This window comes from Cannabis sativa, chromosome 1 (genome assembly GCF_029168945.1).
Source record: "Cannabis sativa cultivar Pink pepper isolate KNU-18-1 chromosome 1, ASM2916894v1, whole genome shotgun sequence".
Taxonomy (NCBI): domain Eukaryota; kingdom Viridiplantae; phylum Streptophyta; class Magnoliopsida; order Rosales; family Cannabaceae; genus Cannabis; species Cannabis sativa.
The window spans coordinates 40,241,142-40,301,932 of record NC_083601.1 but is presented as its reverse complement, the minus strand read 5'-3'; the positions used below and the strand labels follow the sequence as shown (position 1 = coordinate 40,301,932).

The 60,791-nt window shown below is 38.3% G+C and overlaps 5 protein-coding genes and 2 non-coding genes across 15 annotated transcripts; 2 read left to right on the top strand and 5 right to left on the bottom strand.

Annotated features, from left to right (window-relative positions):
* Positions 1 to 977: 977 nt before the first annotated feature.
* On the bottom strand, positions 978 to 2,885 carry LOC115707496 (aquaporin TIP2-1). 2 transcript variants are annotated; one of them, XM_030635486.2, is made up of 3 exons: positions 2,156 to 2,885; positions 1,669 to 1,919; positions 978 to 1,512 (listed from the first exon to the last, which is right to left on the bottom strand). In XM_030635486.2, the coding sequence occupies exons 1-3, from the start codon at positions 2,280 to 2,282 to the stop codon at positions 1,144 to 1,146; spliced, it is 747 nt and encodes a 248-aa protein (XP_030491346.1). In that variant the 5' UTR covers positions 2,283 to 2,885; the 3' UTR covers positions 978 to 1,143. The 2 variants fall into 2 exon arrangements, with proteins under 2 accessions (XP_030491346.1, XP_060971315.1); XM_061115332.1 differs by having other exon boundaries at positions 2,152 to 2,756.
* Positions 2,886 to 8,269: 5,384 nt separating this feature from the next.
* Positions 8,270 to 8,342, bottom strand: TRNAR-UCU (transfer RNA arginine (anticodon UCU)). The gene has a single exon. It is a non-coding gene; the product is annotated as a tRNA-Arg (tRNA).
* A 10,845-nt stretch (positions 8,343 to 19,187) lies between these two features.
* Positions 19,188 to 21,340, top strand: LOC115707494 (protein JINGUBANG-like). Its single transcript, XM_061115315.1, has one exon. It carries the CDS (start codon positions 19,481 to 19,483, stop codon positions 20,894 to 20,896), a length of 1,416 nt encoding a protein of 471 aa, XP_060971298.1. The 5' UTR covers positions 19,188 to 19,480; the 3' UTR covers positions 20,897 to 21,340.
* Positions 21,341 to 21,731: 391 nt separating this feature from the next.
* On the bottom strand, positions 21,732 to 23,771 carry LOC115707495 (uncharacterized). 4 transcript variants are annotated; one of them, XM_030635485.2, is made up of 7 exons: positions 23,587 to 23,771; positions 23,162 to 23,410; positions 23,022 to 23,087; positions 22,829 to 22,925; positions 22,661 to 22,731; positions 22,303 to 22,340; positions 21,732 to 22,149 (listed from the first exon to the last, which is right to left on the bottom strand). In XM_030635485.2, exons 1-7 carry the CDS (start codon positions 23,620 to 23,622, stop codon positions 21,984 to 21,986), a joined length of 723 nt encoding a protein of 240 aa, XP_030491345.2. In that variant the 5' UTR covers positions 23,623 to 23,771; the 3' UTR covers positions 21,732 to 21,983. The 4 variants fall into 4 exon arrangements, with proteins under 4 accessions (XP_030491345.2, XP_030491344.2, XP_060971300.1 ...); XM_030635484.2 differs by having other exon boundaries at positions 21,732 to 22,152; positions 23,587 to 23,764; XM_061115317.1 differs by having other exon boundaries at positions 21,732 to 22,168; positions 22,304 to 22,340; positions 23,587 to 23,764.
* An 841-nt stretch (positions 23,772 to 24,612) lies between these two features.
* On the bottom strand, positions 24,613 to 29,233 carry LOC115707492 (uncharacterized). 5 transcript variants are annotated; one of them, XM_030635478.2, is made up of 14 exons: positions 29,081 to 29,233; positions 28,712 to 28,775; positions 28,245 to 28,389; positions 27,618 to 27,835; positions 27,348 to 27,385; positions 27,185 to 27,264; positions 26,987 to 27,054; positions 26,425 to 26,719; positions 25,972 to 26,084; positions 25,829 to 25,894; positions 25,608 to 25,698; positions 25,368 to 25,435; positions 25,120 to 25,157; positions 24,613 to 25,019 (listed from the first exon to the last, which is right to left on the bottom strand). In XM_030635478.2, the coding sequence occupies exons 1-14, from the start codon at positions 29,104 to 29,106 to the stop codon at positions 24,827 to 24,829; spliced, it is 1,503 nt and encodes a 500-aa protein (XP_030491338.2). In that variant the 5' UTR covers positions 29,107 to 29,233; the 3' UTR covers positions 24,613 to 24,826. The 5 variants fall into 5 exon arrangements, with proteins under 5 accessions (XP_030491338.2, XP_060971286.1, XP_060971290.1 ...); XM_061115303.1 differs by having other exon boundaries at positions 27,618 to 27,848; positions 28,246 to 28,389; positions 29,081 to 29,221; XM_061115307.1 differs by having other exon boundaries at positions 27,618 to 27,848; positions 28,246 to 28,485; positions 28,712 to 28,828; positions 29,081 to 29,190.
* Positions 29,234 to 34,990: 5,757 nt separating this feature from the next.
* On the bottom strand, positions 34,991 to 37,307 carry LOC115705114 (protein JINGUBANG-like). The gene is made up of 2 exons (XM_030632353.2): positions 36,591 to 37,307; positions 34,991 to 35,900 (listed from the first exon to the last, which is right to left on the bottom strand). Exons 1-2 carry the CDS (start codon positions 37,233 to 37,235, stop codon positions 35,175 to 35,177), a joined length of 1,371 nt encoding a protein of 456 aa, XP_030488213.2. The 5' UTR covers positions 37,236 to 37,307; the 3' UTR covers positions 34,991 to 35,174.
* Positions 37,308 to 54,597: 17,290 nt separating this feature from the next.
* Positions 54,598 to 54,704, top strand: LOC115708420 (small nucleolar RNA R71). Its single transcript, XR_004009921.2, has one exon. It is a non-coding gene; the product is annotated as a small nucleolar RNA R71 (small nucleolar RNA).
* The last annotated feature ends 6,087 nt before the right edge of the window (positions 54,705 to 60,791 follow it).

Sequence of the window (60,791 nt, the reverse complement as noted above, 5' to 3'; positions counted from 1 at the left end):
ATTTATGTATAGAATAATGAGAAGGAGAGAAAATGAACTAAACCATACACACATTAATCAGCACCAATAAATTTTCGATGTCAACACCTTATAATTATAAATAGTTAATGATTTTTTATAATAATTATAAAATTTAAAATACTAGTAAGATTTAATATTTAATTATACTAATAACATAATAATATGACATCTTCTAATTTGTTTAGACACTCTAAGAGAATTTTAATAAAGTTTTGTAAAAAGTTGTTTTTGTTATTTTTTAAGCATAACTTGATAGTGAAAATTAACATTTTATGGTTTGTATACAATTTGTATAAAAATATAATTTTTTTTTTTCAAAAATGTTATTTTACGAGGAAAATTAAAAATAAAATAACATGGAAAATAGTGTAAAGTAACTGGTTACCTACTTACTAGTTACCACTTTAGTTAAGTGGTTATCCTAATTCCTAAACCATTTTGTTTATATATTTTTTAATTTTTCCCACAAAATAAATTTTTCAATAAAATCAAACTTTGTTATAGCTTTGCCAAAAAAAAGAAGAAGAAGAAAACATGAAAATAAAAATATTCTAATTATAGTGTTAAATGCGTGTTAAATTTCTGTTACACTTAAAAGTAGTACTAAATATCGCACAAGTATATAATATGTGCCAAATTTGCACTACATTTTTTTTAAAACAAAATTTGCACTACAATCACATCTCTCTAACTTCATTTTTAATATTTTTGTTTAATAATTTACTATCAATAAAATTAAATCCTTTCATATAGAATTAACTTTTTTTTTTAACTTTAACTTTAGCATAAATTTTAAATTATTTAAGGGAATTATGCCTGCCACATATTCATCGGTATTTCTATTTATTTTTTTTTTGTTGCTGTTTTTTTTTTTTAAAGAAAAAAAGTAGTGTAGCGTGTAGCATTATTTTTCTCGAAAATTAAAACTTGATGTAAAAAAAGAGAGATGGATCAGGTAGCAGAAAGGCTGCAAATCAAATTCATGCATTAACTCAATAAAGCAAAAGAAAGTTGACAACAGCTACTCTTTACAAGAACAATAATAAAACAAAAGAAAATCCCATAAAGAAAATTTGCTTTTATTACAAAGACAAATCAATAAAAACCACACCAATTTCAATTTCAATAATCGCTGGCTAAAGGTTGGTGTTCACTGTTGATGTAGACATTGCCGTAGACAAGGCCAGCAATGGCACCCCCAACGAGAGGCCCAACCCAGTAGATCCAGTTGCCTGAGAAGTCACCACTGACAACAGCAGGCCCAAATGATCGAGCTGGGTTCATGGATCCACCCGAGAATGGGCCGGCAGCCAAGATGTTTGCGCCCACGATGAAACCAATGGCGATGGGAGCGATTGTTCCAATGGATCCCTTCTTGGGGTCGGCGGCGGTGGCGTAAACGGTGTACACCAAGGCGAAGGTGATGATGATCTCCATTACCACTCCTTGAATCGCACCCACTCCCTCAGCCACACCATGGGTTGGAACGGCCTATAAAAAATAATGTTTATAATTAAGGATGTGAAAACTCATAATTACCCTCTGTGTTTTTGTACTGAAGCTTATAAAGATATGAACATTATTGTCATTTCAAATAATTCTAATTACGATTACGTAGCATTAATGATAATAGAAAAGAAGACTTACCAATCCTCCGGTGACGAATTTGAGAAGGAAGCATGCAACAATGGAGCCAAGAAGCTGAGCGATCCAGTAAAAGATACCAGTGAGGATGGTGATTTGGCCACCAACAGCCAATCCGAAGGTAACGGCAGGGTTGACGTGGCCACCGGAGATGTTAGCTCCGACGGAGACGGCAACGAATAGAGCAAAGCCGTGGCATATTGCTATGGCTACTAAGCCAGCCGGGTCAAGAGCCGCGTTGCTTGTTAACTTGTCTGCACGTACACAAATAATATATACATTAATCAAAACAGCTTTAAGAAGTTTTTTATATGACTCCCTAACTATATAGTTGATTATTTTATTAAGTTGATGAGTTTTAACTTTTCCAAAATAAGTAGTATTTATATGATTGATCTAGCTATATAAAGAAAAAGAAAATATTTTCATATGGGTTTTGGTGTGATACAAGTAATTAATGAGAAGATATGTATATTGAAGAAGTACTAACTGAAAGCAATGGCTGAACCAACGCCAGCGAAAACAAAAAGCAAGGTGGAGATGAACTCAGCAATATAGGCCTTGATGGAGGCCAAGCTGAAAGAATCATCACAACGTCCGAAGGCAATTCTGGCCATATTAATTAATTCTTTATTATTAATGAACAATAATAAAGATGGAAATTGAGAAAGAATTAAAGCTTTTCAGATAGCACTGAAATGCTTATTTCTGTCTCACGTATTTATAGTAGTAGCGAGCAACTACAATATTATATAATGTATATTATTAAATCATATGGAGTGGGAGTGGGAGTGGGGTAGGTTTTAATTTTTATTATATATTCTTATTTGGATAAACAGGTATGTACTATAAAGTGGTGTTTGTAGGAATAAATCAGATTATATAATACAGCCCCTAATAACAAATTAGAGAAAAACTCTACATAAAAATAGGATATAACAAACAGCTTAGACATTATCTAATGCACGTTAAATTATCATGTATGACTAAGACTACAAAAATATTAAAATAATTATCTTGATGGATGAGTTAAATTAGTAGAAGAGTGTATTAATTAATAATATAATAAGGGGTATATACTATATAGCAGAGGAGTGGAGAAGTAATATACACAAGTTTATTATTTTAAAAGAGATATAAAAAGGGAATATCTGAATTAGGAAAGTTGGGATGTATCCACGGAGATGGAGTTAAGTTAATTTTGGCAGTATAGTCATTGATAGCTAGCTGTCAATTGCAATATTAGGATGCTTTAATATAATAGAAATGTCCAGAAGCTCATCAATTATATTCACTGATCCATTTCCACCATGTGACCAATCTACATAGTAACCAAAGAGACAGATTAGAGTGGTGTTGATGGTGTGTCTGGTGGGCCATTCTTAGCCAATAAAGAAAGAAAGAAAGTAAGAAAAGTGATTCCGCATGATTTCAACTTTTGGTTTTGGCCCCACAAAAGGTAACCGACCAAACATGGCGAAGTTGAAAATTCATAAATTAAAACCAAAATGAGTGGTTGAGGCTTATTTTAGCCATATACTATGTTTATGTAAGTATACACAAAAGAATAATAAGAGGGGTGGCTTGTGTTTGGTGATGTGTTCATCTTATTTAAGTGGTTTTAATTATCAAATCATGCAATATGGCCGGTTACTATTGATAACGATCGATGTACAAGAATCCTAAGAAATAAAAAACAGAGGGGCCATGTTTGATGTTTTAATTTAATTTGGAATTATTCAGTAATGAACCTAACACACACATGTTACTTTCTTTTACATTTTAAAAGTTTCCTCTTGTTATTATTTCCTCTTCCTTTTGTCGAGTAATTCAAAAGGGTGGATATTTATTTTTTCTTACAGAAGTAATAGTAAAATTATACATAGGCCGGTTTCCTTCATTGTGCAAATTTATTTACATTTAAGTTAATCTATATTCTTTCTTGTTAGGTACATTTGACGAATGATAAACGGTCTAGTTCAATAATAATATATCATTATTCACATTGTCTTTCTTGAGGTGGAGGATTAATTAAGATATCCTTAATTAAAAGAAGTGATTAATTAATTAAAATAATACAGGTCGGCAACTGATCGATCTCTGCACTAATTAGAATATATATAATTGTGTTTTGGTCGCAATTGATTATTTGTATTTTGTATTCATCCCACTACTTGTCATGATCTGTCTTGAATGTGTATTTAATTAAACAACTTAATAAATAAGGTTTTCCAAGCCTAATTATGTCTTTCGAGCTTAAAAAATTTGCTACGACGGGGTCGGAAATTTAACTGAGGTGCATTTATGTAACGTTCCCGCTTCAAGCCTCCATTGGGTCCTTGCACCCACGGAATGAATGGCTCTTATACACGAGTACGCCATTGCTTCTGGATTGATGGTGACCTACTGAGACCCCGACGAGTGTTTCCGGCGTGCTTTGTCCTCAACTCACACATCTGGAAAACTTCCCGGGAGGTCACCCATCCTTGAAATTGCTCAGGCCGAGCACGCTTAAGCGTGGAGTTCTTTCGAGATAGACTCTTAGAAAAACAAGATGCACCTTGTTGATATAGGTAGTACCAATCAATCCATTTAAGCCTTCTTCAACTATGTAGTCCCATACCTACACAGTCTCAGAATCATCCCACTTGACCTTCCCCAGGCGGTGTGGGATTGTACAGCTTACCCGGTGTTTCCCCTTACGGATCACGGGACTACGATCCTGATCACCCCGCTACGGGGTCCGACGTCCTCGTCGACCACACTTCCCGGGTCGAGGCTCGATACCATTTGTAACGTTCCGCTTCAAGCCCTCGGGGTCGCTTGCACCCACGGAATGAATGGCTCTTATACACGAGTACGCCAGCTCGATTTCTTCGGATTGATGGTGACCTACTGAGACCAACACGAGTGTTTCCGGCGTGCTTTGTCGGTAGTCCGTGATCCGTGGGGAAACACGGTAGGCTGTGCAATCCCACACCGCTGAGGAAGGTCGAGTGGGATGATTCGGGCTTGTGTAGGTATGGGACTACACGGTTAAAGAGAGCTTAAATGGATTGATTGGTACTACTATGTCGACGAGGTGCATCTTGTTTTTCGGTAGCCCATCTCGAAAGAACTCCACGGTTAAGCGTGCTTGGCACAGGTAATTTAAGGATGGGTGACCTCCGGGAAGATTTCCGGGAAGCGTGCGAGTGAGGACAAGCATGCCGGAAACACTCGTGTTGGTCCGTAGGGTCGATCATCGATCCGTGAAGCGACCATAAGTGACGTACTCGTGTATAAGAGCCATTCGGTCCGTGGGTGTAAGGACAATGGAAGCTTCGGGGACGTTACAAATGGTATCGAGCCTTGACCCGGCGGAAGTGTGGTCGACGAGGACGTCGAACCCCGTAAGGGGGTGATTGTGACGATCCGGTAGTCCGTGATCCGTAAGGGAAACACCGGGTAAGCTGTGCAATCCCACACCGCCTGGGGAAGGTCAAGTGGGATGATTCTGAGACTGTGTAGGTATGGGACTACACAGTTAAAGAGAGCTTAAATGGATTGATTGGTACTACCTATGTCAACAAGGTGCATCTTGTTTTTCGGTAGCCCATCTCGAAAGAACTCCACAGTTAAGCGTGCTTGGCCTGGAGTAATTTAAGGATGGGTGACCTCCTGGGAAGTTTTCCCAGGAAGCGTGCGAGTGAGGACAAAGCATGCTGGAAACACTCGTGTTGGTCTGTAGGGTCAGTCATCAGTCCATGAAGCAGCCATAGTGACGTACTCGTGTATAAGAGCCATTCAGTCCGTGGGTGTAAGGACCCAATGGAAGCTTGAAGCGGGGACGTTACAATTTATACATAAATCTTTATTTTTTATGGGGTAACATTACGTAAATCTTATAACATTCAAAAAAAAAATTGATGGTAATGACAAAAAAACCATGAAATGATCATAATAATCATAATTGAGCAAATTGTGACAGTTGTCTTGATATATTTTTTTTTTTGGAGGAATTATAATATTTTGGTCAGCTAGTAAACAACAAGTTGTAGCTTAATTGAGTACTGAAAGTGAGTTTCGTGTTCTAACTAATTCTGCTACAGAAATCAAATAGATCACTTCAGTTCTTTCTGAACTTCATGTCAAGCTACCTACTGCTCCAATAACTTGGGTAATCTAGCAGCTAATCCAGAGTTCCACGCATTGTCTAAGCAAATTGAAATCAATTTTCACTTTAAAGTTCGTGATCAAATTTTGGCTAAACAAATTGAAGTTAAATATGTTCCTTCTATTGACCAAGTAGCTGATGAGAGATTTACTTATCTCAAGTCTAAACTAAAGGTGTATTCTAGACCCTTTCACTTGAGGGCATGATCGATAATGAATAACTAATTTTGTTATTTTTCAGTTTCCATTTTTACTGTTGAGAGTTAGTTATAGTCAGTTTGTTGTAACAACTAACAACCCTCTCTATCTCTTTTCCTTTCTACTACTATCTCTGTAAAACATTTCTCTATAAATAAAGGCCTAGAGCTCAAAGGTATGGCCAAGTTTTGCAAGTTTTTTAGCTGATAGTCTTGTATTGATAAACTTCTTTACATGTATATATAGTATAATAATCTCGATAATTAATATTCTATAAATCAATAACTTTGATTAAATTATACTTTAATTTTGATTAGTCCGCACTTAGAAGAAACAGTAAAAAATAACACTAGATTAATAACATAAAAATGTATTCTTGTAGTATGGTCGTACATCCCACCTTGTTAATTTATATAGTCTGATTTAGTAATTAATTAGGATCTGGTTTGATTGAAAGGAATAAAAAAATATAAGAATAATAATAGGAATATAATAAAATTAAATTTAAAATGCATTAAAAAAATTGATAAAAAATTATTAAAAATTTTCTCATATTACATTGAAATGATCATTCATGTCATTTCAAAATGTAATAGTCATTCCATAAAATAATACAAAAATCATTCTAATATTTTAAAATATAACCAAACAAAAAATAAATTAAATATTATTTTTTTTCCATTTCATTTCATTACCTCTAACTAAACTCCACCCACCAATTTAAGTGTACTGCAATTAGAAAGTTTTACTAAATATATTTTTATATATATTATTTGCAACATAGGTTTTTCATTTTTGTTTTTGTGTTGTTTGTATAATATCATGTTACTCAATTATTAAACTTAGCAGACAAATTTATTTTTCAACAATCATATAACATATGTATTACCATGGGGCCAATTTTAATTATTATCCATCACAATTTTAGTACTATATTTCTTTTTTTTTCTTTTTTTTTTTTTTCTTTTTTGATTTTGAAAAGAAGTACTATATTTCTTATTCATATATATGTTGAGGCGGATCATTGTTCCTAATTCTTATACACTACCAAAAAAAAACAACTACCTTTAATAACAATTTATTAATTAATTTAAACATTTTAGCCATTTTAACTCACTTGTAGTGAAAGCTTATCCTTTTCTTTCCTTTGAGACTTGGAGTAGGCAATGTAACATAAATTATGCAATTCAATTTCTATATATTTAGGGTACATTTGGTAGTATTTTTTTAATTAGAAAAATAAAAATATTTTCTAAAAATATGTTTTATAAAACTGTTTTTACTTTTCAATTTTTTAATTAAGAATAAAAATTTTGAAAAAAAAAATAATCACTTAAAATGAAATAATTCTTTTTTTTTTCTAAAAGGAAACGATCATTTTAAAAGAAAATGTAGTAGGTTTGTTTGAGTATAGAAGAAGCCAACAAGGTAGCTCATCTCATGTATTAGTCAATCAAACTGTATCATATGTATTAGATTTTTAAATTATTACTTTTTACATTAAAGTATTAATAGTATGCATAATTTTTTTAAAAAAAAATATATATAAATATGTGTGGATTAGATTTGATCGGTTATTTTTACATGTCAATCTATACAAGTGCGAATTTTAAATTTTTCAATCTAATACAATCTGCACAAGTACGGATGTCTATACTTTGTGGATTGGATTGGATCGGATCGTGCAGATTAGATTAGATTGAGCATTTTACGAACACTCCCAATTAAAACTAGTGCTATGTAGATTAGAGTTGTTCCTCTAATGACAAATCATATGTATTAGATTTTTAAATGATTATTTTTTACGTTAAAGTATTAATATTATGTATATTTTTAAAATATATATATATTTGAATTAGATTAATTATTTTTCCATGTCAATTTCACCCGTGTGAATTTTAAATTTCTTAATCTAATACAATCTGCACAAGTACAGATATTCGTACTTTACAAATTGAATATGATTGGATCATGTGGATTTAATTGAATTGAATCGTATGTATTAGATTAAATTGGTATTTTACGAACACTCCCAATCAAAACTAGTGCTATATTGGAGTTGTTCCCCCTTCTACAAATCGGATTTCTCAATTCAATATGCCAAATTCTATGTAATGTTACTGTTTGAATTGAAGGCTTTTCTTTAAAAAAAAAAAAAAACAGAAAAGAAAAAGGAAAAAAACCATCATAGCAAATGAATGAAGAAGAAGAAAAAAAAAAGCTTACAACAATAAAAATAAAAAAGAAATTGCACGCCCAGTGGGACTCGAACCCACAATCGCCTGATTAGAAGTCAGACGCCTTATCCATTAGGCCATGGGCGCTTGCTGATGGTTATCTACATTAATATTATTATTAATCAAATAAATTGTTCACGAAAAACGACAATACGATAGAAGCGAAAACGACATCGTAATTCGTAAACAGTAGACAATGAAATGTTTCACAGAGCAACAACATTTTAAGAAATTTATACGGCAAAAAAAAAAAACTACAGAACGTAATAAATAACATATTGTAAAGAATAAGAGAACAAAAATGACAGCACGAAATGGGATTTGTTTTAAACGATCAAACATTTGGAAAGCACCATCACTTAAACGACACCATGGAAAGAGGACAAGTAACAAATAAGGCTAAAAAATAAAAATTCTTATATATAATGTTATTATGAAACCTACAATAATAATGATGTAACATATTTTTATAGCAACATAAATTAATTTATGAAGACTACTAGTACGGTAAAAACACAAAATAAAAAAAAATATATGTTTTAATTAAATAATTTATGGCATAAATAAATTTATTTTTCAGCTACAGGTAAATATTTAAGTTTAATTTTTTACGGTAATAATACTTAATTATATTTTTTGAATTTTTGTATGTAAGTATCTGACTCTTAAATGTCAAGTCAATAGTCACATAGTAGTCTCTCATTAGTTCAGTTCATTTAATTTTTATTTTTTATTTAAAAATTAATCTAAATATATCAAGAAAAAATAACACGTGAATAATAATTAGACATTTAATATTTATGTAATTTCCAAAAATATAATTAAATATTATTATCATCAAAATTTAAATTTAAATTTTTATTTACAATCGATTAAATTTAAATATTGATACCATAAATTACATTTAATTAATTTACATGTCCAAATAAATTAGTAAACCTGGGAATGTGGTAAAATCTCGTAAAACAAAAATAATAAAAAAAAATCTCCACAATCTAGGGACAACTACATGAGGATTGTATTCTACCAAGTTTATAAAATCCTTTTCCTAATTAGATGTAAGTTAGAGGGTTATAATATAATTTTTTTATTTTTGAAAGCATAAAAAAATATTAATAGTTTGTTGTTCATCCAAAAAAAAAAAGAGTTTGTAATTTAATATTTGATGAAGGTTAATTGTGTAATTTATATAGTAAAAGCCTAAAATTATTCTCACTTTTATAGAGGTTATAGATAACCTTTTTTTTGGCATCTATTCATGTCTATAATTGTTGGATGAGCTACATTTATCTCATGTATAAGTGTTATCGTTAGTGTTTAATTAAGAGAGTTATATGATATTATGTTATATTATAATGTTAAAATAAATATTTTAAAGTATAATACACAATCACAATGTACTTAAAATAACTCATAGTATTTTAATATTTTTATTTTTTTAAATAATAACATTTTAATATTTTAATAAATAATAGGTTTGATACTGATACTATGTTATATACAGGTCTGATCGTGCTTATCATCAAAAGAGAGTTCATTTCACAAGTTCGTGGAGGTTCCACCTCAAAATCATAAAGCTACAAGGAGAGTAGGTCATTAGCCTTATAAATTGATCAACTCTCTCTTATTTTATCAATGTAAGATGTTCAACTGTATTGTTTAGGAATACACGTGAGATCTACTTTAATTGGCCTAGAGTAAATATAATGTAGGAAATAATGGCAGCAATTCCGAGATGCCTAAACTACCCCTACACCAACACCCCAACGTTCATAAAAGCAAGGGCAATTTCGTCCTTTTCTCTTTGTGCGGATCCAAAGAGAATATTCTCTCTTGTTATCCGAATATGCCTCCTCTTTTCAAGGTCAGATTTAATTCAAAACCTATTGCATTTATTTTCATATAAATGCTATCTTTTCTTTTTCCTAGAAAACCCTAGCACACATTTTCTCTCTTCAATCAAGTGCAGCCGCCCAACACACTCCTCTTCTCTCCTTCTTCTCTTTTCTTTGAACAGCAAGCAAAACCCTAGCAAGCTTCTTCTTCTCTTGCTGCAAAACGCAGCAGCTCATCAATGGCAGTAAACACTGCTGCGTTTTTCTTTCTTCTTCCTCTTTTCCTTGCTGCAGCAACCCTAGCCGAATCTCTTTCTTTGCTACAACAAAAAATCCCAGCCGAAACCCTTGTTGTTCTTTTCCTCCTACTCTCTTCAAAAACCTGCAGAAAAGAAGAACAACACAACCAGAAAAATACCAACTAAAACCCGAAAAACAGCAACGAAAAACAAGAGTAAAAAACACCACCACAATTGATTTCGGAGTTCCCTCTAAATCAGAGGTACGTCTCCGTCAAGCGACCCTCAAAGTTGCTTGAATCTCTATTATGAATGTCAATGGCTGATTACAAGTTATGGAGATTCCATGCTACAAAAGCCAGCAGGTAATCTCTCTTTTCCTTCACTTTATTTCTCTTGATTTTCCTTACAATATCTCTCACTAACTCTCTATTTTTCTTTTCTTGTTTCTGAGGTTGATTGCAAATGAAACACAAGGCTACTGCCTTTATTTTTCTGCTGGGCCGAAAGAGTTCACTTTCTCAAAGTGGAAGGTTACCACTTATTTATAGTGTTATTGATGTTGTTGCTGGCTGTGTTGTTTGAACTGAGAAATAACTGTATTCTGTTGAGATATTTTGCCTTGAATAGCTGAGAGTTTGTTAGAGTCTTGATATATATTGTTTGCTTCCTTTTATTGTTAAGAAACAAAAGACCTAAGCCTAGGAAAACAGAACCGACAACTCTATGAGTTATAATGGTCTGTTGAGGCTTTATAAAGAGGTCTAATTTATTTTACTTGTAACTTTATTTATGGGACAATAGTATGGGAATTTATCCAACAAATTCCACCTAAATTTCCATACTAGCAGTCCAACAGTTTCTGCCTTTGCTTTATTTACTTGTTGCTGTCTTTGAGGGTCATTGCTTGAATATGTGTCCATTTACCATCCTGTGTCAACTCCCAACAGGTTCATACAATGTTTGAACTTGTTGAGAGTGACCACCTTAGTTCCCATATCTGCTGGGTTCTCCTCAGTAGGAACTTTTTCCACTTGTATTTCACCTTGAGTCACCTTGTCCCTTATAAAGTGGTATTTAATCTCTATATGTTTAGTTCGGTCATGGAACACAGGGTTCCTACATAAGTGTACACAGCTTTGACTGTCTGAGTACACTCTAGGAACCTCTTTAAGTAACTTAATCTCTGTCAAAAGTCCTTTCATCCATATGGCTTCTTTAATAGCTTCTGTGGTTGATATGTACTCCGATTCTGTTGTTGAAAGTGCAACCACAGGTTGGAGTTGGGCTTTCCAACTCACACAGTTTCCTCCAAGTAGGAACATGTAAGATGAAGTAGACTTTCTGCTGTCTCTGTCCCCGGCATAGTCGGCATCGCTGTATCCTTCTATGTTGGTGCTGAACTTCTGTTGCTTGTAGATGAGTCCAACCTTAGGTGTCCCTACTAGGTACCTGAAAACCCATTTCATTGCAAGCCAATGAATCTTTCCTGGGTTTGCCATGTATTTGCTCAAAGTACTTATGGCAAAGGCCAGATCTGGCCTTGTACAAACCATTAAGTACATAATAGTCCCTACTGCACTTGAGTAAGGCACTTTACTCATTGCTTCCTTCTCTGCTTCAGTCTTAGGACATTGTTCCTTTGTCAAAGTGTACTGGCTAGTTATTGGCTGAGAAGTTTTCTTTGAATCTTTCATTGAAAACTTCTCTATAATCTTTTGAATGTAGTCCTCTTGTGTCAAGAATAACTTGCCCAACTTTCTATCTCTCTTTATAGTGATACCCAGTATCTTAGATGCTATCCCCAAGTCTTTCATCTCAAACTCAGCCTTGAGTTGCTTCTTCATCTCATCCACTTGAGATCTTTCCTTGCTTATGATAAGCATGTCATCTACATAAAGTAACAAGTAGATGACCGTGTTGATGTCAGTTCCTTTGTGATAGAAACATGCATCATAGTAACTCCTTGAGAAACCTTGTTTCATCATAAAGGTGTCAAACCTTTTATTCCATTGCCTAGGGGATTGCTTGAGTCCATACAAGGACTTAACCAGTTTACAAACATGGTTAGGTTTTCCCTTCTCTACATACCCTTCTGGTTGGGTCATGTATATTTCTTCTTCCAATTCACCATGGAGAAAGGCAGTGGTAACATCCATCTGATCTATCTCCATATCAAACTGAGTAGCTAAGCTTAGGACCACTCTAATCGTTTTATACTTCACCACCGGAGAGAAAATCTCATTGAAGTCAATACCTTCTTTTTGTGTGAAACCTTTAGCCACTAGCCTAGCCTTGAACCTTATAGGCTCACCTTTAGATCTTCCTTCCTTGTGCTTGAACAACCACTTACAAGACACAATGCTTTTACCCTCGGGTTTTGGTACCACAACCCAAGTCTTATTCTTCTTGAGAGATCCCATCTCATCATCCATGGCCTTATTCCACTCCTTAGAATTCTTTCCATTTACTGCCTCACTATAAGTCTTGGGTTCCATATCATCCATTTCCAAATCTGTTAGAAGAGCATAAGCCAATTCTTCACTCCAAATGTTGTAGCTGAATTTCTGATTAGGCTTCGGAGTCCTCTTAGATCTGTCCCTTGTCAACTGATAGTTTGTAAGGTCTTCTTCGGTGTCTTCATCCCTGATCTCTTGTTGAGCATCAGTTCCTCCCCCTTGACCATTGTTAATGGGCTGCTGGATTTGGTTAGGTTCCACCTGAACCATTCCCGGTGTGTCTTCATTTTGTTCCACCTGATTAGAACCGGTTTTAACTTCTAGGTTTGTACCTGCAGGGTTAGTATCTTCCATTCCTGCACTAGACTTTTCATTAGGTAAACAAGGAAAAATATTTTCTTGGAATATAACATCTCTACTATTCATAGTTTTAAATCCCCCTTTTTCCTTTACCCAAAGTCTATACCCTTTTACCCCTTCGGGGTACCCTAAGAAAACACACTTTAAAGCCCTAGGTTCAAGTTTTCCTATGCTTTGATGTGCATAAGTTGCACATCCAAAAACTTTCAAATGAGAAAGGTTTGGTGGTTTACCTGACCATTTCTCCTCGGGAGTTTTACCTTCAATTGCTCTTGATGGGCTTCTATTTATTAGGTGAACTGCTGTCAAGGCAGCTTCTCCCCAAAACCCTTGAGATAATCCTGACTGAAGTAGCATACACCTTACTTTGTTTAGTATGGTGCGGTTCATTCTTTCAGCCACCCCGTTTTGCTGAGGTGTAATCCTCACTGTTCTATGTCGCTGCAAACCATTTTCTTTACAATAGAGGTCAAATTCATTGTTACAAAATTCCAAACCATTATCAGTTCTTAAAGTTTTCAACTTTTCATTAGTTAAGTTCTCAACCAATAATTTCCAATGTTTGAATTTTGTAAAAGCATCATTTTTATTCTTAAGTAGATATATCCATACTTTCCTAGAATAATCATCTACTATAGATAAAAAATAAGAACAACCACCATGAGTGCTAATTTTTTCTGGACCCCATAAATCAGAATGTACATACTCAAGTATTCTTTTAGAGTTGTGAGTACCTGCTGTGAACTTTAATCTGTGATGCTTTCCAAGTATGCAATGTTCACAAAAGTCTAGTTTACTCACTTTATCCTTACCCAACAGTTGTTGCTCACTCATGAGTTGCAAGCCTCGCTCACTTATATGCCCTAATCTTCTGTGCCATAGAGTAGCTATCTCTTCTTCTTTGTCGTTGTGAGTTGTAATGTTACAGCTTGAAATAGGAGAGCCTTGTAGGTAGTAAAGTCCACCATTTTTGATTCCTTTCATGATTGTTAATGCTCCTCTACTAAGCTTCATATGACCTGCCTCTACCTTACTCACAACACCCAAATCATCAAGCACACTAATAGAAATTAAATTTCTAGAAAGATTAGGCACATACCTCACTGCTGTTAGGGTTCTTACTATCCCATCATACATTTTAAATCTGATAGATCCCGAGCCTTTAATCTCACAAGTCTGATTGTTTCCAAGGATTACTTTTCCTCCTTTAGATTCCCTATAATCAAACATATAACTCTTGTCATTAGTCATATGAAAAGTACAACCTGAATCTAAAATCCATTCATCTTTAAAAGATGATGCAACAATGTATACTTCACCACTATCAACACTCTCATAACCATCACCATAATTAGCTTGGTTATTTTTATGAAAATTAGGTTTAGAGTTAGAATTTTCTCCCTGTCCTTTATATTTATTTGGTTTGCCTTTGTTTAGAAAATAACAATCTCTCTTGAAATGCCCTGGCTTGCCACAGTTGTAGCATCCCGTAGGATCAGTTGGTTCTTTTGAGTTTGATCTTCCCTTGTTGTGACTCTTTCCTTTGTGGTGATCTCTGCTGTGACTTTTACTTTTGTAGTGTCCGTGTTTTCTTTGATTGGGTCTCCCTCTACTGAAGTTTACTTCTCCATTAGAACCTCCATGCTTCTCATTCTTGATCTCCAAGTCTTTTGACTTTAAGGCTGAAATTACTTCTTCTAAAGTAATTTCTGTCCTACCATATTTAATGGCATTCTTCACTTCTTTGTAGGATTCGGGTAATGAGTTTAAGATGATGATGGCTTGGTTCTCATCACTTAAAGCCTCATTTTCACCAGAATTAGCCAATTCAATATGTAACCTTAGAAATTCATCTAGGTTTTCATCAAGAGTCTTGCTAGTGCTCATCTTGAAACCAAAGATCCTTTCTTTAAGAAAGATCTTGTTGATTAAAGATTTCTTTTGAAACTGATCTTCAAGCTTTTTCCATATTTTTGCTGGTGTATCTTCTTTATCAACTAACCTGATAATAGCATCAGACAAATTAAAAATGATTAAACCAGTAGCAGTTTCAAGAAGTTCTTCTTGTGTAGATTTAGAAGTATTTTCTGGCCATTCTATAGGTTCACTAAGAACCCTAAGTAATTTGTTATGAGCAAGAAGAGCTCTAATCTTCTTCCTCCAAATCCTATAGTCCCCCGATCCATCAAACTTGTCAACATCTACTCTAATATTACTCATGTTTAATTGTTATAACAAGATAATAAAAGAAAGAATGTAACAAGACAAAGTTTAGGTTAGAGTTTTCCTTTTTATCAACTTCTTGATAATTTCAGATTTTGCTTCTTCAATGTTTTGATGATCTTGCTTGTTTCTTGACGTTGTTTCCAGGTGTTGTTGAATCTTCTTGCTTCCCCGAGCTCTGATACCACTGTAGGAAATAATGGCAGCAATTCCGAGATGCCTAAACTACCCCTACACCAACACCCCAACGTTCATAAAAGCAAGGGCAATTTCGTCCTTTTCTCTTTGTGCGGATCCAAAGAGAATATTCTCTCTTGTTATCCGAATATGCCTCCTCTTTTCAAGGTCAGATTTAATTCAAAACCTATTGCATTTATTTTCATATAAATGCTATCTTTTCTTTTTCCTAGAAAACCCTAGCACACATTTTCTCTCTTCAATCAAGTGCAGCCGCCCAACACACTCCTCTTCTCTCCTTCTTCTCTTTTCTTTGAACAGCAAGCAAAACCCTAGCAAGCTTCTTCTTCTCTTGCTGCAAAACGCAGCAGCTCATCAATGGCAGTAAACACTGCTGCGTTTTTCTTTCTTCTTCCTCTTTTCCTTGCTGCAGCAACCCTAGCCGAATCTCTTTCTTTGCTACAACAAAAAATCCCAGCCGAAACCCTTGTTGTTCTTTTCCTCCTACTCTCTTCAAAAACCTGCAGAAAAGAAGAACAACACAACCAGAAAAATACCAACTAAAACCCGAAAAACAGCAACGAAAAACAAGAGTAAAAAACACCACCACAATTGATTTCGGAGTTCCCTCTAAATCAGAGGTACGTCTCCGTCAAGCGACCCTCAAAGTTGCTTGAATCTCTATTATGAATGTCAATGGCTGATTACAAGTTATGGAGATTCCATGCTACAAAAGCCAGCAGGTAATCTCTCTTTTCCTTCACTTTATTTCTCTTGATTTTCCTTACAATATCTCACACTAACTCTCTATTTTTCTTTTCTTGTTTCTGAGGTTGATTGCAAATGAAACACAAGGCTACTGCCTTTATTTTTCTGCTGGGCCGAAAGAGTTCACTTTCTCAAAGTGGAAGGTTACCACTTATTTATAGTGTTATTGATGTTGTTGCTGGCTGTGTTGTTTGAACTGAGAAATAACTGTATTCTGTTGAGATATTTTGCCTTGAATAGCTGAGAGTTTGTTAGAGTCTTGATATATATTGTTTGCTTCCTTTTATTGTTAAGAAACAAAAGACCTAAGCCTAGGAAAACAGAACCGACAACTCTATGAGTTATAATGGTCTGTTGAGGCTTTATAAAGAGGTCTAATTTATTTTACTTGTAACTTTATTTATGGGACAATAGTATGGGAATTTATCCAACATATAATATATGGTCTAAACTGTAAGTCTGACTTTGATACCATATTATTAAAAAGAGAATTGTTAAAAAGTAACATTGGTGCCTAGCACTCTCCTCGGTATCATATTGCTATTGGTATAATTAAGTATCGAGTTCTATATAACTTAAGAAAATAACTTTTAAGGAATATCACTAACCAATCATACAGAACCATTTATAGAAGATGTTGAGCACTACTGGTACTCAATAGCAATGCTCAATTAAAAATAAGAGTTTCTCTTATTGAATGTGTATTTGAGATATACTTGAATGAATTAATACAAACGAATTAATAGACCTCTTATATATTAGAAAGTCTTAACTGAATACCAAACTAAACATCATGTTGTAACAAGTAAAGTGGTAGTAACTAAAAAGAATTAAGGTTAATTTGAATTTTTGTCCCATGAACTTTGACATGTATCAAATTATGTCCCCTGAACTTTTCAGACCGTTAAAAATTCTTTCTAAACTATTAAGATTATTTGATTTAAGAACTCCTATCAAATTAATTTTATTAATACGATAATTGTACATGTAGTTAGCCCAAATGGCTATAAAATAGGAAAATCATGATTTAAAATATGAAAAACAGGAACAGGTGCGTGAATTGTGATGCTCAACTTGACGTGATGGACCTCAGATAAATGACATTAGCTTGCAACACATAAACCAAAAGTAAATTAATTAAATTAAAAACAATACAAATAAAATTATAATATTGACAATTTTAAAAGCCACATTATTTATGAAAATTAGATGCAATATAAAACTCTAGATGTAAATTTCTTTGATTTTAATTGCTTTGGTACATAAGGTTTCATTTTAAAATTAAGTGGCAAAGATAGGAGTAGCTCATGCATCTTATATATAATGTTATCTTTTCACACATTAACAATATGAGAGTCTTTAACATCTCCCTCAAGATAATGACTATTTTTTTCTCACCAATGCTCGTCACAAGTGGTATAAATAAACCACTTGTGGTATAAATAAACCTAATAATAATATAGGTACTAAAAATATAATAATTTAGCTTTTTTTTTTTTTTGCTAATTAATAATTTAGATATTTTGATGTTGGAAAAAAAAACTTACTTAACCACTACAAACATATAATATTGGGTGTGTTTGGTAATACTTTTTTAATTAATTTTTTTGTTCTTTTAATTAGAAAAGTGTAAGTATATTCCAAAAATGTGTTCTATAAAATTATTTTTACTTTTTTCAATTTTTTAATTTAGAATCAAAATTTAAAAAAATTCACTTTCAATTTTTTTTTTAAACAATTTTTTTTTCTTAATCAATTAGACTCTGATACTAACTTGGACCTTGGGACTCGAACCCCGAACCTAAACCCCAACCCAGGCCCAGACCTAAAGGTGAACCCCATCCCCGGACCTGGACCCTAGACCCTGGACCTTGGACCCAAACCCAACCTAAACCCAAAGACTTGAACCCTAGGCCCAAACCTCAGACCCAGACCTTGACCCAGATCTGGACCCGAACTCGGTCCTTGACCTCAATCCCAAACCCAGACCCGACCCCAGACCTGGCCCCAAACTCGACCCCGACCCCTAACCTAGACCCGAACTCGACTTAAATAAAATCAACAAATGAAAATGAGAATAAAATTTACAAAACACACTTTGTCTTCTGTTTTTAAAATTGAAAAATAAAATTAGTTATAGAATATTTTTTTATTTTCAAAAATAAAAATTTTACTTTCATTTTTGTGATTCAAAATTTAAAAAAAAAAAAAAAAAAAAACATAATTGTTACCAAACGCCAAAATAATAAATTAAGTACTTTCTTTATTAAAAATTTAATTTAAACACTTTATTGCAAATATCTTTAAAATAATAATAATTTTATTTGCTTTGTCATAGAGAAGGATGTTCTTAAAATTTGGGATTATATGGTAAGGTGTATGGGTTTTATCACAAAATTAATTAGCAATAATAAGATTAATTCATGCATCTTATATATGGTGTTATAATATGAGACTCTTTACACGTATCAATAATATGAGACTCTTTGCTCGTCTTTTTGAACCTGTTCCCCCAAAGTGTTTAATAAAATGCATGACGTTTCATCTCAAAACCAATTTATGAATGAGAGAAGTACCCAATGCATCTTATTATATATGATATTTAATGTACACACACCTCTCTAACAAAGGCATATCTAAAATGTAGTTGTGAACTTGACTCAATCTTTATTCTACTAAGAAGTTGGTAGTTCGAACCATTACTCTTGACATTAAAATCTAAAACTACTTTCGACATCAAGCTGGTAACTGAAGGAGTTAGTCTCTCCCCTATCTATCTTGTGGGGTATGCCTTTGCTGCATTTTTATTCTTAAGCTATTTAAACCACAAAATTTGCACCCAAAACCATCGACCACACTTTAATGGGCATTGATAATAATCAGTTTAATGGTCAAGATTTTCCCTCTTAATCAACTTAGCATAAATATTTATGACTTTGGGTGAAAGATTTTCTTGACATTGTTAGGTAAGTGCCATTGATTCATTGAAATGAAATATATCTATAGCCTAATAGGGGATACATTTTAAATCTTTAATAGCCATAAACCACCCAACTACAAATTTAACACCAGAACAAACAACAATGAGACATTTTATTTTTTAATTAACCACTCTTTTAAAAAAATTCAATGTCAGATTCTTCTTCAGTTCATGTTCATCTCCCATGGAGTTCCATGGAGAGAGAAACAACCAATGGAATTTCATGGACGATGAGAGAAAAAGCATCAACTTGCCTAGGAGACTCTCTTTTGGTAACCACCACCATCATCATCACCACCACCACCATCAAAACTCGCCTGATCGCGGGGGTGTTCACTATGCCCCGTCAAGACCCTCTGCTGCTACAACCACGTCTGTTCCGACACAGCATCTGCCTCAGAGGCCGCCAATGAGTCCAGAGCGGACATCTGAGACTCCATGGACGCTCTCTCCAGTTCGAACCTCTCCAACTCAGCCACTTCTTTACCATTGCATAGCGTCTCTTCATCGCCACGAAGGTAACATTTTCTCCATTGCACTCTGTAAAGATTTCATTTTTACTGGCTCCGAGAGTAGTCGTATTCATGCATGGAAACAACCAGATTGCACTGAAATGGGATATATAAAGGCCAATTCTGGTCATGTTCGTGCCATTTTAGCCTATGGAAAATTGCTCTTCACAACTCATGGTGACTTCAAGATTCGTGTTTGGGATGTTTCTGATAGAGAGAGTTTTAGGCCTAAAAAGATCACGACTTTACCTCAGAGGAGTCCATTAATGCTATTCTCCAAAAAGAATGTATTGCAGCACAAGGAGTACATATCTTGCATAGCTTATAATCATGATGACAAGCTTTTATATACAGGGTCTTGGGACAAAACGGTCAAAGCTTGGAAGATCAATGAAAAGCGTTGTGTTGACTCGTTTGTGGCTCATGAAGGTCATATAAACGCAATAGTTATAAACCATGAAGATGGGTGTGTTTTCACTTGCTCATCTGATGGTTCAGTGAAAATCTGGAGAAGGGTTTTTGGAGAAAGTTCTCATATTTTGACGATGACCCTTAAGTTCCAACTTTCTCCTGTTAACGCTTTGGCTTTGAGCTTGTCACCAGGGACTTGTCTTTTGTACTCTGGTTCCTCAGATGGGATCATAAATTTTTGGGAAAAAGAGAAGACCTCAGGGAGATATAACCATGGAGGTTTTATGCAAGGTCATCATTTTGCTGTTCTCTGTCTGGTTGCCATAGGAGAGTTGGTGTTTAGTGGCTCTGAGGATGCCACTATTCGGGTTTGGAGAAGAGAAGGGAATTGCTTCCATTCTTGTCTTGCAGTCATTGAAGGTCATCATGGACCAGTGAGATGTTTGGCAGTTTCTCTAGAAACAGAGAATGGAGTAAAGGGATTATTGGTTTATAGTGCAAGTTTGGACCAGACTTTTAAGGTGTGGAGAGTTAAAGTTTTCCCTTCTGAAAAGGCAAGCTTAGAAGATCCAACTATTGATCCGCAAAGAGAAATTGCTGACGATATAAGTCCGGTTTTGAGTCCAGTATTGTCACCATCTTGGGTAGAGAAAAAGCTTCAGGGCAACCACTTTTAGCGTGAGGCAGAGGAAGGGAAAGCTTCAAGAACAAGTACCATTTGTTCATATATGTTGTTTCAGATCCAGCTAAAACTCACTCCTTTTTCTTTTTCGTAAAGAATTTCATAAATTTTATACAATTACCTAACCAAACAAACCATGTTCAATAACAACAACAATACAGTGATGAGTCTGACATAGTTTTAATTATCTAGTAGTCGTTGCTTATCAATTATATATATACCACTGTCTGAGAACAGACTCATTACATGTGTCCCACTTGGAAACCAACTTCAAATGTTAGAAACTTAATTCTACATTCACTTATATATATATATATATAGTCTCAACGAGTGTAGAGAGAAAGAAAATAAACAATTCTGCCAATTCTTGAAAGTTGTAATTTTGCTGGGATCCCCAGCACATACGCTGTGGTAATAAACACCTTGTTTTTCCTGTCAATTTTGTTTTTTTTTTTTTCCTTCCAGCTCAATTCAATATTTCATATCTAAATTAGTTATTTTAGCGAAATCCCACTTAGGGATATTGATAAATGCTTATAGAGTGAGTACTAGCTAGTAGCTCTGCTATGCAAGTAATATCCCATAATGTAACGAAATGTCCCAGAATAGGAATAGCCATGGTGAATTATGTCAATAAATACTCGGTATGGTTAATAGCATTGCAGCAAATTGGTGCCAACAAACATAAACATTAAGCTTTTACACAAAGAGAACTTGTATTAGCTTTGTTGGGCTCAGGTTTCGGAAATTTACAATTTAAAGAAAGGCAAAGAAGCAAAACTAAACTATGTTAGGAAAAAGAAAGATAATTTTCAAGCTCAGCGGCAAAATAATAAAAAAGCAGATCACCAAACCCACAAGAAAAGTGATAGCTTTTCACTTAGAACTTAAATATTACATATATTCAAACTCACTCTCACTACAACCTTTGTTTCTCACTCTTTAAACTCACTCTCACAGTCTCTTCAAAAAGCACACTCATACACATACAAATTATACATGTTTATAGGGTTATAAAACTTTGACAATCAAGTAAAGAGAAAAGTAAACACATTTTCTAAAAGAAGGATTGGAAAATTACTCTACTTGCAAGTTTCAGGAAATGACACAGAAGCACAGCAGTAAAAATATTCGTCTGCAAACTGACCTTTCTGAGACAGGTGAGCTTCCCTTATAGCATACTCCCCCCATTCCTCTGATCCAAACTGCTCAAAAATGGACTGTGCATCAAAATAATCGGGGTTTTCCCTGCTTTGGCCATCCAGCCCATAAGAATAATAAATTCTTACATTAACAAAAAAAGAAAAAAAAAAACAAACAAAACTGTGCATTCACTATAATTGTAAACATAATTAAGAAAAGAAAAAAGAGAAATATTAGAGAGTCAAAAGGTAATGGTACCATCTTCTAAAAGTTGTATTCATCAAAGTAACATGCAGCTGTAATTTAAAAGACAATAAACAGTTAATTCAACAAGTACATATCTTATATAATTAAGGCTGTGTAACAAATATCTGTTTTTTGGTATTCCATATTAGAATTAAGCTTCAAGAACCACACACACTGAATTGTGGCAAAACAATTTGACTGTAACACAGATTGGAATTATACACCACCCAAATTCATAGCTTTGGTTATGAAGAGTACCAATAGATACTAGTTCCAAATAAAGATTATGCTGTTAACATGTTCAATAAACCCATTCATGGAAGTGGTTGACAGAGTTAACATTATATCATATTTCGATCGAACATCATACCTTCAAATTCAATCTGTCCTTAGCATCTTTGTCAACAAGTCCAGCTTCAGCAAATGCGTCGATAATGACATCTAAAAAGCAGAAAGCTAAGAAAACAACCAAGGTATCGAACTATTACTTCAAAAATATAAAATGAAATGTAATGAATTTCTCAAGAATTTAGGATACGGCAAGCACTAAGAAGTCTTTCCTCACTGCCACTATCTACCACAGGTGGTGCATACACAACTCGCGCTCTATTCAAAGGAGTATCCCCCATACATTTCTGTACAAGTAGAAAAATATGAAGGATAATTTCTTGTTATCAAATGTTGAAGTCACTAGCACACAACTTAGAAATTAGAAGGTTTGGTAATCTTACCAGGCCCCGAAGTCTAATGGAGACAGGCCTGTTCTTCAAGGTTTCCATCAATTTAGAAGAGACATCCTGAAAAAAAGAAGTTAATAATTTGTGAGAGACTACCAGGCAACAGCTTATATCAAATTCTCACTCAACTTTACCTGCAAAACTTTCTCAGCTTTAGCAACGTCGTCGTCGTTCGATAGTTCTAACATGAGAACAGTAAAGTGAAGAGATCTTGGTTTAGTAAATAGGGATGGGTCGATTCTCATGCCTGTCAAGTTTTTCCATTCCAAAATTGATTTCCGGAATTTATTCAGCTTGTTAACGAATTCAGGATGATGTATTCCCAATGGAAGTGAAATGAAGTGAGTGAAGTCTTTCTTTTTAGGATTTGGGCTTCTGATTGCCTGTAGTTTACAAGAAAGTATTAGTGTTGTGATCATAATAATAATAATAGTAGGTGAATAGGTTCAAGATCAAGATACGTTTAGATTTTACTTATTTGTTTTGATGAAAACGTTATAATAGGCATTAAACAGCTCAAATCATTATCATGATAAAAAAACGATATTCAAAATCTTACCCCAACTGAAGAGGATGGCTCTCCACTCGAACTCATTCTGCAATTTGATGTTTCTTCAGTTCTAACTTTTCCTCAAGACAACGCTGTATAACACTTAATTACTTTATCAACAAGCAATCAAATTAGTCAATGTCGAATCTTCTAAAGCTTAGTGGGACTTTGGCCCAACTTATCTTGTGACACAAAAGGAACATTATATATATATATTTTGGTAACCCTTATAGGTTTGAGAAACAAATTGAAAGATAAAAATAAAAAGATTCTCTCCAAGCTTATTGTCTAACTTAACCTGAGGTCATGCTAAATTAATTGATAGCCCTTAATATCCGACTTACATAAAAAAAAAATGCCTTTAAAATAGATGATAAAATTTTAATATTATTAAAGAAATTTTTGAGATATGTTTTGGTCCCTAACATATATAAAAGAAAAAAAAAATAAACATCAAATCAAGTAAATATAGTAAAAAATTTAAAAAGGAAAATTGTAATAAAATTCATCTTTTTAAAATTATTGTGAGTGAAATAAAACACATCAATACTAATTAAATATATAAAATTAATTATATACAAACCTAGCACACGAGATCAAGACAGGAAGTGGTACTCTGTCTTCGTTTTGTTAAGAACTTTATTTTTTATTTTTAAAAACAATTTTTTAATAATATATTCTTTTTAACAATTTTACTAACCACAAATTTTTAAAATGACAAAAAACTGTTTTCTATTTTTATTTTTAAAAACACAATTTTAAAAATTAAAAACTAAAAAACACAGCAAAATATTTCTTTCATATACTTTGGATATCTGCAAATCTCTCTTAAGATATTGATAATATGCATAATGCTAATGGTCTTTCAATAAGAATAGAATGCAGCTTGTACATTAATTTATTTTTTTTTTTTTTGAAAGCAGCTTGTACATTAATTTATTTTTTTTTTTTTTGAAAGCAGCTTGTACATTAATTAGTTTCACATAATGTCATCATATATCCCCTAGAATACAAATAGCCATCACAGTCGCATAATTTGGTTGATAAAGACTTGGTTAAAAGCATCATTGGTGTCAACATACATAAAACTGTTTATTAAGGTTTTACAAAAGATAAATTAGCTTTGTAGGGGCTCACATTTCGGGAATTTACAATGTAAAGAAAGGGAAAGCTAGAATAGAAGATATAGTAGAAGATTGTCTTGGTACTAGTTTATGATAAGAACAGTACAGAAAAAAGTACAATGAAATTAGTCTACTTGCATTTTTTCAGGAAATGGTATGGAAGCACAACAGTGATAATATCCATTGTTATCAAAGACGAATCTCTGAGACAGGTGAGCTTCACGTATAACATACTCCCCCCATTCCTCCGATCCAAACTGCTTAAAAATGGACCGCGCATCAAAATAATCGAACTCTCTCTTGCTTGACCATCTCACCCTTAAGAATAATAAATTTTAACATTATAAAACATTCTGTTCATTCAACATATCTTGTAAGCATTAACAACAGAAGAAGAGTCAAAAGTTTAATTGTGTACCTTTTTCTATGACTTGTATTCATCACAGTAGCATGCAGCTGAAATTTGAAAAGATAATAAACACTTAATGCAACAATACATACCTCAAGATAAAGAGAAAGTGTAACAAAATGAAGGCTGTACTAATCCATATGTGCAGAGTGTGAGTTGTGACTGTAACACAGTGGAAATATGCACTAATCAAATTCATTAGCAGGGCAGTGGCTGAAGGAGTTAATATAAAATCATATTTGGATTGAACATCATACCTTCAATTTGTTCTTCGCATCTTTCTCAAGAACAAGTCCAGCATCGACAAATGCATCGATAATGACCTCTAAGAAAGAAGACAGTTAAGAAAACTACAAAGGTATCAACTATTACTTTAAAAATATAAAAGATACTGAAACCAGGACACTATTTTCATTTATTTTTTAACTGCTATAAGTTCGAGTACAGCAATCATAAAATGAAATGTAATAAATTAAATTCTCTTATGTTAAGGATACGGCAAACACGTAGAAGTCTGTCCTCACTGCCAATTTCTTCCACAGGTGCATAGACAACTCGTGCTTTAGCCAAAGAACCCCTCATACAGTCCTGTAGAAATACGAAGGATTATTTCTTCTTATAACAATTTTTTAAAGTTATTGACATTTTAAGCCAAATGGCTTATGTTCCATCTTTCAATGTTAAGTCATTAGTAGAGAACTTAAGAAGGAATGGTTACCAGACCCCGAAGTCTAATGGAGACCGGCCGATTCTCCAAGGTTTCCATCACTTTAGAAGAGACACTCTGGAAGGAAAAGAAAAGAATAGCTTATCAGTTAGTACTGACTTCCAGGCACCAGCTATTATCAAACTCAAATTTACCTGCAAAACTTTCGCAGCTGCAGCTACTCGTTCCTTGTTCCACAGTTTTAACATGAGAACAGTTAAATGAAAAGTTTTTGGTTTGATGAATATGGATTTGTCAATCCTCATGTCTGTCAAGTTCATACAGTCATTGAGCTTTAGATATATTAATAAAAAATTGCGAGACAGAAGATTCCTAAATAATTAACTGAATTATAAATAACGACCATGAACTCTACTCAGTTTCAATGATAAATAGATATTCACATACACATGTAGAACTAAGAATCAGCTGAAGAAGTAAACACATTATAGAAAAGAGATATATAGTAAATTTTCTAAATGCAAACCACTAATAAATGAAACCATAAAGTGACTTTTGCCAAGTCAAAATGCATAGTTGAGTAGGTAAATTATATATGCTAAATCTTTTAGCATCGGTAGCATAACAGAGTATGACAAGTTTTGTACCAGATAAAGTAGAAGAAACCTTAGGTGCATAACTGACAACAGGTACGTTGGTTATATTCACTTGAACATGTTCTTTGTCAGTATCAACTTTTAGTTCAACAGCAACATCGGGTCCTTTATCTAACTTCTGGTTATCATCTACATTTGAACCACTTGCTGCATTCTTTTCTAGGCAAGGATCATCGCATTCTAAAATAGAGTTCTGGAACATAATAAGCTTGTCAACTAAATCAGGATGTATAGCCAGTGGAAGTGAAATGAAGTGAGAGTAATTAAGGCTTGGGCTTTTGACTGCCTGTAATTAACAAGAAAGAATTGGAAAGGGTAAAAAATATTAGTTCTGCTCCTAATAGTAGGTGATTAGGGTCATGATCAATAGACGATAAATTTAATTATTTTTATTTTATTTTTGAAGAAAAAAGCCACTAAACACAATAATTATGAAATTACTAAATTTTTGAATGAAGATGCATTTTATAAACTGTTTCAACCACAAATAACTACAAAACGAAATTTCCTTAAAAATCAAAATATGTGAACGAATAATAAATGGGTGACTGACCTGATCGATGATAGTTTGGATTCTAGCTGAAGCTTGAGTCACACTTTCAATTGAAAAACCTTCAATGACTACAACAGACAGCAAGGTTAACACCATTGTAAAAGAGAAACCAAACATAATGCAGCTGAAGATGTCACGCTTACAGTTTTTCATCAAATCCAGAGAGAAATGAACTTAATTGTGAACCTTAAAACTTACTAAGAGAATCTTCTTTCTTTGACGATGGAATGATAATGCTTACTCCCATCTCCTCTTCAATCTGTTTCCGAGTAGATCCTCTGAAAGAAAAATATTATGATTTACATGGAAATATAAGCACACATATTTTAGTCTGAGTTTTGTTAAAGCCATAGTGTTGTACCCTTTTCCTTCAATGAATCTAAATAATGAAGCCCCAACCTGAAAATGGAAGACAGACATTTAAGGAGGTAGCACTAAACAAGTAGAATATCAAGACAGTGATGGTATAGCTGATATGAAGTGGTAATAGAAACATCTGATGTACCTAAGAGAAGCATGTCTGGAAAAAGGGTGGAGATGGGGAAAAATGAAAAATACTAAACAAAAAGGTGGTAAGAGAATTAGGATGTAATCAGCTCAAACCATGCTAAAAAGATATCCAGAATCTTACCTCAACCGAAATGGAATGCTTTTCGGTGGAAATGACTGATTTTCCTTTTGAAACTCTACCATCCCCAATATCATCCATTCCACTTGAACTCAGGATTGAGTCTGTTATTTCAGCCACTGCTTCAGTTACCTCTGCCGCATTTCGAGTATTTGAATCAGAAATAGAAGATGATGAGTTACTCATAATGACTTCATCTTCTGACTTAATCTTGCCATCTTCTGATGAGCATTCAGCAAAGACATATTAAAGGTTACTATCTAGCAAAAACAACAACTACAATGTCCCTTGTTACATTAAGAAAGGCAAATCACTATGCATAGGCATAGCATACCAAATTGTAGAAATAAGCACAAGATCCTGCAACTCTAACAATAATTTTACATGAATAAGACCAATACCAAGTTGGAAGCTTTGAAAGAAATTCATGAACTGAACATAAAATTTGACAAGATGTAACTTCGGAAATATATACTTAATTGGATCGCAGTGATGAACACATCTTCATTTCTAGCTTAACGTTATCCAAAAATGTTAAAACATTACTAATGTTTGACCCCACAAATTTACACTAGAAAAAAAAAAAAATCAGAAAACGTCAGATAAGCATTTGTCAAAGTAAAACTAAACCTTGATACGAAGTGGCTTGAGTATTTACTGGTCTCCAAGCAAGATTAATATGCTTGAGCTTTTTACTCCTTTCTCCTTGATGGTGCTTATCCTTTCTGTCGGTCATTTTAAATTTATAGTTCAAAATATCACAAGTTCCATACCCCTGTCGCAGGATTTGATGTCACAAATGTCAAAACTAACAGGCAACTTTGAATTCGATCAGAAGTTCAGTTTCATTGACAATGTAATTCTTGACAATCTGTATAGAAGAAAAAGGATAAAAATTATCCTTTTAGTAATAAATGTTCTTAATTTCAAAATTTTTTTGCTACGAAACAGAAAAGTGCAATAAGCTTCAGTAAATTACAAAGTTCCTCTTTTCTAAAATCTTATTTCTCTGTTTACTACAAAATTATTAAACAAAAACTCAAAGTACCTCCACTAAATTCTTGCTATAAAACAAATAAATAAATAAATAATCCAACCTGAACATGAACTACTGGCTTCAATGCACTACAAGAATTCGTTAATTTCAGAACACGGTCCGCTCTGCAACAATATCAAAATCCACATATATTTATTAAAAAAATATGTAATTTGACCTGAAAAAATATGTTAACACGATAAAGCATAGTAGGTATCTTCAGATAAGTCAAGGGTGATAGTATGTAAGTGTTTGTAACTGCTTGATTCTAATTTGACCAACAATAAAAAAATTAAGCGGGTTTTGCGAATATAAATTACAGAACGAAGGAAAGAGAAGAAACAGTTCAAAGTTGAGGGAGTGATAAGTTAAGAAAAGAAAGAAAGAAAAATGGTGAGTAATTGAAGTAAATTTCAGGGGAGGGGCATACCTGAAGAGGGATCTGCAGACTATCATTGCTCTGCGATTCTCGTTCTTTCTTTTTCGTCGTCGTCGTCGGTCCAAATCGGCGAAGACGAACACGAAACGCACAGTGTAGTCTCTTACACGTGTAATGTTACTAATGTGTCATGTTTTTTTATTTATTTATATTTTTTATATTAAAGAAAAAGAATAAATATTTTATATATAAAAAAATGGCTAATTAGAATTTTTGCCCCTGAACTTTAACATATACTAAATCATGCCTCCTGAACTTTTAACATCGTTAAAAATGCCCCTTGAACTATTGAGATTATTAGATTTAATGACTTCTTTCCAATTTTAGTAAAAAAGTCTAACATGGATGAAAGTTCAGAGAGCATAATTTTGTACATGTCAAAGTTCGAGGTGCATGATTTGGTAGATATTAAAGTTTGGGAGCATGATTTAGTACATAAACAATCTTTAAAATAGTAAAATTGAAAAAAAATTGACAAAAGTCCTTAAATCTAACAATTTCAATAGTTCAGGGGACATTTTTAACGATATTAAAAGTTCAGAGGGCATAATTTAGTACATGTTAAAGTTCAGAATAAAAATCCTAATTAAACTAAAAAAAAATATATGATTTATCCTTAGCTAATGCTGCTTTTAAATTATTGAAAATTTATGTGAAAAAAAATTATGCTAATAAATCGATACATAGTTTAGTTAGATTTGCTTTAAGGATGAATTTTAATATTGTTATTTGGCAAGCAAATATCCCTGTTCCTATTAAGGCTGTGTAATTATTTATTATTATTTTTTAATTTTTAAAAAAAATCAAATAATTTAGAGTATGAAAAACAAAGTTAAACAGTTACATGCATGTGAAAAAAATAATTGTGCAGTCAATAAAATATTTAACTTTTACTAAATTATCCAAAAAAAATTAAAAATTTTAAAAATAATTCTAATATATAAGATCATTACAAAAATAATCCTAAGCATATATATTTTAATTAAATATAATTGATTATTTATTACTTTTTATTTTTTAATTTATAATTTAATACTACTTTTTTTTATTATTATTCTAATGTTACACTCTCTTTTCTCTCAAACCAATCAATAACACGTGTTAGTGTTACAATCATTATTTTATTTTTGTATATTTTATATAGAGTAATTTGCGGCTAAACCCTCCCAACTATCATTTCACTTGCACTTAACCATCCAATCTCAAATTTTGGTGGTAAAACTCTCCAAACTGCTAAACCGTTATCAAATTTAAGGTGTCATCTATTTATTTCAGTTAACTGCTGATATAGACTGCATATATGTACATCATGTACACGTGGCATATTTATATTGGTCGACCTAATATAATTATTTAAAAATTATAAAAACATCTTTTTAGAATTTATTTTAAAATTAAAAAAAATAATTTAAATTTATAAAATTATTAATAAATAAATAAATAATATTTTTTTATTTTTTATTTTTTTCTTAACTTTCTCTATCTCTTTCTTCAACAATCTCTCTCTCTCTCTCTCTCTCTCTCTCTCTCTCTCTCTCTCTCTCTCTCTCTCTCTCTCTCTCTCTCTCTCTCTCTCTCTCTTCCTCCTCTGTCTTCTTCTTCTACAGCAGAGAAAGAGATCCACCACCATTACCATTACCCAAAAAAACACCCTACATTGAAAAAGCTTGTGTGACAGTCAGTAGTCTCGTGATCCTTAAGGGGAAATACCGGGTAAGCTGTGCAATCCCACATCGCCTGGGGAAGGTCAAGTGGGATGATTCTGAGACTGTAGGTATGGGACTACACAGTTGACGAGAGCTTAAATGGATTGATTGGTACTACCTATATCAACAAGGTGCATCTTGTTTTTTGGTAGTCCATCTCGAAAGAACTCCACAGTTAAGCGTGCTTGACACAGGGCAATTTCAGGATGGGTGACCTTCTGGGAAGTCTTCCCAGGAAGCGTGTGAGTGAGGACAAAGCATGCTGGAAACACGCGTGTTGGTTTGTAGGGTCGATCATCGGGCCCATGATGCGGCCCAGAGTGGCGTACTCGGGTATAAGAGCCATTCATTCCGTGGGTGTAAGGACCCAATGGAGGCTTGAAGCGGGGACGTTACAAATGGTATCAGAGCTTTGACCCAGCCGGAAGTGTGGTCGACGAGGACGTCGGACCCCGTAAGGGGGGGTGATTGTGACAGTCAGTAGTCTCGTGATCCTTAAGGGGAAATACCGGGTAAGCTGTGCAATCCCACATCGCCTGGGGAAGGTCAAGTGGGATGATTCTGAGACTGTAGGTATGGGACTACACAGTTGACGAGAGCTTAAATGGATTGATTGGTACTACCTATATCAACAAGGTGCATCTTGTTTTTTGGTAGTCCATCTCGAAAGAACTCCACAGTTAAGCGTGCTTGACCTGGGGCAATTTCAGGATGGGTGACCTTCTGGGAAGTCTTCCCAGGAAGCGTGTGAGTGAGGACAAAGCATGCTGGAAACACGCGTGTTGGTTTGTAGGGTCAGTCATCAGTCCATGATGCAGCCAGAGTGGCGTACTCGGGTATAAGAGCCATTCATTCCGTGGGTGTAAGGACCCAATGGAGGCTTGAAGCGGGGACGTTACAGCTTGTGACTTTTTTATTTTTTTTTTCGAATACCCAGTAGTATGGGGCAAGATTTTAGTCGCATGTGGTGGTGAAAACTGAGAAAGAAAGAGAAAGAGAAAGAGAGAGAAGCCATGGATGGAGCCATGGATCCCATTGATTGAAGTTCTGACCCTACACGTTTATGCGCCTCTAGCTTACTCCTCTTTCTTCTTCTTTTACAACAACTTACTCTCTCCTTCTTCTTCATCTACAGCAGTCATTGTCAAAGAACAATGAAGGTTAGATTTGGATAATGAAGGTTGTTCTACTCATGAGGTTGAACATCTTGGGGCTTTCGGTTTTGGGAACCACCGGTATTACTGATGGGGTGGCTTCAATCGACAACGCATCGAAGATCAAGACTTGTCAAATTTGGGGAAAATCCCTAATTAGGTAAAAACAAATTATTGTATATGATTTCAGTTAAAAATTTAAGTATGGTGAAATATTTTGATTTTTATTTTGTTTTGGAGTTTGATTTTGAATTAAGATTCGATTATGTGATTCGTGGTGTGGTGGTAGTAATGATGAAAAAACAAGAGTTTGTGATCATTGTTTGGGTTTAGTTTTGTGGTTAGAGGTGTAGCAGTGGTGGCGGTGAATGGTGGCAGGTATGGTGGTGGTGGTGGGTGGTGGTAGGTATGGTGGTGTGATATGGTGGTGGTGGGTAATGGTGATGAGGTAATAAAGAAGAGAGAGAGAAAAATAAATTAAGTTTATTTATTTTATTATTATTTTAGTTTGAGTAATTTGCGGCTAAACCCTCCCAACTATCGTTTCACTTGCACTTAACCATCCAACCTTAAATTTTGGTGGTAAAACCCTCCAAACTATCATTCTGTTTGTATTTTTAAGGTGTCCTCCAATAAATTCTGTTAATTTATCATTTTTCTCATGTGGCTAGTGACACATCGCTATTAGGATCCAACATGGCTGCCAACATAGATTATACATGTGTACAAATATACACGTGTCACATTTAGATTGGTCTAATTAATTTATATTATCTAAAATTAAAAAATAAATTAAAAAAACATTTTATTTTTTTTTATTAATTTTTATTAAAATGGCTCAATTATTAAATAAAACTAAAATAATAATAAAATAAATAAACTTAATTTATTTTTCTCTCTCTCTTCTTTATTACCTCATCACCATTACCCACCACCACCATATCAGACCACCATACCTACCACCACCATACCTGCCACCATTCACCGCCACCACTGCTACACCTCTAACCACAAAACTAAACCCAAACAATGATCACAAACTCTTGTTTTTTCATCATTACTACCACCACACCACGAATCACATAATCAAATCTTAATTCAAAATCAAACTTCAAAACAAAATAAAAATCAAAATATTTCACCATACTTAAATTTTTAACTGAAATCATATACAATAATTTTTTTTTACCTAATTAGGGATTTTCCCCAAATTTGACAAGACTTGATCTTCGATGCGTTGTCGATTGAAGCCACCCCATCAGTAATATCGGTGGTTCCCAAAACCGAAAGCCCCAAGATGTTCAACCTCATGAGTAGAACAACCTTCATTATCCAAATCTAACCTTCATTGTTCTTTGACAATGACTGCCGTAGACGAAGAAGAAGGAGAGAGTAAGTTGTTGTAAAAGAAGAAGAAAGAGGAGTAAGCTAGAGGCGCATAAACGTGTAGGGTCAGAATTTCAATCAATGGGATCCATGGCTTCTCTCTCTTTCTCTTTCTCTTTCTTTCTCAGTTTTCACCACCACATGCGACTGAAATCTTGCCCCATACTACTGGGTATTCGAAAAAAAAATAAGAAAGTCACAAGCTTTTTCAATGTAGGGTGTTGTTTTGGGTAATGGTAATGGTGGTGGATCTCTTTCTCTGCTGTAGAAGAAGAAGACAAAGGAGGAAGAGAGAGAGAGAGAGAGAGAGAGAGGGAGAGAGAGAGAGAGAGAGAGATTGTTGAAGAAAGAGATAGAGAAAGTTAAGAAAAAATAAAAAATAAAAAAATATTATTTATTTATTTATTAATAATTTTATAAATTTAAATTATTTTTTTAATTTTAAAATAAATTCTAAAAAGATGTTTTTATAATTTTTAAATAATTATATTAGGTGGACCAATATAAATATGCCACGTGTACATGATGTACATATAGGCAGTCCATATCAGCAGTTAACTGAAATAAATAGATGACACCTTAAATTTGATAACGGTTTAGCAGTTTGGAGGGTTTTACCACCAAAATTTGAGATTGGATGGTTAAGTGCAAGTGAAATGATAGTTGGGAGGGTTTAGCCGCAAATTACTCTTTTAGTTTTATTTAATAATTGAGCCATTTTAATAAAAATTAATAAAAATAAATAAATTTTTTTTTTAATTTATTTTTTAATTTTAGATAATATAAATTAATTAGACCAATCTAAATGTGACACGTGTATATTTGTACACATGTATAATCTATGTTGGCAGCCATGTTGGATCCTAATAGCGATGTGTCACTAGCCACATGAGAAAAATGATAAATTAACAGAATTTATTGGAGGACACCTTAAAAATACAAACAGAATGATAGTTTGGAGGGTTTTACCACCAAAATTTAAGGTTGGATGGTTAAGTGCAAGTGAAACGATAGTTGGGAGGATTTAGCCGCAAATTATTCTTTTATATATATCTATATAAATATATATTACATAAACTATTCCAAACTTGATAGACAAGTGATTATACGTACACAGTCTAAGTAGAAGGCAAGAATACATGATCTGAAATGATCCTTTCATTGCATGTATCAACCTATATAATATCTAGCTAAGAAAATCCTATATAACTTGAACAAGAAAGGAACCCTATATAGAGTATATATTTCATATTGAAGTATATAAAATTTGATTGGTGATCATTGCCTATACAATACATATATATATAGTTAGTTATAGCTATGGTGTGCTTGGGACTTTTCTGTGGCGGCCAACATTCTCATTCCTCCTTCAAAATCTACGTTCTATCAGTTTTGGTGATCATAAGCATTCTATTTGGTCTACGCCTTCTCTATTATACCCTTTATCATTGTCGAAAGAGAAGAAATTCTCAGACTACTGATCATAATAATCAAAATCTCAACAATGATTTAGAAATGCAGTCCTCCAATCATGACACCACCACCCTTCATGTCCCTAGATTTATCTAAAGACTTGATCACTATTCACTATAAACAAGTAAGTATATTATTATCTATTATTATCTCGTTGTAAATAATTAAAAGACCTCAAACGCTTGATCGATATATTAACCCATTAATTCAGTTCAGTAGCTCCACACATACATAATAATAAGTTTGAGCCCCATACATGGTTGTTAAATGTTATAACTAATTATCTATACAAATATTTCTACTAACTGGGGTTAGAAATTAGAAGCTAGCTAGAAGAGAAAATTAAGTAATACTATGTAACTGTTATTAGAGATCAAAATACTCACACCCACTTGGAGTGGAACAACGATTAATATTTCCCACGCACGTCACGCGCCACACTTTAACCACACCATCAAGGCTACCGGTGCAAATGGTACAACCATCCTGGTCACTCTCCTCCCCAAACCTCCCAACGAAGGCCGTCACACACCTAATGGGCCCTCTATGGCCCACTAAAACCGCCAAACACGTGTGCTGACCGCTATCGAGCTCCCTGGCCCAAACCCGGCTGGTGGAGTCAGCCGAGCCGCTGATCACATAATTAGACACGCTGGCCAAGCACATTACTGCGTGGGTGTGACCCTGGAGGGCTCCACCGTACTGTAGCTGACCCGAGTACCACCCCTTGAGCCAGAAGTGTATGTACCCATCGGTGCATCCCCCGTAGAGGATTCCACCATCCTGGGTCAACGTCAAGGCTTTGACCGGAGAGTACTTGGCTGGGAGGGTTACTGTAAGAGAGTGTGGCTGGTCTCCGGGGCAAAAGTTGCGGCGCCAGACTTTGACGGTTGCGTCGTCGGAGGCTGTGAAGAGAACTCCGTCATCGGCGACGATGATGGCGTTGATGGGCTCCGGGTGGGCTTGGATGGTCTCGATGCATTTGAGGTCTGAGATTCGCCATACTTTTACGGTTTTGTCCACTGATGCAGAGTATAGTATGTCGTCTGATACGTTAATGGCTAATGATGTTATAGGCCCCATGTGCTTCATCTGTTAATTTGGTTCATCATATAATGATTAATATCGTATATATGATCATAATTTATTAAAAATATTTATAATAAATGTATACATGCATATATAAATGGTTGATACAAATGTCATAATAATTAAATGATGTGTTGAATTTTATAGGTATAACGGATGTGCTGACTATATATATATTAATATGTATGACATGACATTAAATATGGATCAAAATGTTAGGCTTATACTCAATAAAGATCAACTATATAGTTTCGTGTGTCTATTATATAGAAGCGATCATAAATATGTATTACAACTGTCTTATGTAATAACTAATTAATGGCCATTCATAAAGACCACAACTAATATTTCTGATTCCATAACTATGCCTTTCCATGCAGTACTATATATATTTCCTAATTAATATAAAAAAAGAAATTATTTAAACCAACAACCACATATGAGGGAAAGCTAGATATATAGTCTTCTTATGTTCAACTCACTCCCTTAATTAATAATAAATATACCAAATGCAGACTTAATTAACAAGATTTGGTTGTTCAATATCAATAGCATTTTTAAATCTTATCAATTTATAGCCACTCAGCTTAAATATTGGAGTCAAATATTTTGTTAAAATTAATCTCATATAAGATGAGCATAAATGCAAATAATAAATTAATTTTCAGAAGAGTTGATTGATGTATTTATTACCATCTTATCCTTGCCGGAAATATAGCTCCGGACATAGTTTCCAGTCCTGGGAATAGTAGCTAGGCGAACATGCTTCAATCCTTCGTCCCAAGTTCTCTGCCAAACCCTAATCTTGGCATCACCATAAGCAGCGTAAACCCTATCATGCGACACCTCTAAGGCTACCACCATGAATGCCCTTGTCTTAAGCTGCCCGCACTCGGTAAACTCCGGAATCCTCCACACCCTTATCACGTTGGTATCGGAGCCCGTGTAAACCAGGCCGTTGGATGCGGCAATGGACAAGATCTGGCCGTCCTTTTTTAGGACAGAGGAGATGCAACGGTAGGCAGCGGCGTGTGGGTCCCCAACGGCCACACCCACGGCCAATCCAACAGTGGTCGTCTGGTGGTTCTGATTATTATTTTGTTTGGAAGAGTGAGGCCGCGGAGAGAGAGAGTGGAGAGGGGAGGAGACAGGGGAGGCATGGAGGCTTTGGGAGACGGAAGGTGAGCTCCGGCGCGGCGGCGTGTAAGGAAACTCGGAGAAGGAGGCTTCTTTGGAGGAAGTGCTTCTAAGGAACTTGTTGTTTTGGGTTGTCGTTGGTCTTAGTGTGAAAGACGACTGGTTTGAATTAGGAGAGTTGGAAGACTCTAACGATGCCATTTGCCACTACGTTGCTTTTCTTTATTACGTTTTCTTTTTCTTTTAGCTTTTTGGTCTTACTCGCCTCCATCCATTGGTCGTTATGAAAACTTATATATGCTTATTTGAGTATTGCTATTGGGTAGTGGTTAACGATACTCTTTAAAAATTATTATGTTAAATTATATAGGAGATCCGATATTTATTTAGACCAATAAAAATATATATTGACACTCCACTAGTCCTCTTTAATATTTGTGATGCTTATATTATTATTGGAGCATTGGCATCTTCCCAATGCTTTCTCTACCAAAAAACTCAATCTGTTAATTGGGCCGGTTAAAAATAAGTCTAACTTAACAAATTAAACCTAAATAAACCGCTCAACCTGACTAGTGGTTTTTTATTTTATTTTTCACATTTCACTTCTATTATATATAATATATTTATCTATCTTTGTATATATGTACCATTGTAGCTTGTAGTACTAATTGTATTTATTTATGGATTTATATAATTTGTTTTGACATATATAAATATATAGGTATAATAAACTATAAAACTTAAGCTTTCATTATTTTTGTTACAAGTATATATATTTCATTATTTATATATTTACTTATATGTATACATAATATGTATGAATAAAAATGATAAGTGATACAATTTATGAGTTTTTTTTTTATTTTTGATTTTATAACTGTTGACCGAGGTTTTCGGCAACTAATAAAATATGAATATAATAATAAGCTATAAGAAAGCGAGATGAAGACTTTTTACGTGGTTGGGGCGTTAATGAGCCTTAGTCCACGAGCCACTGATATTTATGGATGTCTTTAATACAGATCTTACACTTGGGAGAATGTTTCTCTCTTTCATACAAAGAATGTTCTTGGTGAGTTTTTTCTCTGTTTGCTCTTAAGCAGCCAAGATTCTCCGACCCCATTAAATGAGCTTTGAGGGGGTATTTATAGTGTTTTAGTGGGGCAATCCCTAGAATTGTACTTACACATGTGTCTGTAAGTATCCATAAAGTTGGGCATTTCCGATGAATATACCATGGGTGATGTATGGTCAAATCCCTAGGTGCTGTAGGGTTTTTATGGAGAATGTCCTTTTTGTCTTATGATTGACGTGACTCTTCGCAGAGTAGCCGTCGCTAGACTTAAATGATCATTACTGTAGCGCTGCTGTTTGGGGGATGTGCCGTCAGACTTTATTGCGTGTACAGTCCCAACACGCTTCCTCCCATGCAGCATTAAATGCGACTTGATGTCTCGGGAGAGACCTGACACATCCCGGAGTGCCTTTGAGCTATGTTCGCTTCCGGGAGTACCTTGTACTCCGGGTGCATCTTCCGGGACCCATTTGAATAACGCTTCATGGTGTCATACAAGGACTTAGCAGTTCTCTCTCAAGTAACTTGATCCACGTGTCCCTTCCTGACTGGTCCACGCATATTGGGCGATTTTAGGAGCAACATTTACCCCCCAAGCCTTGTTTACTTAGTAAAAATAAACCAAGGCTTGTCCAAGTATCTCCAGTTGACTCCTCGTTTCCCCAGCTCGAGTCTCGAGCGCGTGGGGGGCACATTAAATGATGTTATTTAATGTGACAATACGTTTGTTCGTAGGAATGTTTCCAGCCGCCTCCTCGGTCTTACGATACGACGTGGGGCGCGTGAAGGTGTGCCTAATAATGGCATTAAATGCAGTGATTCACTTTTGCAGAGGTCGATTCGTTTTACGCCCCATGATTGATGCGGCGCATTGATGGTGTCAGACGGATACTCAAACGTTTGCACCGCCTTAATGGCGGATTGATCTGGCCCGTTGATCTGTTGGGAATTCGAATCGCGTGCTTCCCCAACCGTACGATTGGTAGGTGAAGACGCCTGTTCCTCATGCATTTTTGCCTATAAAAGTCACCACCTTTCCTTCATTTTGGTTACTTTCCATTCCTTACCATTTTTGCTTGAATTTCTCAGAGAGAAAATTTCCTCAGAGTAGCACGAACCGTCTTAACACTTGAACATTTTCTGTAGTCTTCCAGTGTTCGATTTCGCCAGTGCTTCTCAACTCTCGCTCAACCATACCCAGTACCCCCAGTTCAACAATCAACTGTAAGTTTTTCGAATCTTTAGACTCTAGCATGCTTACATTTGTTTCGTTTGTTTTCTGGGTTCGTACTCAGAGATTTCTGGAGTGTGAGTGTTTGAGCTCTTTGAGTTCTGCTCTTACGTTTTACTGTATTAGTCGTAGTTGTACAGTTTTGTTTGAAGAAGGCCGTGTATCCTTCGTTTAGCATTTGCTTAGGGCATAGGAAGACTTTTTCTTTTCCTTTTTGCAAAACCACTTTTACTGTGATTTTACTGCACCCGACACTTGTTCAGGGATTCTCTTTCGAGTTTCCCAGGTGACACGTGTCCGGAGGGGGCCTCTTTCCAGCGGTTAGGGGACCCCCACTCCCTTTTTTTTTTCTGGTTTAGGGTTTGATATGGGGCCTAACTGCTGGGTTTTTTCTTTTCGTTTTTCTCAGAGCATAACATGTCTGCTTCTGGCTCAAAGTCCTCGAAGAAGAAGGGGAAGAGTATTGCCACCCTGGAGGAGGTTTCTCTGGGACCTGTTGCCCAGGAAGGGTACAAGTCTCGCGCCACTGGCTGGGAGGCGGCCGAGCTTCGGTCAACCCTGACCTGCCCCCACCAGCTGGAGAACATCATTAACGTGGCTGGAATCAAACCCTCTACCTCAGGGACTTTCCACCGGCCTCCTCGCGACTCGGAGACACCCAACCTCAACTATGATGGCTTCGGGGCTTGGAGTCAGACCCATCTGATGGCCGGCGCAATGCTCCCGCTCCAGGACTATTTTGTTGATTTTCTTGTTTTTGTCGGCCTTGCGCCATACCAACTTATTCCTCAAGCATACCGCCTGCTCTCAGGCTTATTTATTTTTTATGCCGCACGCGGCTGGGGGTCTCCCAGCCCGGCGGAGATTTTGTATTTTTACGAACTTGTATCTGTCCCCAAGAAAGGGGACAAACTTAAGGATGGTTTTTATGGGTTCCGGATCCACCCTGCTAACGAGGGGGTGGTTCCGTATAATAGGCAGACTCATGTGAAGGAGTACCGCCACCGATTTTTCTTCTCCTCCGGTTTTAGGGCCGTGGATCATCCGGAGCTGCTCACGGAGTGGGTGCGGATCCCACCTTACCAGCGGACGCTCACCACTCAGGCGTTCCTTCGAAGGGCCCAAGCCTTCGCCTCTTACGACCATGCCGATCTTGACGTCGGGGGCTTGGTCACCACGGAGAATTGCAGAAAGGCCAAACTTATCCTTTCTCACCAATCCGTGGATGACTCCAACCTTTCCAAGGTTATTTGCCCTAATGTGAGGGCGCCAGTCGCGGAGAAGGCCTTCCGGGATGAGCTTATTGCCACGGCAGAGAAGAAGTACCAAGATTATCTCTACCGGAAGGCCCAGGAGAAGGCGTATTCCAGTGCCCGAGTCGCCTGCGGGAGAGGGCTCCGTGTGGGGAGCCCGGTGGTGCGGAGGAGCCAAGCCATCGGCGGGAAGTCCGAGGCAAAATTTTTTGACAAGATTCTTCAAGAAGATATTGGAGGTCCTTCCGCCGGGGGACCTCTTCGTCTTGAAGGTTCTTCTGAGAACCAGACTTCCCGGCCTCAGCCTTCAGTCCCCGAACCAAACTCGGGCGCTCCTGGCGCTAGCACTTCTGGTGCTGGTGGTAAGTCTTCTTTGATAATCCAATATGTCCCTTCAGTTGATGAATATACCAATCGTAGGCCCATAGGGTTCGACGAGCGTCTCCGTAGGTTTAAGATGCCGTCGACCCGGTGGGGGGATCATTTGAAGGAGTTTTATTTTACAAACTTAGGAGATTACCTAGGTCGGTCCCGGATGGGCCCCGGCCCTCCGGAACCTATTCCCTTAGGTCCGTCGGCTTACATAGCGTCCAGCTGGTTTCGGCCCTCGGACAGTTATCTTGGAGACGATGCTGACAGCATTAAAGTTCGGGACTTTGCTAGGGCCGAACTAGGGAGTCCGGGTAGGAGTAGTTTATTTACTGCGCCTTTTTGTAAGTAGTTTCTCACGGACTTTTAACACTTGCTTGTTTTAATGGAACAGGTACCTCCATGGATGCCATCCTGGAACGGCTGGCTGGGGTCCATACTCCGGTGGCTCCTCCGGCCTTCACCCCCTCTCCCCCGGCCCCTTCCTTGAAGGTTTCTTCCGGCGCTCCTCCCGAAACCATCGACTTGGTGGATGACGAGGAGGTGCTTCCGGGAGAAGGCCAGGGGAAAGGGTGGGACTTCTCGGAGGAAGCCGCCGAGGGTGCTGGAGACCCTCAAGCTCTCCCAGTGGCAGCAGAGGAGGACGAGGAGGAGTCTGAAGTGGCTCTGATTCGCAAGCGCAAGGGCAAGATGATTGCCCAAGACGAGCCGAAGAGGCCTCGGAGGGCCGACACTCCTGCTCATGGCCTAGACGGCGGGGTGTCTCCAATGGAGGAAAACCCTGCTCCTCCTCGCATTGAGCTTACCCCGATTCCGGGGGATGAGGCGAGGCAGGAGCTTCGCATAGCCAAGCACAACTACGCTATGGACGAGTACTCCCGGGGATATGCCGATGTGGAGGCCCTTAGGAGGATTCTGCGGGCGGAGGTTGAGGCGAGCATTAACCATCCGGACTATCATGATCCGTGGAACCTCAACCTGGATCCTTTGGCAGACTGGTTCCGTCCCCTCTTAGGGCCCACTCTGGCTCCTTTTGCTGCGGAAATGACCGGGGAGTTCGCCTCTCAGCTTACACGCTGTGCGCCCAAGCGGTTTGCCACTTGCGCTTCCCTGAACTCTATCTTCCAAGTCCAGGACCTCAGCCATTCCCTCACAGTGGTAAGTACTTTGCAACTTCTTACGTTTCCTTTTTGGTGTTTGTATTTTGTTTTCTTCCTTTGAGGAATTTTTCCTTACATCCCATTATGGCTCAGCTTGCAGCTGAGGCTGGTCGCCTCTCCAAGAACATCATAAGCCATGGCTTCGCTCTGTCCGATTTTGGGGACATGAACGATGTCAAGAAGGTCCTTCAAGACCTTACTGCGGAGAGGCAGATCTACCAGGAGGCCGCTGAGCGCCAGGAGGCTGCGGCCAAGGCTAAGGAAGAGAGGGCCAAGGCCAGGGAGGAGGAGGCCATCCGGAGGGAGGCTCAGGCGGAGGACATGATCCAGGCCGAGGCCCAGCGGAGAGGCAGGATGGAGGCCCATCATCAGGAGGAGTTAAGGGCTCAAACCGAGGCTGCCGAGAAGGCTAGGCGGGACCTTCGGGAGGCCAGGGAGGCTTTGGACGAAATGGCCGCTAAGGTGAGGTCTCTAGAGGAGACTCACCAGTCGGATATTGAATCCAAGGCCGCTCTGGCTGCGGAGTTGAAGGAGCTTCGGGACTATAAAGATCAGTCTATTAGGAAGGCCAAGAGGGCCGAGCTCCTTTCTCCCGTCTCCTGTGCCCGGTGCCCGAAGCGCTTTGATGATGGTGTCTACATGGCTTGGGCCACCAACGATCAGAGTATCAAGCTTTCTTTCTATCCCAAACCCGAGGACATGATTGCCAAATTTCGGGAGAAGAAGAAGAGACTTGATGCTGAGCTTGAGGCACGGATCGGACCTCGTCTTCCGCCACGGGCTGACTGAGCTGCCCTATTATTGACCCAGATTGTACCCGTTCTTCTTATAACTCTTTTCTTTTTTTTTTTTCTTTGTACATACTTGCTGCTGCCTTAGAACAGTTTACTTACAGGCGGCAGCCTTTATTTAAAGGGGAGACAATTTAAGGCCTGTCCCCGGGCCATTTATATGTGTATGACCTAACCTTCGGGTTAGGATATTTTATTATATATATTTTTTTTTATATATATATGTGCGATCTTTTTTCCACACTTTGTATATTTCAACCTGTCCTTTGGCCCAGGATTTCATACTTACGCCTTTTATTTTTTGCGCATGTTTTTGACCTGCCCTTTGGGTCAGGATATTTTACTTAGCTTGACCTGCCCTTTGGGTCAGGATATTTTACTTAGCTTAACCTGCCCTTTGGGTCAGGATGTTTTACTTAGCTTGACCTGCCCTTTGGGTCAGGATATTTTACTTAGCTTGTTTTTGTTTGTCCGTGCGGTATACCCTAGTACCCCCCTGAGTGGCATAGAAACTTTGTTTTTAAGGCACTCAGTTTTATTTAATATAGAGGAGGCATACATTTGGACGGTACAAACCCTTTAAACAAAAGCTAAGTTTAATTCGCTACTGGTAGTATTTTCTGAGGTGATCGGCATTCCAGGCTCTTGGGACAGTAGTTCCGTCCATTCTTTTCAGTTTGTAAGTGCCAGAGCCGATTTCGTCCTCGATTTCATATGGTCCTTCCCAATTTGGTCCAAGTACCCCCACTCCGGGTTCTTGGGTGGTAGGAAGACCCTTCTTAGGACCATGTCACCGATAGCGAATTTTCTCGTTTTTAACCTTGGAGTTAAAATACTTGGTCACCTTCTTTTGATAAGCGGCCATACGTATTTGGGACTCATCCCGGAGTTCTTCGACTTGATCCGCAGCTTCTTGGAGCGGGGGCACGATTGGTGGCGGATCATAAGTCGTTCTCCCGTGAGATGGGAATAATGTTTCCACCGGACCATTGCTTCACAACCGTATGCCATTGAGAACGGCGAGTGACCTGGGTTGTGGTCCGGGGGTCGTCCGTAGGCCCACAATACCCTTGGCAATTCTTCGGGCCAGTTATTTTTACAAGCCACAGCCTTCTTTTTCAAGGTGACCTTTAGGATTTTATTGACCGCCTCACTTTGGCCGTTTGTTTGAGGCCGGCTACCGCGGAGAAGCTTTTCACTACTCCGTGTCGGTTGCAGAAGTCAGTAAATTCCTCGCAATCAAATTGCTTTCCATTGTCTGAGACTATTTTGTGAGGTAAGCCGTATCGACACACTATGTTTTTGACAACAAAGTCCAACGCCTTCTTAGCGGTTATTGTCTTCATAGGCTCAGCCTCTGTCCATTTGGTGAAGTAGTCTACTGCTACTATTGCATACTTTACTCCTCCTTTTCCCGTAGGTAGAGACCCGATGAGATCTATGCCCCAGACCGCGAAAGGCCAGGGGCTTGTCATCAGCGTGATCTCATTTGGAGGAGCTCTCGGTATGTTCGCGTACCTTTGGCACGAGTCACACTTTTGGACATAGTCTATACAATCTTTTTTCATTGTTGGCCAGAAGTATCCCTGCCTCAATATTTTCTTTGAGAGGCTGGGTCCTCCCGTATGATCTCCACAGAACCCTTCGTGGACCTCCAGCATGATTTGTCTAGCTTCAGGGTCCGATACACACCTTAAATAAGGCATGCTGAGTCCTCTCCGGTAGAGAATTTGGTCCATCATTACATAACGATGAGCCTGATACTGAATCTTTCGAGACAGTGCCCTCTCTTGGGGCAACTCACCTGTAGTTATGTATTTTATGATGGGGACCATCCAGCTGGGTTCTTGCCCAACCGTTTGTGTGGCCTCTTTTATTTTGATGCTTGGCTCTGCCAAGCGTTCCACGGGTACTACCCCCAGCTCTTCGATCTCACTATCCGAGGCTAGCTTAGCCAGACAGTCCGCATGAGCGTTCTTTTCTCGGGGGATTCTTTCTATTCTGTAGTCCGTGAACTCGTGGAGCAGTTCCCGGACTATTGTTACGTACGCGGCCATTCTTTCGCCGCGGGTTTGGTATTCTCCGGATACTTGGTTTACGACCAGCTGGGAATCACTGTAGATTTCCACCCTCTTGGCTCCTACAGCTTTAGCCAATTTTAGCCCTGCTATCAGGGCCTCATATTCGGCTTCATTGTTCGAAGCTGTGAAGTTGAATCGGAGTGCTGCCTGGAGCCGCAACCCAGTGGGTGATATCATAGCTACTCCGGCTCCCGAACCGTTTTCGTTTGAAGCTCCATCCACGAATACTCTCCAAGTGGGGATGGGTGGCTCCGGAGTATTGGCTGTTGCCTCGGCTTCATTACATTCGGTGATGAAGTCTGCCAAGGCTTGGCCTTTTACAGAAATCCGGGGCACGTAATGCAAGTCAAACTGACTCAGTTCCATCGCCCATTTGAGGAGTCTTCCGGAGGCTTCAGGTTTCTGGAGGACTTGCTATATTTTTAAACACTACGCAAGTATACGCAATCAAGTAGTAAATCTCACACAGGTGAGGTCGATCCCACAGGGAATTGGATTAAGTACCACTAAATTATACTTATGATTCTATTCGGTAAATCAAAAGCAATTACAGTTTAAAAACAGTAAAATTTGAAAGAAATTCAGAAAGCTTAATAACACAGTTTAAAGTTTAGCAAGATGAGACAATAGGGAGGAGAATCCTGTTGTTGTTTACCCAAATTGTTAATGATTAATTACTATCCTATTCTTGGGGTGAATGACAGATTATAAAATAACCTAGCTCCTTTCAGATCTTCTAGATTCTAAATCACATGTTATCTAATTAATTCCTTAATTAAACTAACATGAAATCAGCATTAAGCAATAATCTACTCGTCACATAAGTCATGTAAATACTTCCGTTTCACATAGAACATCGATTATCTTAATTTTAGCATTCTCAATTCTCACTTTTCAGATTTTGAATTGAGATCATAGAGCATGCACAAGGTGATCAATCTTAAACATGAAATTAAACACAAATTAAGATAATTTCACACACACAAGAATTGAGGAATGGTAATTAAACATTAACTAGGAAAACATTAAACAACAATCATCATCCTCCCTAGATGGGAAATTTAGTTCAGAAACAAATCCATAACCATTCCTATAGCAATATTCAACAATAATAAATTAAAGAGGAATAAAGAAAAGAACTGTTTAAGGGTGAATTCTGGATCTTCACTTGAATCTCTACGCTCTTCCTGCCGCTCTCAGCTGTGTTTTAGGGTTCCAAATCGCTCTCCCTGACTTCCAATCGCAGTTTTCTATTTATACTTGAAATTTAGGGTTCGATGGACGAAATTACCCCCGGTCCGTACGGGATCTCGCCGCGGCCATGCTTCCTCTCGCCGCGGCGAGATTATGCCAAATTCAGCCTCTCTCTGTTTCTCGTATCTCGCCGCGGCGAGACTCTTCATCGCCGCGGCCAGATATGCAAAAACTCAAAAATGAAGGTTTTTCTTCGGCTCAGCACGTCTTTCAGTGAATTTCTGCACCCGAGACCTCTTTTACTCCAAAGAACCTGAAAACATAGAAAACAAGCGTAATTCCGTCCCAACACAGCTAAGAATGCACATAAATCGGATCCATAACATAGGCTAAAAATAGCCTAACAAACTCCCCCAAACTGACTCTTTACTCGTCCCCGAGTAAACTAAGACTAAACTAAAAAAAAAAACTAAAAAAAATGATAGCTGAACTTTCCAACAATTAAATTGTTACCACCACCTGCACAACTTCAATCCCTCAATAACCAGAATTTCAACGTGCCAACTCTAAGAACTAAGTTGAATGTGCAGTTTACAAGTAAGTAATTCATACAAACATAAAGCATCGCAATTCCCATCAATATCACAACTGTTCTAACTTTCCAACATCCCACTAACACATGATCAATAAGTTTGAATGACATACCTCTCTCCACTAATGTTGACAAATTTCTACCTGGAATCAATAGGTCTTTTTCGGTTAAAATCACATGGCTTAGGTACATGGGTAGATGAGAAGTCATTTAGGCTATACTATACCATAAGCACTATTAACCAAGCAAGCCTAGACATTTATTTTGCTTTCTTTCCATATATCCCAAAAACAGAAATAAGAGATTGCAATTTTTTTTCTTGTGTGTGCACCTCATAATTTTCTTAACTTTTTTTTCAAGAAGACACATTTTTTTTTTTTTCATAGGCACAACACACAATATTCTTATTATTTTTTCAATCTCTCATTCCTACACTTTATATTTTTTTTCTTTCACTTACAGCACTTATTCCCCCCCCAAACTTGCTTCAGGGCTCATGGCATAACAAAATATGTTCAGGGTGAAAAGAGTTTAGAATAACGAATTCAGCTCCGTGAAGTGGTGAAAAATTTTAAAACAGGCTAAGGCTCAACTTTGGGTATACTAAGGAAAAAAATTTTCAGGTAGGCTTGAAAGGCTCAATCGATCCAAAGAAAATTTGCCTAAATCATTTTCCAAACAAAAATCATCAAGGATTTCGCTTCAAGAGAGTATGTCAAACAAATTCTATTCCATGTTCAATCAATCATTCCACAATCCAAATAGAACACAAGTGATATGTGAGAATAGCAAATGTTTTAAACCTACATGAATCACTTCCTAGCACACATCCAATTTAATTCAAACAGTTGCAGGTCAAGCACACAGTTATGTTTCAATCCATTGCACAAGTGAATAACAACAATTCAATCCATTTTTCAATTTAGCTATCACGCAAGACTAAAAAAAAAAAAAAACTAAACTGAAACAAATAAGCGCTAAAAAATAAATTAAGTTTCCCCCCCCAAACTAAGATGCACATTGTCCCCAATGTGTGAAAATAAACCAGGGTGAGAGAAACTTACCTGAGCCCCTTAAAAGGGGTTTGGCGGCGGTGGCTGGTCATACGGGTTGAAACGGGGTGGCATGGGAAAATAGTTTGGATCCTCTACACCGATGTTCATCCTCGTGACAAGGGTGTTCAATTGAGCCACCTGCTGCTCATCGAAGATACTCCTCTGGGCCATGTAGTTTTGCATATGAATGTTCTGCTGAATCAGATAATTCAGCTGATTGTGAGTGTATTGCATGGCAGGGTCAAGAGGCCCGACAAGACGTGGTGGTTCGATGTCCTCACGTTCTTCTTCTTCTCTTGCCGGAGGACCTCCTTGAACTGGCGGTTGACCATGAGGATGAGGAGGTTTGAAGCGCAGAACAGTCGCCAAAGTAATAGGGCGTTGGGGCGGTACCTTTGTATCATATGAGTACTGTGGTACTCCATGTTTCTCACAGAGGTCAGTGATTATTCCAGCCAACCCCAGTCCTCCACCGGAAGATCCCTCAACCATAATATCAAAGGTTGTTCGAACAATATCCCCCACATTCAGATTATACCCTTTCATAATACCGTAAACCCATTTAAGTCTGTCCATTTGAGCATCAGAAAAATGCTTGTTGGGGAGCATCCTTGCACTAACAAAGTATAGCCAAGCCTTGGCCACTGGATTGAGTTCACATCGGTACAATTGGTATGGTACTCCACTAAGCTCATGGAACCTAAGGCCAGGATACCCTAGAGTCTCAGCCATATCCACATAATTCGTACTTCTCTCATAGAATTGTTGTTTCAATTGTTGTTCTTCATAAGTGAAAGTTCGGAGATCATAAAGGGCATGAATAGCGTCTACGGTAGCAGGCACTCTAACCCCCTAACTCTAACTTTGCCCTCTTCTCTTTCAGGCCAGTTGGCTAAAAACTCCAAAGCTAGAGTTTGATTACCACGCTCAGTGACATCGACGAACTTAGTCCACTGCCTCTGTAGGATTTGATCCCTAATAGATGCAAAAGCAGGGGGAATGTTGGCAGTTTGGCTTAGGTTGACTATGTCTATCCCTCTATCTTCAATGAACGCCCTATCTTTCAATTTTAAAAACCTCTCTTGAGCCTCCACGTTGGCAAACCTAACTCTATCAAGGTTAGGGCGTCCCCTAGATGGGTTGGATGATGAAGCTCCCTCTTCATTGACCCTTGACCTCTTTGGACCCATAACTCCCAAATTTTTTTCTAACTTTCAAGATTTTTCAAAATTTTGACAGCACTTCCCCTTAAAAATTGACTTCCCGGGATTAAAATCCCTTTCAATTTAACCCAATTCTATTCACACAATCAATTTCAACAATGTATATAGCAAAAATCCCAAATATCCACCAAATAATTCAAAACTATCCAACAAATTCACAAATTTTTCAATAAAAATTGGAATGGAAGTCTTAGAATCAATACCTCAATGAAAATCACTCTTTAGTCAACCTCCATTGATGAGAACCTTGAAGCTTTAGGGAAGAAGAAGATGAATAGTGATTTTTCTGAAATTTGGGTGAGGTTTAGGGATTTTGGAATGGATTTTTAGAGGAAAAGAGTGTTAGATGAGAGAAATAAGAGATTATGATGATTTGGGATGAAAGTTTATGGGTAATTTTGAGGAAAATTGGTTTGAATGGGGTTAGATGAAGAAATTAGGGTGAAAAGAGGTGGTTTTCGGCTGGGAGAAGAAAGTGTTTGAATGAGGTGTGATTTTGAAATGTTAGGGTTTTTGGGATTTAAAAAGGGAAAACTGGCAATCTCGCCGCGGCGACATATACCCTCGCCGCGGCGAGAATTCGTGGAAATCTGGCCTGTTCTGTAAGTGTTATCTCGCCGCGGCGGTATATACCCTCGCCGCGGCGAGAAATCTCGAAAATACGGGCCATTCTGTAATACAATTCTGGCCGCGGCCAGACATTTCATGGCCGCGGCCACTGACCAAAAACCAAAATTTTTTTTTTTTTTTTTTTTTTTTTTTTTTTTTTTCAGTAACGAAACAGAATGAACATCAAGAAAAATAACAGTAAACTTAAAAAAAAGTTCAACTAAATCAAAAGAACACTTGGGTTGCCTCCCAATTAGCGCTAACTTTATCGTCGCTCAGCTAGACGTTGATCGAGATCTTCAAAGTGGCGCCAGAATCATGGCGGACTTGGTTTGATCAAATTGACCTCCCAAGTAGAGCTTTAATCGCTGTCCATTCACTTTGAAAGTATTAGGACTTTCACCTTTTAGTTCCACTGCTCCGTAGGGAAACACTTTGATCACCGTAAATGGCCCTGACCACCTTGACTTTAATTTACCAGGAAACAACTTTAGCCTTGAGTTAAAGAGTAGAACTTGTTGACCAGGTTGAAACTCTTTTCTGACTAGATTTCTGTCATGCCATCTCTTAGTTCTTTCCTTGTAAATCTTGGCGTTCTCATATGCTTCATTTCGAAATTCTTCCAACTCATCCAACTGTAGTAGTCTTTTCTGCCCAGCAGCTTTTAAGTCCATGTTTAGAGTTCTCATTGCCCAATAAGCTTTGTGTTCTAACTCCACCGGTAAATGACACGCCTTTCCAAACACCAACCGATATGGTGACATCCCGATTGGCGTCTTGAACGCTGTTCTGTAAGCCCACAATGCGTCATCCAACTTTCTTGACCAATCTTTCCTTGACCTCTGCACCGTTTTCTCCAGAATCATCTTTATTTCTCGGTTAGAAATCTCAGCTTGGCCATTACTTTGCGGATGATAAGGTAGAGCTGTTCTATGACGAACACCATATCTCGAAAGGAGTGCTTCGAATTGTTTGTTGCAAAAGTGACTCCCTTCATCGCTTATGATTGCTCGGGGAGTTCCAAACCGAGTGAATATGTTCTTTTGAAGGAACCGAAGGACTGTTTTACCATCATTAGCTGGTGTGGCTGCAGCTTCCACCCATTTTGACACATAATCCACAGCTAATAGGATGTATAAATTGCTAAACGATGAAGGAAAAGGACCCATAAAATCTATCCCCCATACATCAAACAATTCAACTTCCAAGATTCCTGTCAAAGGCATTTCGTTTCTCCTTGAGATGTTTCCTGTACGCTGACAACGATCACATGCCTTCACAAAAGTACTAGCATCCTTGAACAGTGTTGGCCAAAAGAATCCACTTTGCAACACCTTGGCAGCTGTTCTAGTTCCACTGAAGTGTCCCCCACATGGTAAAGCATGACAGTGATTAAGAATAGAATACATCTCCTCTTCAGGCACACACCTTCTTATTATCTGATCTGCACAGTGCTTGTAGAGGATTGGCTCTTCCCAATAATAATGTTTCACCTCAGAAAAGAACTTCTTTAGTTGTTGACGAGATAGCTCAGGAGGAGTGATATTGGCAGCCAAGAAGTTAACATAATCAGCATACCATGGTACCATCAGACTTTCCCTCACACTAAAGAGTTGTTCATCGGGAAATTGTTCATTTATTTGTACCTCTTTTGTATTCTGACTTTCTTCCAGCTCTAGTCTTGACAAGTGATCTGCCACCAAGTTCTCAGTACCCTTCTTGTCTTTTATATCTAGATCAAATTCTTGCAAAAGAAGAACCCATCGAATCAGTCGTGGTTTGGCATCCTTCTTAGTCATCAAGTATTTGATTGCTGAATGATCTGTATACACTATCACTTTATTACCAATTAAGTAGGGTCGAAATTTGTCACAAGCAAATACTATGGCCAGCATCTCTTTTTCTGTAGTAGCGTAGTTTAGTTGGGCATCATTCAAGGTTTTGCTTGCATAATAAATGGTTCTGAATACCTTGTCAACCCGTTGTCCCAAGACTGCTCCAATAGCATAATCACTTGCATCGCACATGATTTCAAAAGGTAATTCCCAGTTTGGTGTAGTCACAATCGGTGCTGAGATTAACTTCTCCTTGAGAATTTGGAATGCTTCAAGACAATCTTTCCCAAATTCAAAAGGAACTCCACTAGCAAGAAGATTGGATAGCGGTTTGGCCACTTTGGAGAAATCTTTGATGAATCTTCTATAAAACCCGGCATGACCCAAAAAGCTTCGAACTCCCTTCACTGAAATTGGAGGAGGCAAGTTCTCAATTGTAGATACTTTGGCTCTGTCAACCTCAATACCTTCTTTTGAGATTTTATGTCCCAAAGACTATTCCTTCGTAACCATGAAATGGCACTTTTCCCATTCGGCACCAAATTAGAGTCTTCACATCTTGCTAAAACCAACTCCAAGTTACTCAGACATTGGTCAAACGATGAGCCAAACACTGAAAAATCATCCATGAACACCTCGATGCACTTTTCTATTAAATCTGAAAATATAGCCATCATACACCTCTGAAATGTTGCTGGAGCATTACATAGCCCAAATGGCATTCGTCGAAAAGCAAAAGTACCATATGGACATGTGAATGTTGTTTTCTCTTGATCCTCCGGTGCTATAGCTATTTGGTGATACCCTGAGTACCCATCAAGGAAACAATAGTACTCTTGTCCTGCCAACTTGTCTAACATCTGATCAATGAATGGGAGTGGAAAGTGATCTTTTCTTGTGGCCTTGTTGAGTTTTCGGTAGTCAATGCAAATTCTCCATCCCGTGACAGTTCTAGTTGGGATGAGTTCATTCTTCTCATTCTTCACCACCGTCATCCCTCCTTTCTTTGGAACAACTTGGACTGGGCTCACCCATTTACTGTCTGAAATAGGATATGCTACCCCGGCATCTAACCACTTCAAAACTTCTTTTCTGACAACCTCCTTCATTGGTGGATTCAATCTACGTTGTGCATCAATGGTTGGTTTCACTCCTTCCTCCATTAAGATTCTATGCATTACAGTTGAAGGGCTGATCCCTTTAATATCTGCTAAAGTCCATCCAATGGCTTTTGAATGCTTCCTTAGAACCCGTAATAGCTTATCTCGTCTCTACGTAAGATAGGGAAGAAGCCACAATAACAGGAAGTGTCTTATTTTCACCCAAATATTCATACCTGAGATGCTCTGGTAGGACTTTTAACTCTAGTTGAGGAGGCTTTTCAGTAGATGGGGTAGGCTTTGTTGGTATGACTCCTAACTCTTCATAATACTTTCTATTCAGCGGTCCATAAGAATCGAGCCACATAGCATATTCATAAGCTTCCTTACCATCTTGTTCTACCACCTCTTCTTGTACTAAAGTCAGATTAAGAGGATCTTCAGCATGTGTCTTTGTCTCCACCAACTGATCCACCACATCAATTGCAAAACAGTTGTCACTAGCTGTAGGATAGGTCATTGCTTTGAGTACATTAAATACAACTTCATCTCCTTGTACCCTTAGCTTTAACTCTCCTTTCTGAACATCAATTAGTGCTTTCCCTGTTGCCAAGAAAGGTCTCCCGTAATGATAGGAACATTACTGTCTTCTTCCATATCCAGAACGATGAAATCAGCAGGGAAGATGAACTTGTCTACCTTTACTAACACATCCTCAATGACTCCTCTAGGGTGAGCTAGCGATCGATCTGCCAATTGAAGAGTTACAGTAGTTGGCTTTGCTTCACCTAGCTGCAATCTTTTGAACACTGACAAGGGCATTAAGTTAATACTGGCTCCCAAATCACATAGTGCATTTATCCCTTCAATTTTACCAATAGTACAAGGAATAGTGAAACTCCCCGGATCTCTCGAGTTTTGGAGGGAGTTTCTTCGTAGAATAGCGCTACACTCTTCGCCAGAGCCACCGTCTCATAGTCTTCCATCTTCCTCTTCTTTGACAAAATTTCCTTCATAAACTTCACATAACTTGGCATCTGCTCTAGAGCTTCAGCAAAAGGAATGTTAATGTGAAGTCTTTTGAAGACTTCTAGAAACTTGGTGAACTGCTTGTCTAAGCTTGACTTTCTCAGCCTCTGAGGATATGGTATCTTTACATGATGATCAATACTAACCGGTGGAGACTGTTGTGGTGGTGCTGGGCTATCAGTAGCCTTCTCTGCTGTTGGTGTTGGTGTTGGCACTGGTTGAGCATTTGTTTCTATATCTACCTCAACTGGTTGTGGTAACTCAGGCCCATTATACTTCTTACCGCTCCTCGGGGTAATTGCCTTGCGCTTTCTTTAGGATTAACTTCAGTGGTGCTAGGCAAATTTCCTTGAGGGCGGGTTGCTACCTGAGTTGCTAGCTGGCCCATCTGAGTCTGCAGGTCTTTAATTGAAGATCTAGTTTCAGTCATGAATTGGAGCAGTAAATCTGTCTGCAAACTAGAACTTCCACCAGAGGATTGTTGCTGATTAAACTGTTGGTTCTGATTTCTTTGTTGATAGAACCCACTATTTCTTCGGTTGTTATTCTGGTTGAACCCATAATTGTTGTTGTTGTTGTTCTGTGAAAAATTCCCAATGGCCTTAGCTTCATCCATTGGCAAATCATCCACATCTGCTTGGCACTCCGAAAAGTGATGACTTCCTCCACATAACTCACAAACAATTTGGGCTTGCTTAGCTTGCCCTGCAATGATTTTAGTCAATGCCTCAACTCCGAGCCGTTAACTTTGTGATGGCATCGACTTCTAACACACCAGCTACTTTCTTGGATTGACTCCTTTCAGTTGGCCACTGCTGGTTGTTTAGAGCCATCTCCTCCAATAGATCATATGCCTCATTAGCACTCTTTCTCATAAAAGCTCCACCAGCTGCTGCATCTATTAGAGTTCTAGTATTACCAACCAACCCGTTGTAGAAGTTGTGAACCAGCATCCACTTCTCTATACCATGATGGGGACACCTCCTGATCAGATCTTTAAACCTCTCCCAAGCCTCATGGAGAGATTCATTATCTTGTTGGCGTAAATTATTAATTTCTCCTCTTAGCTTTGCGTACTTCGCTGGAGGAAAGAACTTTGACAAGAATTTTGTTGCCAGATCATTCCATGTAGCAATAGAATTTGGTGGCAAAGAATTCAACCAACTCTTGGCTCGTTCTCTGAGAGAGAATGGAAACAACCTCAATCTAATGGCATCGTCGCTAACTCCATTAACTTTAAAAGTTTCACAAAGTTCCATGAAGTTAGAGAGATGCAAATTAGGATCTTCAGAAGGGAGACCACCAAACTGAACTGAAGACTGCACCATTTGAAGGATGGCAGGTTTGATCTCGAAGTTGTTTGCATCCACTGCCGGTGGCCTAATACATGACTGCACTCCCGTCAGAGTAGGGAGAATGTAATCTCTCAAGCTTCGGCCATTAGCTTGATCTTCCACAGCGCCTCCATTATTACCATTATTACGCCCATTGTTCCCAACATTATTGTTCACATTGGCAGCCATGATTTCTGATGTTTCAGCAGTTGCTGAAACTCTTTCTTGCCTCTTGTTCTTTCGATTCTTCCTGCAGGTTTTCTCAATTTCAGGATCAACTGGTAATATGACTGATTGTCCTTGACGGCGCATGCACTTAGGATTCCTGAAATAAATAAAGAAAATATTGCAAGAAAAAGGTTAGAAAAATCAGCAAGAGAAAATATACCAAAGTAGAAGTTAGTATAATTTTATGTAATATTAATCTTTAAACAATTCCCCGGCAACGGCGCCAAAAACTTGTTGCTATATTTTTAAACACTACGCAAGTATACGCAATCAAGTAGTAAATCTCACACAGGTGAGGTCGATCCCACAGGGAATTGGATTAAGTACCACTAAATTATACTTATGATTCTATTCGGTAAATCAAAAGCAATTACAGTTTAAAAACAGTAAAATTTGAAAGAAATTCAGAAAGCTTAATAACACAGTTTAAAGTTTAGCAAGATGAGACAATAGGGAGGAGAATCCTGTTGTTGTTTACCCAAATTGTTAATGATTAATTACTATCCTATTCTTGGGGTGAATGACAGATTATAAAATAACCTAGCTCCTTTCAGATCTTCTAGATTCTAAATCACATGTTATCTAATTAATTCCTTAATTAAACTAACATGAAATCAGCATTAAGCAATAATCTACTCGTCACATAAGTCATGTAAATACTTCCGTTTCACATAGAACATCGATTATCTTAATTTTAGCATTCTCAATTCTCACTTTTCAGATTTTGAATTGAGATCATAGAGCATGCACAAGGTGATCAATCTTAAACATGAAATTAAACACAAATTAAGATAATTTCACACACACAAGAATTGAGGAATGGTAATTAAACATTAACTAGGAAAACATTAAACAACAATCATCATCCTCCCTAGATGGGAAATTTAGTTCAGAAACAAATCCATAACCATTCCTATAGCAATATTCAACAATAATAAATTAAAGAGGAATAAAGAAAAGAACTGTTTAAGGGTGAATTCTGGATCTTCACTTGAATCTCTACGCTCTTCCTGCCGCTCTCAGCTGTGTTTTAGGGTTCCAAATCGCTCTCCCTGACTTCCAATCGCAGTTTTCTATTTATACTTGAAATTTAGGGTTCGATGGACGAAATTACCCCCGGTCCGTACGGGATCTCGCCGCGGCCATGCTTCCTCTCGCCGCGGCGAGATTATGCCAAATTCAGCCTCTCTCTGTTTCTCGTATCTCGCCGCGGCGAGACTCTTCATCGCCGCGGCCAGATATGCAAAAACTCAAAAATGAAGGTTTTTCTTCGGCTCAGCACGTCTTTCAGTGAATTTCTGCACCCGAGACCTCTTTTACTCCAAAGAACCTGAAAACATAGAAAACAAGCGTAATTCCGTCCCAACACAGCTAAGAATGCACATAAATCGGATCCATAACATAGGCTAAAAATAGCCTAACATCTGCCAAGGCTTGGCCTTTTACAGAAATCCGGGGCACGTAATGCAAGTCAAACTGACTCAGTTCCATTGCCCATTTGAGGAGTCTTCCGGAGGCTTCAGGTTTCTGGAGGACTTGCCGGAGTGGATGATTGGTCAAAACTCTGATTGGATGGGCTTGGAAGTATGGTCTCAACTTCCGTGATGCCATCAGGAGGCAGAATACTAGTTTCTCGATGACCGGGTACCTCGTCTCGGCTCCTATCATGCGTTTACTAACATAGTACACGGGATGCTGGATCTTTTCTTCCTCCCGGACCAATGCAGCACTGACCGCATGTTCGGAGACCGCTAAGTAAAGGAACAAGTCTTCTCCGAGGACGGGCTTTGATAGGATAGGAGGTTTTGCCATATGGTCTTTTAACCTTTTGAATGCCTCTTCGCATTCGTCCGTCCATTCGAACTTTTGGCACTTCTTCAGTATATTGAAGAAGGGTATGCACTTGTCCGTGGATCGTGAGATAAAACGGCTCAACGCGGCCACCTTTCCGGTCAAACTTTGCACGTCCTTATGTTTCCTGGGGGATGGCATGTCCAAGAGAGCTTGAATTTTCTCCGGGTTTGCCTCAATCCCTCTCTGGCTGACTATGAAGCCCAGGAATTTTCCCGACTTGACTCCGAAGGTACACTTCTTCGGATTGAGCTTCATGCCGTATCTCCGGACGACTTCGAAACATTCTTCTAAGTCGTCTGCATGGCTATTGCATGCTTTGGATTTGACGAGCATGTCGTCTACATATACTTCCATGTTTCGTCCCAGGAGGCTTTTAAACATCCGGTTAACCATTCTTTGATAGGTTGCTCCGGCGTTTTTCAGTCCGAAAGGCATGACTAGGTAACAGTATACCCCCTTATCGGTCCTGAAGCTAGTGCACTCCTGGTCTGCCGTATGCATCTTTATTTGATTGTACCCAGCATAGGCATCCATGAAAGATAGCAGTTTAAATCCGGAGGTGGCGTCCACCATCTGGTCAATCCTGGGCAGCGGAAAGCAGTCCTTTGGGCAGGCTTTGTTTAGATCTGTGAAATCTATGCAAACCCGCCAAGTTCCGTTCGGCTTGGGCACCAGGACCGGATTGGCTAGCCATTCCGGATAGTATACGTCGCGGATCATGCTGTTGGACAAAAGTTTATCCACCTCTTTCTCTAAAGCCTCGGCTTTCGCCGAGTCGAGCGGGCGTCTCTTTTGTTGTATAGGAGGCATGTCCGGGTTGACGTTGAGGACATGGGTGATGACATGAGGGCTGATGCCGGTCATGTCCTCTTGGCGCCATGCAAAAACATCAATGGCGCCCTTCAGTGTTTTTATTATTTTATCCTTTTCCTCCGGATCTAGGCCTCTCCCTATCCGGAGTACTTTGGTGGAGTCGTCGTCGCACACTGGGATCTCTTCGACGTCCTCCACTGGTTCTACAACCCTTTCGGATCCTATACGAGGATCCAACTCGTCTTCTTCAGCCTTCTCTACTTCAGGGGGCCCCCGGACCATGAGCACTGGTAAGTGGGTGGCAACGTTGTAACATTGCCTGGCCTCTCCTTGGTTTCCCCTCACCGTTCCGACTCCGGCTTCCTGAGTAGGAAATTTTAGGCATAGGTGTCGGATAGAAGTTATTGCACCAAAGTGGACGAGGGCCGGTCGGCCTAAGATTGCGTTGTAGGCTGTTGGACAGTCTACCACCACGAAGGTGCAATACTTAAATGTGCTCTGTGGAGTGTCTGGGCACAGGGTAACTGGGAGCCTGACTTTTCCCATTGGGATTAGAGTTGTCCCGTTAAACCCTGTGAGCTGCGATCCGCTAGGAGAGAGGTCCCGGTCGGTCAACCCTATCGCAGTGAAGGCCTCCTTGAAGAGCAAGTTCACGGAGCTTCCATTATCAATCAGGACCCTGGCCACCACTTTATTTGCAATGGGGGTCTCTATGACCAGCGGGTCGTGATGAGGAAAACGCACCGTCTTGGCGTCTTCTTCCGTGAACGTTATGGGTTGGTCCATTAGCCGAGGCCTTTGAGCTGGGAGTTGAGTGACCTCCCACACTTCACTGTGCATTGCGGCCTCGGCATATCTCTTTCGCTCCTTCCGAGTGTTTCCTCCGATATGGGGACCTCCGGAGATCATGGCTACCCGTCCATTAGGCCGAGGCGGTAGTCCGGGTATATGCTGGGGGTCACCTGCGGGAGCAGCTGGAGGCAATACTCCTGCTGTACCCCCTGGTGTCCCCGAAGGCATGCCCCCGGCCACCTGCCCCGGGTTAAGGTGGGGTAACCTATTTTTGATCCACTCATAGAGATGACCCAACCGGATCAGATTCTCAATCTCATCTTTGAGATTCTTACACTCGTTGGTGCTGTGACCGATGTCATTGTGATACTCGCACCTTTTGCTCGGATCTCTCCGGGAGCTGTCCCTGTACAAAGGCTGGGGTCTCCGGTAATGCGTATTCTGCCTTGTGGCAAAATAGACACGTTCCTGAGAGTCCGTGAGCTCTGTGTACTGGGTGTATTGGGGTGTGTACCCCTTCTTTTGGCGCTTCTCTCCCGTTCGGGTGCTGCCCTTAGAAGACCTCTTGCTTCTAGACCCTTGAGTGGGGCCTGTTAAGCTAGCGGTTGGGGCAGTCTGTGAAGGAGCCCGTCCATTCACCCCGGACGGATTGCCGTAATGGGAAGATGCCGGGGGCAGAGCTTGCCCTTGGTTGTACCCGGGAGTGGCAGAAAACTGTATGCCACTGACCGGAGGGGTCGCGGTCGGGACAGTGCCCGAGGGCGATACTCCTGGCACGTATCCTGCTATCCCGGTGGGATAATAACCTCCGTAAGCCACGATCTGGGCTTCTTCGAGGTTAATATATTTTTGGACTCGCTTCTGGAAGTCCTGAAGGCTAGCAGCGCCTTCTTGCTGTAATTCGTTCCAGAAGGGAGTCCCAGTACGGATTCCGGCTTGGAGAAGCGCAAGCTGTTGTCCGTCGTCAACCTTCTTGGTCTTCGAGGCTTCCTCTCGGAACCTCTTGATGTAATTTTTCAAGGTCTCGGTGGGTAGTTGCTTGATGTTAGTCAAGGCACTAACCTCCAAATTGACCTTCCTGGCGGCGACAAATTGTCTCCGGAAGTTGGTTTGGAGTTTGTTCCAACATCCCACCGATCCTGGCTCTAGTTTCTTGAACCATTCCTCCGCCGAACCGCTCAAAGTGAGGGGGAAGCAGAGGCACTTGGCGTCATTGCTGACCCGCATGACTGTCATGACTCGGTTGAATCGTGACAGGTGATCACTGGGGTCGGAGTTCCCAGTATATGCCGCCATTTCGGGCATTTTGAAGTTTTTAGGGAGCTCCGCCTCCAGGATATGCTTGGCGCGGTGGCTCCCGGTCCTCACCGTCCGAGTCGGAGTCATCTCCCTTCGCCTCCGGAGACTCGGGCAATATCTTTCCGAAGGCCGGCAAGCTCGCCATAATCCCTTCGTTTACGCACCCGAGGAGACTTCGGGTCCGTATCTTTTGATCAAGGTGATCCCGGAGGTCACCTTGATTCCCATTGATTTGATTTCTCAAATCAACGGGTGGACATCTCTGTCCTCCTCTTCCTCTACCCCCCGGTTCCTGGTGCACGGAAACGCTCTTTCGGTCCCCTCGATCCTGAGGGCCAAGACTCCCTCTTTGGGGCTTGCCCCTCTGCGGACCTTTCCCTTTAGGGAAATCTGAGCGGACCTTGCGCGGATCCTGCGCCTTTTTCTTCCGACCAGGGGCAGAAGTAAGGTTCTTTGTTGGGTTTTCCTCAGCAGGGTGCCTTATAGGGCTAGGTTCCCTAGGCCTTTGCTGCTGGGAATTGGGCGAAGACGTAGCTGGCTCCCCATCGAGTCCAGCGGCCATTGCCTTGGGATGCACGTGAATGCCAGCTGCCTCCATGGCTTTTTGCATGGCTAGCATCACCTCGTGCATCTTTTGATTTTGCACTTTCTGAGCTTCGATCTCAGCTTCGTGATCGATGGCTTTTTGTCTGAGGAGCACCAGCTCTTGGTAGCTTCCATCATCGTAAGCGTATTCGTCGAGGTGTTCCTCGTGGTTTTCATCTGGAACTTCTTCCTCGGACTCCTCTGCTGCCCTTGAGGCTACATCCTCTTTGTTGGGATCTTGAGCGTCTTCTA

Coding starts and splice junctions, on each gene's coding strand:
- LOC115707496 (XM_030635486.2), bottom strand. CDS start 2,282: ATGGCCAGAATTGCCTTCGGACGTTGTGATGATTCTTTCAGCTTGGCC. Junction 1,920..2,155: donor TGGTTCAGCCATTGCTTTCA/GTTAGTACTTCT, acceptor GTGTACGTGCAG/ACAAGTTAACAAGCAACGCG. Junction 1,513..1,668: donor AATTCGTCACCGGAGGATTG/GTAAGTCTTCTT, acceptor TATTTTTTATAG/GCCGTTCCAACCCATGGTGT.
- LOC115707494 (XM_061115315.1), top strand. CDS start 19,481: ATGGAGTTCCATGGAGAGAGAAACAACCAATGGAATTTCATGGACGAT.
- LOC115707495 (XM_061115317.1), bottom strand. CDS start 23,622: ATGAGTTCGAGTGGAGAGCCATCCTCTTCAGTTGGG. Junction 23,411..23,586: donor AGCCATCCTCTTCAGTTGGG/GTAAGATTTTGA, acceptor TGTAAACTACAG/GCAATCAGAAGCCCAAATCC. Junction 23,088..23,161: donor AAGCTGAGAAAGTTTTGCAG/GTAAAGTTGAGT, acceptor TCTTTTTTTCAG/GATGTCTCTTCTAAATTGAT.
- LOC115707492 (XM_061115303.1), bottom strand. CDS start 29,106: ATGATAGTCTGCAGATCCCTCTTCAG. Junction 27,265..27,347: donor AGATTCATTGAAGGAAAAGG/GTACAACACTAT, acceptor TTTTTCTTTCAG/AGGATCTACTCGGAAACAGA. Junction 26,720..26,986: donor TCCAAACTATCATCGATCAG/GTCAGTCACCCA, acceptor TGTTAATTACAG/GCAGTCAAAAGCCCAAGCCT.
- LOC115705114 (XM_030632353.2), bottom strand. CDS start 37,235: ATGGCATCGTTAGAGTCTTCCAACTCTCCTAATTCAAACCAGTCGTCT. Junction 35,901..36,590: donor TTTCCGGCAAGGATAAGATG/GTAATAAATACA, acceptor CCAAATTAACAG/ATGAAGCACATGGGGCCTAT.